General features: G+C 30.4%; 4 protein-coding genes, 1 long non-coding RNA gene and 1 pseudogene across 16 annotated transcripts; 3 read left to right on the top strand and 3 right to left on the bottom strand.

Annotated features, from left to right (window-relative positions):
- Nucleotides 1–3,783: 3,783 nt before the first annotated feature.
- Nucleotides 3,784–8,445, top strand: LOC105131964 (E3 ubiquitin-protein ligase RLIM-like). 7 transcript variants are annotated; one of them, XM_011035198.1, is made up of 6 exons: nucleotides 3,954–4,040; nucleotides 4,990–5,090; nucleotides 5,248–6,258; nucleotides 7,537–7,685; nucleotides 7,946–8,056; nucleotides 8,203–8,445. In XM_011035198.1, the coding sequence occupies exons 3-6, from the start codon at nucleotides 5,248–5,250 to the stop codon at nucleotides 8,282–8,284; spliced, it is 1,353 nt and encodes a 450-aa protein (XP_011033500.1). In that variant the 5' UTR covers nucleotides 3,954–4,040; nucleotides 4,990–5,090; the 3' UTR covers nucleotides 8,285–8,445. The 7 variants fall into 7 exon arrangements, with proteins under 7 accessions (XP_011033497.1, XP_011033495.1, XP_011033502.1 ...); XM_011035197.1 differs by having other exon boundaries at nucleotides 5,213–6,258; XM_011035199.1 differs by having other exon boundaries at nucleotides 4,990–5,095.
- A 203-nt stretch (nucleotides 8,446–8,648) lies between these two features.
- Nucleotides 8,649–9,407, top strand: LOC105131963 (uncharacterized). Its single transcript, XR_843523.1, has 2 exons — nucleotides 8,649–8,690; nucleotides 9,273–9,407. It is a non-coding gene; the product is annotated as an uncharacterized LOC105131963 (long non-coding RNA).
- Nucleotides 9,408–9,813: 406 nt separating this feature from the next.
- LOC105131962 (uncharacterized) lies at nucleotides 9,814–12,261 on the bottom strand (annotated as a pseudogene).
- Nucleotides 12,262–18,916: 6,655 nt separating this feature from the next.
- Nucleotides 18,917–20,130, bottom strand: LOC105131961 (E3 ubiquitin-protein ligase EL5-like). 2 transcript variants are annotated; one of them, XM_011035192.1, is made up of 3 exons: nucleotides 19,794–20,130; nucleotides 19,537–19,691; nucleotides 18,917–19,433 (listed from the first exon to the last, which is right to left on the bottom strand). In XM_011035192.1, the coding sequence occupies exons 1-3, from the start codon at nucleotides 19,950–19,952 to the stop codon at nucleotides 19,133–19,135; spliced, it is 615 nt and encodes a 204-aa protein (XP_011033494.1). In that variant the 5' UTR covers nucleotides 19,953–20,130; the 3' UTR covers nucleotides 18,917–19,132. The 2 variants fall into 2 exon arrangements, with proteins under 2 accessions (XP_011033494.1, XP_011033493.1); XM_011035191.1 differs by having other exon boundaries at nucleotides 19,537–19,706; nucleotides 19,794–20,127.
- A 14,154-nt stretch (nucleotides 20,131–34,284) lies between these two features.
- LOC105131960 (uncharacterized) lies at nucleotides 34,285–41,612 on the top strand. Of its 4 annotated transcripts, none has more exons than XM_011035190.1 (11): nucleotides 34,285–34,498; nucleotides 34,936–37,980; nucleotides 38,132–38,322; nucleotides 38,466–38,537; nucleotides 38,623–38,775; nucleotides 38,903–39,066; nucleotides 39,174–39,321; nucleotides 40,451–40,573; nucleotides 40,662–40,749; nucleotides 40,848–41,071; nucleotides 41,343–41,612. In XM_011035190.1, the coding sequence occupies exons 2-10, from the start codon at nucleotides 35,106–35,108 to the stop codon at nucleotides 41,024–41,026; spliced, it is 3,993 nt and encodes a 1,330-aa protein (XP_011033492.1). In that variant the 5' UTR covers nucleotides 34,285–34,498; nucleotides 34,936–35,105; the 3' UTR covers nucleotides 41,027–41,071; nucleotides 41,343–41,612. The 4 variants fall into 4 exon arrangements, with proteins under 4 accessions (XP_011033492.1, XP_011033491.1, XP_011033490.1 ...); XM_011035189.1 differs by having other exon boundaries at nucleotides 34,295–36,518; nucleotides 36,609–37,980; XM_011035188.1 differs by having other exon boundaries at nucleotides 34,295–37,980; nucleotides 40,848–41,052.
- Nucleotides 41,613–42,602: 990 nt separating this feature from the next.
- Nucleotides 42,603–48,027, bottom strand: LOC105131959 (homeobox protein knotted-1-like LET12). Of its 2 annotated transcripts, XM_011035185.1 has the most exons (6): nucleotides 47,432–48,027; nucleotides 45,091–45,211; nucleotides 43,553–43,746; nucleotides 43,350–43,481; nucleotides 43,132–43,265; nucleotides 42,603–43,053 (listed from the first exon to the last, which is right to left on the bottom strand). In XM_011035185.1, the coding sequence occupies exons 1-6, from the start codon at nucleotides 47,861–47,863 to the stop codon at nucleotides 43,050–43,052; spliced, it is 1,017 nt and encodes a 338-aa protein (XP_011033487.1). In that variant the 5' UTR covers nucleotides 47,864–48,027; the 3' UTR covers nucleotides 42,603–43,049. The 2 variants fall into 2 exon arrangements, with proteins under 2 accessions (XP_011033487.1, XP_011033486.1); XM_011035184.1 differs by having other exon boundaries at nucleotides 42,603–43,265.
- Nucleotides 48,028–58,733: the final 10,706 nt, after the last annotated feature.

The raw sequence follows: 58,733 nt of genomic DNA, 5'->3' as shown, positions 1-58,733 counted from the left end.
TATGGATTATGTCCATTATTATTTCTTTTGGTAAATCAGACGCAACTCTCCTTTTTAGGGAAAAACGTCGATATTTTAGACAAAGTTTAGGGACTGATTTCATTTTTAACATGTCTCTTATTTTTAGGAACCGACGTTAACCATCTTAAGAAATTTGCATATAAGCTCAAAATATAATAGCATTTGAATCAAATGAAAAACACACAAGTAAAGGTAATCTTTCTCTGAAAGGATGTTGTAAGGGTGATGTCTACCTTCCCTTAATCATAACAACCCAGTACCTGAATCTCTAGGACCAGTGTCTAATTTTAGATTTCTAGTTCCCTCAAATTACTAGATGGCGACTCCAATAAAAATCTTTATTTCCCCCAATCAAGAAAAAAAAAACATTTATTCTTTTTGTTAAAACAAACAAAAAAGAGTGGAGTCGTCGTCGGACGTCGTGTAGCGACAGACATGATCAAAATATTGATGTATTCTTTCAAGTACAGGAGTGTCGAAATAATAAATAATTCGGTAAGACTAAAGTCGAACCATAGGAAGGTTAACTATATAAATTATAAATTATAATAATAATTATAGTAATAATAGTAAATAATAATAATATAAAAGGAGTTAAAGAGAGTTTTGAGATGTAAAATTAATGTAAAGATTAAATAAGGATAAAAATAAATGTCAAAGTTAGAAAATTCATTAATGGTATTTCAAACAAGTATAGTACAAACTCTTTTAATTACTCAACTAGAAACCACACACAAAGAAGATTCCAATCGAATTATAAATTGTTAACATGATTATATTAGTTATCTTATTCGAAAAATATTAATATTTGTAAATATTGTCAAATATTCATGATTATAACTTATGTTAATAACAAATCAAGTTCTTTTCATAATATAAGTGTCGATTATACCATACAATTAGGTTATGAAAGTGCTAAGTATTTGTTGTACCAAGGATTATATAACATAAATCTAAATTAACTATTTAACAAGCAAAGTATTAAGAGTGAATAAGATAACAAATACAAAATATATTAGTATCAAACATTAAAATCCATGTTAAGTTTACACTATACTTATTCTTACACCATTAGTGTAACCTTTTCATCTTGACATAATAAATTTAGCTAAACATAATGAAAAAGAGAAACATAAATAAACAAGATAAAAACATAAATAAGATATAAGTTAACTGAGTAAATGAAATGAAAAGCATAAATAAGATATTAATGAAAACAAAACTTAAGCATTTCAAAAATATAAAGAAAAGGAGCAAGAACATGATCTTGATCTGAAAACCAAGATGTCTAAATGCATAGCAAATGCTTTTTTTTTATAGACCAAAATTTTAAACTATTGATTTGTTGACTAATTATTAAATGAGTGGTCACATATTAACTTGACAACAATTAAAAAAAATAACAAATCATAGTTATAGACCATATGATGACATTGAAAATAAATTGAAATATGAGAAATTAGCCAAGAAAAAAAATAAAAAATAAAAAGAATTAAATTTGAAATATCAGTAAATGAAAGGACAAATCTAAAATTTTAAAGGGCTAATATGAATTTCTAGACAAGAAAAAAGAAAAGAGGAAAAGAATAAAAGAAAAGAAGAGGAGAATAGGTCATTAACAATAAATTATTGTCTCAACTGCCACATGCACCACCCTATATAGAGGGAGGTGTTGTGACTTTTTAAATGCCATCACAAAAGTTGGTAATCCACTACTGAACATCTCATCGAGCATTATATGAAGAGCGTAAAGGGGCTCTACATGCTAGGACATGCATTGATTTTTTTAATAATATTATATATTTATCAAAATACCAAATTAGCCCTAAGCCTACTTGATTATAACAAAAAAAAAAAAAACCAAAAGCAAGTTTAGTAATTTTTGCTTTTAAGGGTTCTCAAGTTTTTTCAATGTGCTAAATGGAAATGTGCTAAATGGAAAGATAAAAACACTCCTGCACACAAATTTAATATTTTTTACTTTTAAGGATTATTGTGTCATTTTATTATGAAACAAATATGAAAAAAAATTAATTTTGTCCCAAATTATTTTGATAATGATTAAAAATCCTTATGAAAAGACCACTCTACTCTTAAGACCAAGATTTATTAAGTTTTTATACTCCTAGGACCAAGAACGAGGATTGAATGTGAAATAACAAATAAATGTGAGGACAATTTAGAATGTTGAATTGAAAAGAAAAAAAATCAAATTCATAAAAAAAAATTAATTATAGAAAATAAAAAAAAATAGCAATTAGGATAATGAAATTAAAAATAAACGAGAAGAAAATATAAAATTTTGAATTATAGAATAAAAATGAAAAGAAAAACCAAATTCACTAAACAATCTAAAAAAACTAATCAAAATCAAAAGAAAAAAGACCATATTTGAAAAAATAACAAATCACAATTATGAACATTGAAAACAAATTGAAATATGAGAAAAGTGCCAAGAGAAAAAAAAAAAGAGAGATCAAAGTTGAATTATTAGTAAATAAAAGGATGTATACGAAATTTTAAAGAGCAACATTAATTTTGAGATGAGAAGAGAGAAAAGAAAAAAAAAAGTCATCAATAATAAATTTTTACCTCAATTGCTCACATTACCCCTAATGGAAAGAGGTTTTATAATGTTTCTAACATTATCATGAAAGTCCGTATTCCACTACTTAGATAACATATCAAATATTAGATAACATATCAAACATTATATGAAAAGTATGAAGAGGTTATACATACTAGTATGTGCATCAAGTTTTTTAATAATATTATATATTTATCAAAATACCAAATTATTTCTAACCCTACTTGATTATAATAAAAATATCCTGAATAAAATTACTAAGAAACCCTAAAAACAAGTCTAGTAATTTTTTCTTTCAAGGGTACTGAAATCATATCAAAGTGCCAAAAATACAAAGTAAAAAATTCTCATGCATGCTAGATTAATATTTTGTTTTTATTTTTAATGATTAATATGTCATTTTAATATGCTAAAAAAATATAAAAAAATCATTGTTGTCCTCAATTAATTTAATAATGATGAATGAATCATTATAAAAAACTATCCTACTTCTAAATTAAAGATTATTGAGTTTTTTTAATAAAGGTAAAATAATTATTATTTTACTATTTAAATTCATAATAGCCTAAATCTATATGCACAGTAAAATCTTGATTCTTTTTATTTTTTTAGCATTAATTTTTAATTAAAATAATAAAAAAAATGTAAATTTTTTATTAAAAATATGAATTAGCAATTTTTAAAAAGTAAATATAAACACGAGGTAATCAGATGATTACCCAAAAAAAAAACAACTTAAAAAATAACTATTTTTATTTTTTATTTGAATTTTTTAAAATATTTCTAGTTGCACGTTAAAAAAAAAAGGAAACCTTTTTAAAAACTAAGAATTTTGTTTTTTAAAAAAAAGAATTATAGTAGTGGATATTTAGAGGGGGACGTACAGCATGTATGCTATGGCACCGAATGTGGACGTGTTTCAGTTTTGTGCAAGAAAACTAACTCTAAAACACTCAATGATAGTTTGTTTTTATGCTTTAAAAATTTTAAAAATAAATTAAATTTTTTTATTTTAAATTAATATATTTTTTAATATTTCTATATTATTTTAATATATTAATTTCAAAAATAATTTTTAAAAATTAAAAAATATTATTTTAATATATTTTTAAATATAAAAACATTTTAAAAAATAACTTTCGAATATAATCTTATCAACCCAAAAGGTAAGAAAAAAAACTCTCTCACCTCTAATCAATTTCAATTTCAAAAACACAAACAACATGAAATAACAAGGATCATTTTTAGCTATGCAGTTGCATCCCACCATCACTATCATTCCTCAGCCTTTTTTATTTCTAAAGAAATGGGTTCGAGTAGTAGTAGACCGGGGCCACTCTCAACACGGGCCCGACTGAACCGAAGGTCGTCCAGGTTCTTCTCTTTTTTCACCTGCGGTGGCTCCTTTTCTTTTCGCACAGCTCGTCATGAGGTAAAAAAAAAGAAGAAGAATTGTGATTTAAAATTTTAACTTCAAATTGATTTTTCATTTCTGTTTTTTTTTCTTTAATCAGTTTTGATGATCTGGGGTTGTCTAATTAGCGTTAAAAATGGATTGTTTATGTTGTTATCTTATCTTGTAAAATGAAATGACCTTGGAGAAAATAATGAATACCCATTTCATGTTTTCTGTTGTTTTGATAGAAGTTTGAATCTTTGCGTGAAAATATCTGTGGCTTTTGATGATCTAGGATTTATCTTATGATGTTGGAAAAGCTGTCTTGTTTTTGGGTTTTATGGGGTTGTTTCTGCTGCTTGTCAACTGTTGGTGAAAGGAATTTTTTTTGTGTGTGTTTTCCATCAAATTTTGTTTTGAATTGTTTGTTTATCGATAGAGACATGGTAGCTTAGCTCTCTAATCGTCTGAATATTTGGTCACTTTGGTTATTTGATTAAAAGTTCAAGTTTTGTGTCTTTGCAATTCCTTTACATAGAAAATGATATTAATTTATAGACCTTAGTCTTACATGTGTAGTCATTGGATTTTTAGTTTAATTGGGGTTCGTATAGATTTTTGTCAAACTTTATGATGTCCGCATTGATGATTGATCGAGCTTAAGGTGATGTTAACAAACAGATGATTTGCTCTGACATAGTTCATGTATCCCTGTATTCCAAATTGGTGTTTCAGAATGTTTTACAAATTATCTTTATTTGCCATTAGAATAGGAAAACTGTCTTAGTATGTGCACTTTCCCCACAAGACCAATGATCAATTGATACTTGGCAGCCTTGCTCAATGCCCTTGATTGATTTTTGATTTTCTTAAGAAGATTTTAATGCTTGTTTTGTTATAAACAATTTCTATAAGTCTGTAACGGAAGCTCTTTTTTTCAATGTTATTATGACTAAAACTGATTAATGCAATTTGTGAGAGCCAGATGGTTCTGCAGTATGGATAAGGAGCAATTCCTTAGTGTTGACATAGGGTATAAACAAATCTAGGCAGTAGGCACTTCTCTCATTCAAGGAGCAAGATGTGGTGAGGTGGCAGTATTGATTTCCTGTTATATTTCTAGTCTTGATCAATGTGCAATTTTTTTAATGTTTGGTGAAGTCTATTTAAGGATGCTACTATTCAAATGGTGTGGCTACATTTTACAGAAGAGACTGATACGCATGCCATCCTTTTCCAATAGATGGAAGACTATCCAGATGAAAGTCTGGTAAATTCTCTGGAACAGTGTGGCCCATTCATCAATGAGGTACAGAATTCTGCTGAGGAATCATCTGTGGTTTCTAGTATGGTAACAGGGTCTAGTAGCTCAGATACTGAAACTGGAGGATCATCTGGAAACAGTATAACAGCCAGTGAGGGAACTTTTGTGAATGATGGTTATAGAAATCTTGACATAAGCTGTCGAGGGAAATGCCTATCTGACAGCAAGGAGTTAGTTGGCCTGGATCAGGTAAGTGATAGTCATAGTCGTGATGAATCGGGAAGGAATAGAAGTATTACTGAAGCTAGTACTTCATTTAAAGAACAGCAATCATCAGATCCTGTATCTATGAATGTTTCAACTAACATGGATGCTGTCAATGACATTGACAATTCAGAGAACAAGGGTTTTTCTCAGATCTATCCTGATATTATACATCCAAGCAGTTCAGATCCTTCGAGGCTTGGAGATTCACATTCTAATGATGCTTCTTTTGACAAACATATGGGTGAAGTAACAGACATACCTAATTCCGATTCTGATTCTGTAACTCATAGGCCTGATGTTCGAGTAACCTTTCACCCAACTCAAGATGAGTCTATCCAAGATTTGGTAGCTTCAGATTTAGGATTTCTTGTGCCCAATAGGGAACAAGACCGGACAGACGGAACTGTACTCCATGTCGATGTTGTGAGTATCTCTTCCAGCATTTATTCTAGCAGCACTTCAGATACAAGCAATCATGAAGCCAGAAGGAATAGCAGAAGACTGTTTTGGGATGCATTTTCAAGGCGCAGTTCTAGGAGGCATGTTGATTCTCCGACTACTGTTTTCTCGACAGATAATGATGATGATGATCTTGAATCCCATGACAGATGGCTTCTTAATTCCAGTGTTGATTTTTTCAGCGATGGGATAGACAATGATTCTAGATACTTGGGCAGGAGAATTCACAGATTGACTGAACGAAGACGACAGTCAAGATCTGAGGTGATATTTCTGAATAGTTCTGAGGAAAGAATGCTATGATATCATTTACTTTGTGTGCATGATTGTGATAGATATTGGGGATTATACGTCTGTATGTTGATGGAGTTGACTATTTCTTATAATCAGACCCTTGTACAGTTATTGTTCCACTGAACTATGGAATTGGGAAGGAAGCCTAGAAAGACAGTCCTCAGGGCGTTAACAAAAATTCAAAACCCCTCTTATTCTTGGAAACATTTCAAATAAATCCTAATGAAATGGCCAGCCCAAAATAGAAATTTTACTTTCTGACCCTCCCAAGGCCCAAAATCTGAATTCTTCCTTGGCCCTGTAGTTCTGTACTTTTGCAGGAAGTATTTGCTCTTTGGCCTGATAGAGGTTTTTTTTTTGAAATGGCAAGCCCTAGTCTTTTTTCGCACATTCAATGGTTCTTTTAGTTTCTTTGGTATGATTGTATGCCACTCCTTACATTGTCTATCCAGTAGTCATGGCAGCTGGGTTAGCAGAACATAACAAATAAGGTTAAAATCCCTTTTGTCCATCTGTAATTCTTACGAACTAGTCCTGGAAGTATATCACGAATAGTCATGCTTGCTGAAGCTCTGTTTGAGGTAGTTCTCCTTTGACACATCTTCACCTGACTTCACTCATCCCATTCATGAAAAATGGATGTAGTTTGAAAAACAGAATGGACTTGTGTGATAGAGTTGCTAATTTGAATTCATTATGTTGATGATAATGATGCTTTAAGTCACTATTTATATATCTGTGTATATATTTGTCTTTTGATTTTGTTAGCGTCACTTCTGTGTGGATTGCAAATTCAAGGGTATAATTGTGTTGAACCAAGTCTGACCCGCAGTAGAATTTTAGATTCTTATTCTGCTAATCCCACAATTTGTAACTCTATTACATTTGTTTGAGGAATCTGATGAGAAAAGGTGGTGCATTATTTTGCAATCTTTTTGAGCATGAAGGTGAATCCTGAATAGTTGAATACCCCCTTTACTTTTCGTGAAAAAATTTGCTCTAGAGTCGCTTGCATTTAGATATTAGCTGTTGTTCTGTCTCATAACAAGACTAAGATCTAGCAGTAGGTTTTTAGAAACTGCGCAGCTGTCTTTCTATGTAGAGTTGCTTACAGAGGTGTGGAAGCCACCATCAATTGCATGATGAGGGAGCTGCTTTGGCCATGAAATCTGTGCCAGGCAGTTTTACCATGATTTATGCACTATTTGACCTGCGTTGGTTGTTACTAAGTTCTGGTGTATGTTTAAGCTGCAGGTTTTGGATGAAATTCATCGTCAGCCTGTGTCACTGTCTCTATCCATGATGTCGCTCCCTGCCCCTGAATCCATAGTTGATTCTTTCCCTCTTAAGAATCACAAAAAAGTTGACAAAGTTGAGGGCAATGATGAGGAAGAACAGTAAGTTTCTCATTGAAACATGTTTTTTGGCATGAACGTGCATGCACACTAGGATAAGCCAGGAAGTGTATATGCACATGGTTGTTATTGCTTGTAGAAGTGGTGGGGAACTTGCAATTGGTGGTGTTTCGGTACTTGGATTGCGCCCATATTAATATGTGAACAAATATTGAGATGGTTTCTGTTTACAGAATGATAGCCATCTTTATTCACTTGTGGTCGTTTGGATTGTGTTTGATAATACCTTTCTGATGGACCAGGTGTTACATTTGCCTGGCCGAGTACGAGGAAGGTGACAAAATAAGGGTTCTTCCCTGCCACCATGAATATCACATGGCTTGTGTGGATAAATGGCTTAAAGAAATACATGGGTATTGATATTGCCACCTTCCTGCCCTTTTGCTGCCTATCTTTTTCTTCATAAACCATATTCATAATCATTTTTTTTCCATTTCTGGTGTGAAAATTTTGGCACATCGTTCTCCCCCCCCTCCCTCCTCTGTTGATATTTTTACAGGGTGTGCCTACTTTGTCGAGGAGATGTTCGTGAGGGTGCCAACGAGCCTTCAATCCCAAATCCGGAAATTCCTTCCACTTGATATAATAGCATATATAATTGTATATACAACCTTTTATTACCTTATATAAATTCCATCTCTTGTATTATATCCCCTGAAGTTTGAATTCAACAGATCTTACAGGTCGGTGACCTTTACTGTAATTAAATTTAATTATAATATTTATTTTATTTTAAATTTAATTAATAAATAAGTTCAATTTATATGTTTGTAGAGATAAAATTTTATTTATTTTGTTTTTTATATTATTTGTATCATTTTTATTTTATTTTTTCAAAGGTCTTATAAAAAAGAAGATAAGTATCTTGGAAGAACTAGTTTTAATGTTATTTTTTTCAAAGGGTTGTTTTTGATTTGTTGTTGTAATATTTTTAAACCTGAGAAGGTTACAAGAATCTGTATAGTAAATCAAATCAAAGGAGATAAGGTCATTTTTGTTTTCTAGAAAACAGTTTTCGAGAAATTATTTTCCAAACTTTCCTGTGTTTGTTTGTTATTAGAAAAATTGGTCAATGGAAAATATTTTCCGGTCAATAAAAAACATTTTCCAGTTAACGAAAAACACTTTCCGGTCAACGGAAAACACTTTCTGGTTAACGGAAAATATTTTCTGGTCAACAAAAATATTTTTTAGTTAAAAAAAAAATTGGCTTGATTTTCAGGAAAGTGTTTTTCTTTTTAGCTGTGTTTGTTTTCAGGAAAGTGGTTTCTAAAAAAACACTTTCCAAACTTTCTATTTGATCTTTATTATTTTGATTATTATTTATTTTATTTGAGATAATTTATGAATTTTTTTTCAATTTCATTATTATTCAACTTTTTAATTTGTAAGATTTATTCCTTATTATTTTAATAAACTTGAGAAAAATAAAATATTAATAAATTATTTTTCAGTTCATTTTCCATAACACTACCAAATATCGGAAAATACTTTACTTTTTAGGAATTCATTTTCCCTGAAATTTACTTTTTCGGAATTTATTTTTCAAAAAAAATAACAGAGCATAAGTATTCAACATGTTCTTATATTTTAAAAAAAATTCTTTGTATATTAAATGAGTTTTCTATCCAGTGATTAATTTTATTCCGAAGTACTCTTTAGATGAATGAGTATGAGCAATTCACCATCTCTTGACTACATTCTCTCTCTCAAGTTGATCGAATTCTGGACAAGTGTAAGCACCGGGCTCTCTCTCTCTCGTTTTTTTACTTTCCATTTCTTTTTGGAAGTATTTTTTTTAAATTTTTTTTGTGACTTAAAAAAATTATTAAATTGATATTTTTAGTGTTTTATAAGCTAATATCAAAAAAATTTAAAAATTATTTTAATTTCAAATTCATCCAAAATCACCTCAAAACAAACTCTCTTCTATCCAAAACCTTCATATTTCACCCAAAATCAAACTTAAAACGCTTCACCAAGTTTTTTTTTTTTTTTGTTAGTATACATGATGGGGGTATTGATTTAATCATTCATGCTAATCTTTTTATTATGATTGTAAATTTTCATATTTGTATTTTAATTTTATATAATTAAAAACTAAACATTATATACTCACATATCTAGTTTCTTTGAGAATTTGGACACCAATTACAATAGAACACAAGTACACAAAAAACACGAATACTGCTTCCTTATCAAGAGCATATCAATTCCCCTACACTAATACTGCTGCTGCCTTGGGATCCAGAAGGGATTTTGGAATGATTCTGTTCTCATCTTATCTCCATTGTTTTCGGAGTAATCATGGGAGAAGGGATTAGTATAGGCTCTATGATCATTCCTGGATGTAAAATTCTGGCCCTTTGGAAATGAATGGTGATCCTGTTGAGAAAAAAGGTTTGGGTGATAATTCTCATCATCATCTTCAAATGTTGTCCATCGCATTGAGTTATTGTGATGTTTCTCTCTTGCAGCATTTCTCTGTCTCTCCATCTCTCCAACATGATCCTTGACCTCCTCCTTCACCTCATCCAGTACAACATCACCATAACGATCACGCCATGACCTTAAAAAAACACAACATATTTGCCGTTTATACGAGGTCTCGTAAATAATAAGTTTGATATGCTGTAGCAAGGATGCAAATGTAAAGAAATGCCTTCGACTTTTAGTAGATCACCAAATCAGATATGCTGTGACAAAAACAAGCATTGAAAAGAAATGCCTTTTAATTGTTTTCTTACTTGGGACAGAACTTTTTCAGGTCAGCCTTGTCAACAGGAAGTTTGGTGGAAATTGCTTCAATTTGGTTATCACTGATAGAACCACAAATAACAAGAACAATGCAAGACAAAAGTAAATGATTAATTGATAGCTAACACACACAAAGACACAACTATTTCAAAGTCACTAAAAAACAATGCTTACGAAAATTGAAGACTGGAGTTTGTTGTGCTGAGTTCTGTTTGGATTTTTGATATCTCCTTCTTTATCTTGTCCCCTGAAACCTGAGTAATTAACAGCAGATAGACACATAAGCTAAGGTCTAAAGTTAAAGATTTAGAAAAAAAAAATTATATAAACTGTCAAGGCTGAACCTTATCGATGAAAAAATTTGAAGCAGAGCCATTAGAATGCAGCTTCTTCTTAATATGTATAGTGTCTGGTCCCTCTCCAATGGGACTATCAACAAGATGGTAAGACCCTGAATAAGCCTCACTGTCAGATCTTTCATTGTTAAGAGGCAGAGGAGCAGTCTCATCATCTGAATCATTTTTCTTCCACTTCTTAAACCCATCAAAACCCCACTGTTTTTTTTGTCGATTTCGAGGTTTTATCCTCACAATTAAGACCATTATCACCACCACCACCACCTCCTTCTCTTGGCTCTTTTAGAAACAGAGTCTTAAAGGGTTTCCTCTTGGATTTGTCATTGCTTCCACTTTCTTTTGTAGACTCATTTGGTAAGCTTGGTTGCATGAGAATTGACTTCGTTACACTTCCCTCATCCCAACGTGGGTTCTCTGATCCGTTCCTAACATGGCCAGAGGAGGCCAATCTTGCTTCAATTTCAAAAATACTCTTTTCTTCTTTGTGTTTGCTTAGCTTGTGAGAGGACCCAAAGCCAAAAACTGACGCTGCTCCTTTGATTTGCTTGACCGCTGAGTTAGGCTTTGATCTGTTTTTGGACTGTAAAGTTTCTTTACCAATCAAACTTTTCTCATCTTTTAAATCAATAACCGACCACTCCCCTTCCTTGTCCTCTTTTGTGTCTATTGGACCAGCAAAAATAACATCTCTTGAATCAATTTCTGCTCCTTGTACTGCTAGCCGTTGTAACAAAGGCCTCTTTGATGAATGGTACTCATCTTCTGATATACATTTTGCATAAAGAAGCTCCTAAAAAAAAGACAAAACAAGCATTAGTTTAATTTTCTTGTCTAAACAGAAAAACTGAAATAAAATGTAGCCCAGGTTCTAAAACTAAAAAGTTTACCTGCAAGAAGACCAATTTATCTCTTAAAATGACTGGTTGTTCATGTTCAAGTGGAGAAGCAATAAGGGTCTCAAGCAAATGAATCTTGAAAGCAGAAACCTCATTTTCAGCTAAAATATCTTCTTTATGCAACCCCATCAAGTTCAAAATCTGGTGGAATGAGTCTTGTTGCCACTTCAAGTTATCAGACTGCAGCTTTGAGAGCCTGTGTTCTGCATCAGTCAATCTCTTTTTCTTGAAGGAAAAAGGGAGGATTGTTTTGCAAAGAGAGGTGATTGAGTCGTGGAGAGTAGAGTAGTATGCTGGTGTGTATGTGTATACCATTTTTGAGGATCTTTTCCTTGTTTCTTGATTTGAACAAGTGAATAGAAGAGATAACAAATAATTGTGATTTTTATGGGGTGCCAGGGCTGTTGTGATTTTAATGAAGATTTTCAAGTGTTCCTTTTTTTTTATTTTTTATTTTCCGGATTGGTGTTTATTTAGGGTTCTTCGAGAGTTTGAATTTTTGGGTTGGGTTATGAAAACGGTCACTTGGAACTAGCCGTTGGTGAACATGGGAGAGGACTTGGCAATTGTCGGTGGAGTGATACGATGTCATCTGTCGATAATCTACGGCGGCCACATGTGGGACCACGGTCATTATATATATATATATATATATATATATATATATATATATATATTAAATAATACTCCAAAATTTTCCTTATTTTTTTTCACAAAATTATATTTATTAAATTTATTTTTTTAATATTAAACAGGGTAAAAATTTAGTTTTTATAATTTTTTTAAAATATTATGAATTACTATAGTGTTTTTCACATAATTTTTTATGATTTTTTTTAAAATTATTTGTTGATTTTATTTTTTATTTTTTAATTTTTCTCAAGTTTGTTATTTAAAAAAAAATATTTTTTTTAATATTGAGCTAGTTAAAAATTTAGATTTGCAGTTTTTTTTTAAACACTGTGAATTACTACAGTATTTTTTCTACATAGTTTTTTGTTTATAATTTTTTTTTAAATTATTTGTCATTTTTTTTTTAAATATTGAATTAGTTGAGAATTATAGCTATAGTTTTTCTCACAAAACACTGTGGAATACTACAGTGTTTTTCCCACATTGTTTTTTAATTGTATTGGTTGATTTTATTTTCTTAATATTATGGTGGTTGAGAATTATAATTACAAATGATTATAAGTAAGACTAAATTATATGGGGTAAGCACTGTAACTTTCCTCACAAAATATTGTGAATTGTTATTGTGTTTTCCTATATGGTTTTTTTCATCTTTTTTTGTGTTTTTTTATTTATGATTTTTTAAATTATTTTTATTGATTTTATTTTTTAATATTAATTTATAATTATAACGTCATCAGGCACATATATTTCATAAGCTAGCAACGGAGCGCGAACATGCCATCTAGTATATATATAATTCATGTTTTGTGGGTCATAAATTATTTTTTAAGACTATTTTGATAAGTTTTTTATATAAAAAATCTAAAATGTAAATAAAAAAATTTATACAAATATCTAATTAAATAAATCGATAATCATTTAAGTAAATAAAAAGTTGTTAAAGATAAATAAAAGAGAAATTAAAAAAATTGATAGATAAATTTAGATTAAAATATTTGATATTGTAAAATAAGAAATTTATTGGTTTGTGTCTACCAAGTTTGTTTATTAGAATTAATAAAAAATAATAAAAATAAAAATACATATTGAATGAATAAAATAAAATAAAACAATATTATAAAAAACATATTATAAAAAATATTTTTATATATAAAATAAAGCTCATCTATATAAAATAAAATGAAATTCTTCAAAAATCAAATACTAATTTTGTTTTAAAAAAAAAACCTCTATTCAAAAAAACTTTATAAAACTCATTGTCTAAATTATGAGACTAAGATAAATCAATAAAAATAATAAAAATAAACACAAAATCATTTTAAAAATTAATATAGAATGATAAAATTATAAAAAAATAAGAAAAAAAATATGAGTCATATTAAATTTTCAAAATCATGATCCATATTATTAGATTGAAAGCACCACAAATAGAAAAACTACGAAACTCAATTTCCAACAAATTAAACGTTGAAAGATAAAACCAGAAATAAATCAATCACATAAAAAATTATAAATAAAATAATATGGGTGAAAATCAAAATAAAAAATAAATTAGAAGGCATCAAAAATTTTAAATTGGATGGTTAAATTAAAAAATAAGGACTAAACTGAAAAGAATAAAACAATATAAACTTTGATTAGATGATGAAATTAAAAAACCAATAAAATTTTAACGAAAGAGTAAAAAACAAATCATAAATCAAAAGAATAAGGACTGAATTTGTAAAACAAAAATATATGACAACTTATGAAATTGTAATTTAAGGACTAGATTGAAAACATAATTTTTTTTTTATAAAAGGGCTAAAGAGGAAAATAAAAAATATAAGGACTGAAATTGTAAAACCAAAAGAAAAGATAATAAACTTGTACTTTCTTTAAAAAAAAGAGAAAAAAGGAAAAGGAAAAAAAAAATTCACCAATGACAAACCGTCTATCATTTACTGTTATACAACACACTAATAGAAAGAGAATATAATGGCATTTCCAAAGATATAAGGGGGGTATAGATTTGACCATCATATAGCATTGCATGCGTCACTTAAATGGCGCAAATATTACCCACGTGCTAGCATGTAATGAGCACGCGCCAACAATATATTTTAATAAAAAATTATTTTTTTAACTTTAAAATACTAGAATATCTTTTATGATCATGAAAATTACAAAAAAAAACATATTTGAAATGGAAAAAAAAAAACTAAACACATGCCTTGTTTTTTTTGTTGTCATTTCTAAAGGTAAAAGCATATTTTTATTGTATTCTAAAAAGTAAAAAACCCTTTATCAACATCTAAATTTTTTTTACCCTAAAAGTAAATAAGTAATTTTATGGTTTTAAAGTTTTAAAAATAAAAAATAATCCTTAGTTAATAATTCTAAATTTTATTGATATTAAGGTAAAAATGTTATTTTATCATGCAATTCAAATAAAAAAAACTAACATACTCGAATCATAATTTAATAACCAATTAACCACTAAAATAACCAAATAACTCCACCACAACGCTCCTCTCTCTCCCTCTCTCTCTAAGTATATATAGAACTCACGCTCAAATGCAAATTGGTTATGTAAAGTAGCGGAGATAAACATTTTGTGAGCACTGCAATGTTGCAAGGAATGCAGCAAAACTATAAGGGTAAAATTAGGTTAAGTTCAGCAAAGCAACAAGACTGGAATTCTGGAGTTATTTAATATATCACTTGTGTTTTAGCTACTAATCCATAAATTTTAAAATGTTATCAAATATATTGAATTCATGAGCATTTTACAAACATAATATATCATAAATTATTTATTATATTTTAAAAGTCACCTGTTCGAGTTTTATAGATCTCAGAGCCATTAGATATTTACATAATTGTTAATTTTAGAATATATAAGATTAATCGAGATATATATAAGTTATCCCAACATATTAATTAAAAAATAAAAAATTGTTCATTAAATAATGGCCTCATAAGTAATAAATAGCAAAAACAATATTTTTAGTATTATTATATTATAAGTAAATTTAAAGTTGTTCTCACTCATGTTTACGAGGACATCCATTTTAAATCTGAATGTGATGTGATTGATGATGGTAAATTTAATTTTAAGATAAAATTAACTAAATTCAATTTAAAACTTGAAATTATATAAATGATTTTGAAATTGATATTAACATTTTGGCATAGTTTTGGTGATGTTATATATGTCAAAATATTTATTTAAGTTAACATATTATAAAATTACTTAACATTTTATTGTAGTAATTAGCAGTTAAATGTGCATTTCTAACTTGGTTATCAAAATTTTTTAGGGTTTTTTATTTATTTATTCTCAAACTTACAGTTTTTTTTTTAATTTCAATGTTGGAATGGGTATCGTATCTTTTATATATATATATATATATATATATATATATATAAAGTTATTTTATTCTCCTAACTTATTTGGTAAGTTTTGCGGTTAATAATATTGACATGGTAATATTTTTTATTATTTTTTCTGAATTTTATTTTTAACATTGAGTTAATTGAAATAAGCTTCATAATTATTATTTTTATTTGTTTTTATGGGGTTATTTTAATCTCATGATTGAAATAAGCTTTATAATTGAAATTACATATTTTTATTTTTTATTTAATTTTTTTAATTTTATTTTTCAATATTAAGTTAATTGGGAATTGGCTAATTTATCTTGGTTTGTGTTATAAGGTTATCCTAATCTCATAATCTGAGTTATAGGTTCGGTCAATTAACTCTCGTGGTTTTTTATGTCTTTTTTATTCTTTAAAATTTAGTTGATTGATAACTGAACTTTGTAATTTATCTTGATTTAGTTTATATGATTTTATCTTGGTCTCTTGATTCAAGTTTTGTAAGTTAGTCTAAGTTGACTTAAATTTATTTTTTAGTTAAGTTTTGTTTTTAATTTCATCATTTAATATAGAGTTGATTGAGAATTGAGTTTAATAATTTTTTATTTATTTACTTTATATAAGATTATCAAGATCTCATAACCTAAATAGTGAAATTGATAGGTTAAATCAAATTGAACTAATATGTTGTAATTTAAATATTTAAAAATAGATATCATTTTGATTTTTTTAATCAAATTATATTTTGTATTTGTTGTTCGGGTGTTCTTTAGACTTGTTAAATTAACCAAGTTATATCATGTCAATTCTTATATAAATTAATTTTTTTATTAAAAAACATATTAATAATATCTGGATATTTTTTTATATATGAAAAAATAACTTGACCTGTAGCATAGATAATAATATAATTTATTCTAATTAACAAACTAAGGTTAATATAAGTACACATAATATTTTTATGTGCTAAATGTTAGAACCACGACATACAAAATGCTGATAATACATAACTAAAAACAAAATAAAATAAAAAATAAAACATATAAAATTTATATAGTTCACTTAATTAAATTATATTAAAAAATTAAAATAATTTTTTATTAATAAAAAAACAGTTAACAATCTCTCTATTACTAATATTACTATAAAATAAACACTTCATAAACTTTCTCTCTCACACAAATTATATCACTCACTATGGACTCCTCTCTCTTCTTTCTTGGTTCTACATAAAATAGCAGGAGATGCAGCTTAGCTTAAATAGTCTGAGCATCCAAGCCTTTCTCACAAATTTCAAAGTTTGGCATCGAATGCATTTATGGTGGCTAGCATTGCATTTAAACATCAACAATCGCAGGAGCATCCGTTGGCTGTGCTTTTTAACTGGCGTTTATTTTCCTCTCTCGCATTGTTTATTTTACATGCCATTCATTCATCAAAAAACCTAGTTTTGCCTGTTTATAAAGCTCTCAGTGGCTCTAAGAAATAACATACCATGTCAGATTCTCCCACATGTTTAGCCATTTAGTTGTTTTTTCATCTCTTTCACCAGAAAAAATAAGAAGTTGATGTCCTTGATCTAATGAAATCAGCAAAAAATCAGTGTTTTGAACCAAACATTAACATGTTCAAATTTCAACGAAAAACAGGTTTAATCTCCTTACAAAAGGGACACAAAGCAAATAGCTTTGCAACAGCTGCACCTCATATTTTCACGACAACAATCATTTCAGCATGGTTTTTCAAGTTTTGTATGGCCACACATGGTTGCCTTTTTTATAATGTGGTAAAAAGCAGAGGTGTATCATAATTCCCATGCTGCAATTCCATAATTTATGGCCCATTTTATAGACAGAAGAGGTGCATTATTTGGAACTGAATATCAAGTTGTGCGACAAAAGAATGGATAGACAGTGATCTTTGGAGCAATGAGAATCACTTGCTGCTAGAAAATCAACTAAAATTTTACCAGTTTTTCTTTTTCAAAATCAATTAAAATTTTACCAGTTTTTCTTTTTCCTCAGCATTGACCACTGATCGCATCAGGACAAAAAGTAGCTAGGCTGTCCATTCAAGCTTCGACCTGTACGAGGCCTTGAAATTATCAAGTTGCATATTCACACGATTTTAAAAAAAAAATGGCCAAGCACCAAGCATGCTTGAAATTCCTATGTACAATGCATTACAAATTTAAATTACAATTCTGCAGATCTATGCTTTTCTAATTTTATAAAAAGAAACTTTTCATTGGCTTCTTTTCTTACAATGCATTACACATTTATGAGCTAGTAATATTGATTATTTATTCTCAATTCATAAAAATTAGTCTGATAATACATTTTATTATGGAGACCTGATTGAGCAAGTTTGTAATGTCCTAACCTTTGATGAGTATATATTAATTAGTCGAGTTTTATATTTTTTTTTAAAGATTAATAATTCAAATTTTATAAATTTTAGGATTATTAAAAACTTATATAATTAATAACTTCAAAGCACAAATCAGCCCAAACATTTATATCAATAAAAATAAAAAGGTTTGCAATGCCCTTCACTTTCTTGCAAATTAACACCTCAGGGATCCTGACAAAAAGCTAAAATGCTCAAGAAAAAAAAATAGTTTTTCATTAAGTTTTTGTGTTTAAATATTTTGATATTGTAAGGATGTGGTAATTTTTGTGATTGATAATTGAAAAAGTAGTTCAAAAAAAAATTAAATTTCTAGTTTTTTCATAATTAAGGTTTTGAAATAGAATTTTTAATAAAATTTATATAAAATTATAATGCAAGTTGATTAACTAGATATTTTTAAAATAATAATTATAGCACAATGAGATTGTGGTGTAGGATAGCAAATCAGAAAATCTTCAAAGTGAGACTGTGTTAAAAAATATAAGCACTGATTAAGTATGTGTTTGGGGCAACAGTGCAACCACTATTTCATGAAATTTTGAATTTTTCATATTTTAAATTATTTTTATTTTATATTTTTTAATTATTTTGATGTGCTGATATTAAAAATATTTTTTTATAAAAATATATATTTTTTAATATATTTTTAAACAAAAAATACTTGAAAAAACATCAGAAACACCCTCTAAATTGAATCTTTTGCCTTAGGTTTGAAAGTAGAAAAAAAACTACAAAAGCTTGAAAACATAAGCCACCGTGATTTTACATTATACAACCTTTGAGCTGCCGCATATTAAAAAAGAAATCATTTGTATACTACTTTGTCAGTAGACTTAATTTCCCAAAATCTCTGTTGCTAATATGGAAAACTGAAAATTACGAACACAGAGAAGCCAAGCACTACATGTCTTGGCACACCCCAAATTACTCTATTAAAGCAAACAAAGCTGCTCTCAAAACCCTAATTGGTACCTACAAAGAGAGGAAAGAGAGAGAGAGAGCAATGCTTCTACGAAAGTTCAACATGTATTTCCATTCTGCAACAAGGGCATTGGCCATTGTTTTCTAGCCATGGCACCAAACATTTGGGGTGGTACCTATGTGCACAAGGAAGGTGCACCAAGGTCTCACCAGACTTGAACCGATCAAGGCAGATGGTGCACTCGTCTTGGTCAGCAGCTTTCCAGCTCAATTTGGCCCAGTTGAGTCTCTTAGACCCACTCCTCTTGGGACTATACACCTCCATTTGCAATTCCCCTAGTACCATTGATCTGCCATCCACACCTCTTAGATTTCCTGTGCTTTTGTGCCTGAATTCAGGAAAAAAGAAAGAAAAAGAACATAGTACGTAAGCATGAAAGCAGATCCAAGTATTAAATTTGATTTGGCTACTAGCTGCATATTAGCAAGGACCATATGAATTGTGCTGAAGCCATTGTTTTCCTTGTGATTTCTGATTTCTTCTTTTGCATTCTTAGCCTCTCATCTAATCTTTCCTTTGCTTCTTTTGCCACTGCTCCCAGCTTCTCATCCTCGTATGCCTGATTTAATATGCTTCTTTGCTTTGGCTTTTCAATCCAATTCTATAAAGGAAAAAAGAAAATCTCAGCAACAGTTACCAAAAACATAAGATAGGAAAGGAAAAGATCTGTAGATAGAGAGTAAGATACCACAGAAGAGATTGAACCATGATGATTTTCATGGCTGCTTGTGTACAAACAAAAAGATGGCCTTCTTGTCCAGCCATGTGCTGGGGCTCCAAGTGAATCTCCGCTTCGATGGAACCTCCTCCTCCGAGCACATTCAACACCAGGCAACACACCGGCCATTGCTAAACCACCCCAAGAACTAAATTTCCCTCGGAGAAAAAACAGACTTATAGTATGTCTGCCTTTTTCAAGCTGCCTGAAATAAGGAAGAAGAAGCAAATATAAAGACTCGTATCCCAAGGAAAAGAAACGGGCAACATGGAAAACCTGGTTTTGAATGAAATAAAACAAAGAGAAAACAGTGGTGACTCGGTGGAAACTATTTTTCAAACTATTTTTTATGTTAAAATATATTTAAATAATATTTAAAACTAAAATAATCTAAAATATAAAATAATTTAAAACTTTAAATTTATTTTAATATTAACATACTAAAATAATCTAAAATAAAAAAATAATTTAAATCTAAACAAAACTAAAACTTTTTAAAATTCTGCACAACCACAATCCTAGACATTCTGAGACCATTTCCATACCATGAATCAACAACTAAAGAAGAGATGCCTCACCAGACAAGACAGCCCACACTTGCATACAAGGATGATGAGCCGCGAGACTATCCAAAACCAAAACCTCTAGTTAAACACGTTAGTTTTCTTGGTTTTTTGGTAAGGAGTGATTTGCTATTTCTTATGAAAGGAGTCATTAATTTATTTATTTTAAATAAAATCCAATGTAACCCTTGATTCATTCCTATATTATGAAACATTATCATCAACCTATTACTTCAAAAGTCAGAATTGATGGTTTCAGCTTCCAGCCCTGTGGTTGCTTATATAAGAAGAGAGGAGAAAGAGAAACTGAGAAGAAGCCATTGAGGTGCTGTATTTTACCATTTTCTACTTCTTCTTCTTCTTCTTGGTTATGGTATTGAGGGAATCGGTAAAGATAAGAAGGGTAGAAAGCTCTGTTGTTTGCTTAGAGTGGTGATTTGTTTATAGGGGAAGAAACCATAAAGGAAGAGCATCGGTAGACGGGAATCAAGTACGACTGTGATGAGTGACGACGGAATTGTCTTCTACCATATCAATTATCATATGCAGAAATAAACAAGAATGCCATCGTGTCCTTGGGTGCTTCTTGTCTCATGCTCCCGCTAACCACCACCCACCAGGATTGAACTTTGTTTAATTACTTCTACAAAAGTTCACAAGTAAATTCGAGCTCGTTTCTTCACAATTCTATTTATATTTAACAGTAGTTTTTCTCATTTCATGATTTGAACTTTGGACTCTGGAGTATGATTTCCACATCCAAGCCCTGAATTTTATATTTTAATTAGTTTGAATTAGTAAAATATCTACATGACAATTTAACATCATTTAAAATAATTTTCAGGAGTTTAGAAGTGAGTGATTAATTAATATTTTTTTTAGTTTTATATAAAAAAAATTTTGAGCTGAAGTTTTTATTTAAAAAGTTCTAAAGAAAGGGGATAATTTAATTATAAATAGGTATAGCTTGTATTCATGAATAATATTTATAGGCTTGTTATAATGTCGATCTAAATAACATAGGTCTAGCGTGCTTACAAGCCTAATATTATTAAACGTGGCTACGAGCTAGGTCTAAATAGGTATAAATTTGATGAGCCACCAGACCCAATGTACTTAGATTTAGTTATATGCCAAACCCAAATAAACACGAGTTTGGTAAATTGTTAAACCCAATATTTTTAGACTTAATTATGTGTTTACCTTAATCGAATGTTTGTCCAGGAAGCTGTCAGACCTAATATCTTTGAGTTTAACTATATACTGAGCCTAAATGGACATAAATGTGATGAGATGTCAGAACCAATATCCTTAAACTTATTTATGTGTTAAACTCAAGCGAACATGAGTTTCATGAGCTTTCAGATTCAATATCCTTAGGTTCAGCCACTTGCTGAGTCATGGGTCTGGTAAGCAGCCAGACCCAACACTTTTAGGCCCAACCACATACCAAGCCCAAATGGACATGGATCTGACAAGCTGTCAAACTCGTCACCCATGACCTTGGATCTAACGAGTGGACATAGGTTACGTGTTGGGGCCAACTAGGCATAAGTCTAGCTCAAACTCATCATTTTTAGGCTTAGCTACATACCAAGCCCATTTAGGTTTGGAATCGTGGATATGAATCTAATAAGCCATCAGACTTATTGCTTATGGGTTTAGAATTGTGTTGAGTCTAAGTATGTACGAGTCTGGCGAGTCAGAAAGGTTATATAGTTGTTAACTTTAAGGCTCGTAGGATTAGTCAAGGTGCACGCGAGCTGATCAGGACCACTATGTTAATTAAAAAAAAAGTCCAAATTGGAAAGAAAATTAATTTGAAGTTTTGAACAAAATTAACTAATGCTATATAGAATGCTAATATTTATCTCAAAATTTGTAATTCATTTCTTATTAATGATCAAGGGAAACTAACAACTACTCTCAATTCAGAGTATATCCTATGGAATTGAAAGGATCAATTTGTTTTGGGCTGGATTAATGCTACTCTTTTTGATAAAGTGGCACCATCTGTGTATGGTCTCAAATCTCAATTCAGCGTGACCTGTTTGGCTTGCCTTGGCCAATACATTTGCTTCTTCATCTTGATCTCGCATTAACCACTTGAAGCAGCTCCTTTGAACTTTGAATCAAGATTATAAAGTGTGTGACTTACCTTGATTCGGCAACGCAACTAGTAGCACAACTAGGAGTCGTTGGTAAGACCATTGATAATGATGATTTAATTGCTTATATTGTGAATGGTTTAAATCATTCCTATCACCCCTTCGTCACCTATCTACACCTTGCCACCTGAGATAAAGCTCTCCCCTTTGAAGACTTCCAAGCCGAGCAACTATCCTATGAATTACTTCTAGAAAATCAACTCCATTCAATCCCGCCTGAAACTAATAATTTAGCCTTTTTTGCTCCCAAACATCCCCACCAACCTTACAACAGAAAGCCAAAATACCCCACAAAATCCTACCAGCAAACCTTCCATCCTTTATGCCACTTCAAAAAGCATGCGTCTAATACCTGTTCTTATCCTTCTCTACGACCAAACCATCCTTAACAAACCTTTCATGGTGGCTACCTCTCATGGTAATTCCCTCCCTGTGTCATTTTCTTTAAATTTTAAGTATGATTTATCTCTTTGTAATATTAGGTTTGATCTATCTTTTAGCACTCATGCAAATTCATCAACCTCTCATAATTCTTCTAACTAAACCCTTTATCATCTTTATATAATTTTGTTGTTCCAACATCCAATTCAAGTCTAGATATTTCTCCATCTCCACCTTACTTCTTAATTACCAGCGCCTATAATTCCTCTTGTTTCAGATATCCCATCCTATAACCACACGATCTTAAACAGGTCATCTCAAGCCTTGCACCTTCCCTGAGTATAAGACATGCTACTCCATAAAACATCCTTTTAAGGCTCTCACTAGTATAAAAATGTTAATTGAACCTCGTTCTTACAAATAAGCCTCATTGCAACCTAAATACTGCATGACTATACAAGAAAAATATGATGCTCTGATTGCAAACTATATGTGGATACTCTTCCCTTGATCATTGAATCATAATGTTGTTGATAACAAATGGGTCTACAAGGTTAAACAAACATCTAATGGTCAGGTTGATTAACTTAATGCCTGATAGTGGCTAAAGGTTTTGAACAAGAATGTGGTATAGATTTCATTGAGACATTCAGTCCAATATTAAACCTTTCATATTCGAGTTATTCTTACTCTTTTTGTTCACTTTGATTGGAATATATGATAATTGGAAGTTTCTAGTGTTTTTTTACATGGTATTTTATAAGAGAAAGTCTATATGAAGGAACCTTAAGGCTTTGTTCATCCAGATTTTCCTATCTATATTTGGAAGCTTAAGAAGTCTTTTTATGGACTCAAATAAGCCCCATGGGCTAGGTTTATATGCCTATCTTAGTCTCTACTTCAGTTTGGATTTATTTCCTCACGGAGGACTCTTCATTATTTATTTATCATTAAGGAAATATTCATTTGTTCTTTCTTATCTATGCGGATGATATTCTTGTGATAGACACACATCCTTCTCTTATTGCTTCTTTTCTTGCCAAGTTGCAGCTGGAATTCAAAATGAAGGATCTTGGTTCATTAAATTATTTTCTTGGCATTCAAGCTCATCGAAACTCTACGTGTTTACACCTCTAACAATCAAAATACACTGGTGATCTTCTCCATCGCACTAAGATAATTGGTGTTAAACCTTATCCCTTACCATGCTCCACGGGACTTAAGCGTTGAGCTTATAATGGTGAACCTCTCTTAGCAACTCAAGTCACTGAGTATTGCAAAATTGTTGGTACACTAAAGTATTACACATTGACTCAGATTTTCAAAATAAAATCAAGCATGAAATTTGTTCTAATACACCTAATGTTTTCTAAGAAAAAAAAACATGTTATTGATCTTTTCTATAAAGATAACTTTTATGTGAAAAAAAAATACCTACAAAGATGAGACCAATTCAAATGAATGCTGAATTAAAACAACATTATAGACTTAAAATTCAAGATCTAGAGTTAAAAGGTCTCATCCAGAAGTCCAAATCACCTTGGTTGTGTGCCACGTTCTATGTTAACAAAAACTCTGGAATAGAAAAAGGCACACCTAGACTTGTGATCAATTACAAACCACTAAATACAGCCCTAAAATGGATCAAATATCCAATTCTAAATAAAAAAGATTCATTTTAAAAATTGCATTTTGCTTTTATATTTTCCAAGTTCGACATGAAATCAAGTTTTTGGCAAATCTAGATCCATCCTAAGAATCATTGCAACATTGCATTCACTGTCCCATTTGGCCAATATGAATGGAACGTTATGTCATTTGGTTTGAAAAGTGCATCATCTAAATTTCAAATAATAACGCATATTTCAAGTTTTGCATTGTTTATATTGATGATGTTTTTATTTTTTCAACATCTTTAAAACAATACTTTAAACATTTACACATATTTTTTCATGTAGTAAAATAAAATGGTTTAGTAGTTTTCAAATCAAAGGTTTCTCTATTTCAAAATCGTATTCATTTTCTTGGTCATTATATCTGTCAAGGTATTATTACATCTATTGAGAGATCCCTTACCTTTACTAATAAATTCTCTTATAAACCATAGTTACAAAGGTTCCTATAAATTATGTTTTAGAATTTTATTCTAATATTAGTAGAGTAGCAAAACCACTTCATGATAGATTAAGGAAAAACCCAATCCTTTAGTCTAATGAACACACTAATCTCGTTCGTCAGATTAAAAAGCAAGTTTAAGAGATTCCTTGCCTTTATCTAGTCAATCCCTTAGCTCCTAAAATTATATAAACAAATACATTTGATTTAGGATAAGAGGGTATTCTCAAACAAGTTAAAGACTTCAAAGAACAAATTCTTTAATTTATATTTGTTCATTGGAATGACTATTAAAAGAATTAATCTACCATTAAAAAAGAAATTCTTTCAATTTTTCTATGTATTACAAAATTTCAAAGTGATTTATTAAATCAAAAAAAAAATTACGCATTAATTGCAAATCTGCTAAAGAAGTTTTATAAAAATCAAAATCAAAATATTGCTTTAAAATAGATTTTTGCCTAATGAAAAGCTATTTTAAGTATTTTTTATTTTGATATTAAATATATAAAAGGAGATACAAATTTTATTCATGACTTTCTAACTCGTGAATTTCTCCAAAACAGGTCTTGATGCCTCCTAAGTTCAAAGATAAGGGCAAAACCCTTCAGTCAACATCCATTATAAACCCACAAAAACCGCAAAACACTTCAAAACTTCTGGCTTTTGCCTTATCCTCTGCAAAACCAATAACTTCTTATTACCATATAATCGTTGCAAAAGAAAAAACAGTAACTCCTCTAACAATACAAAGTGAGAAAGTACAAAATTTGGTAGAGACTCTCTCCAAATCTCCAGAATTACTTATTATTTTACAAACTCTCAGCCAGAAATCCTCCCAAGAGGATGAATCCTCTCTATCAGTAAAACTTCTAAATTGATTTTAAAACCTCAAGTAGAGTCTTTTTCTCAAAAACATCTACTTACAAATTTTTTATTTTCTCAAAGTGATTTCATCAAAACATCTCCTAAACCTAAATCTAAATATTTTATCAAAACTATTTTTCAAAATGTTTTAACTATTGAAGATGGTTTTTACCATCCTAATCCTATGGTCACAGCTACAAAAATCTTTCCTCCTAGATTGTATTTCAAACTTTGATATACTACAAAAACACATGTTTACTACGTGACTATCCTTGAAATTACAGGTTCGTTAAAATTCAAACATTTTAGCCTCAAACAGCACCATATTAAACCAGCTTATTCCACTTGTATCATAAAAAATATCTTACATCCAACTGACTGGGAACAACCCCTTCATCATGAAATTCATTTTCCGATCATTCTTAAGTGTAACAATGCCACGTCTTGTGTTTTGTGTTTTATTTCTAATTTCTATTACATTTCTAATTAGATAAATAATAATGATGATTATATTTAAAATATGATTCAATCTTGCCATGTTTTTTAAATAAGGTTGCTGTGGTAATATTAGTAAAATATTTGTATAAAACTATATGAACAATGTTTCATAAAATTATACATGAATGTTTGATGAGAATATATAAAATATATTTTTTTTATTGTTATTTTTATATTTTTTTTCATCAAATTAATTATTCTTTGATTTTTTTCACACAATCGCATAATAATAATCAAAATAATAGTAAGTTCTTATTTGAAAAACCATGTTTCTAATACTATATATATATATATATATATATATTTTTTTTTTTTTTGTCAAAGTAGAAAAGAAATGAATGAATTATAAAAGGGGAGTCACAACTAAAAAAATACATGTTCTTTCTCATGAATTTAAATAATTATAAATATTTATGTTAATTGCTTTAAGCTTTTTATTCAAATAATCATACTGTCAATAAAGAAAATTGTTTCGTTGAAATAATACTTTCACATATAGCAAGGCATCATCGTGCAGGAAAAAGCTAATAATCTCAATTCTCATGTGTGATTGGTGTTAAGTTTTCAAATGCCCTGAGATGATCAGATCATACCATTTTTTCAGTTGCTTTAAAGGTTAAGCGTTTTTCTGTATTTTAAAAATATTTTTTTAAAAAAATTAAATTAAATTTTTTATTTATTTTAAATTAATATATTTTTAATATTTTCAAATTATTTTGATATATTAATGTCAAAAATAATTTTTAAAAAATAAAAAATTATTTAAAAAATAATTACAGCCACGTTCCAAACCCAATGTTAACTGATAATATATATCAATGAAACGTTCAGAAAATACAGCCAGCTGCCTTGCTCATCTTTTTGTGCCTTTGATTTTTTCTTCTTGAGAAACCTACCTCTTTGTGCTTGCTTTCAGTTCGAGGTAGCAGTCAGGTATATCATTATTTTATTTTATTTTATTTTATTTTTCTTGACCAAGAAATAGATCAAGCTTGGGAATATGGGCTTCTGCAATTTATAGGCCCACACATTCTTTTGAGGTCCAGCGAAGATGGCTATATTCCAATTACATTACGTTACTCTTATAAAAACTCATTTCATTGTTCATCACCTCCCAATAAATATATTGTACTGTTTTGTGCTTTTTCTAAGTTTTTTCCAATTACTTTTTTAAGTTTTTATTTTTTAAAATAAAAATTGAATTGAAAACTGCAGGGAAAAAATTAGTTTCTTTACAAGTTATGAACATGGGATTCTTTGCTTTTTAATATCACATGACAAAAGAAAAGGAAACTCTGGGCTTTGATTTTCATGAAAGCAAAACACTTTTTGGTAAGGTTATTTTTTAAAATAAATAATTTAAAATAATATTTTTTATTTTTAAAAATAATTTTTTATATTAAAATAATTTAAAAATATCAAAAAATATTAATTTAAAATAAAAAAATAAGCAGACTCAAAGTTCAGGCTGGCTGTGTCCGAGATTGATAGAGACTCGAGACCAAATTTTTCTTGCCCTGCATCCTTGCGTGTTTGGAGGCGACGGCTGGGAGATTTTGCCGGTCTCCACGTAGAAATCGTGGATCTAAAGGATAGGACACCCTGGGGAGCCGACTTTAGGTCCGCTATTAAAATTAACAAGAAATCGTGGATCTAAAGGATAGGACACCTTGGGGAGCCGACTTTAGGTCCGCTATCAATTTAGAACTTTGATTTACCATTTGTTTGTATAGTTTGCATTTAGTCCTTTTATTTTTGCCTATTTTCTATTCCTAAAGTAAAACTTAATTTGTCCACTGTGGAATTTATAATTGGCTTTTAATTTCTATCGTGCATGGAACTTTTCAATAGAAAGGTGTTTGGAAATATAATAATAGTTATTTTTTAAAATGTTTTTTATTTAAAAATATATTAAAATAATATTTTTTTTATTTTAAAAAATTTATTTTTAATATTTGCATGTTAAAATAATTTTAAATTATAAAAAATAAAATCTTTATAAATTTTTATTTGAATCCCATTCCTAAAATAAAATAGAGGCAAAAAATCCTTTTCTTGAATTATCACCTAGCTGTTTTTTTTTTTTAAAGGGAGGGATCTAATTTAAATTTTTTATTTATTTTAAATTAATATTTTTTAATTATTTTTAGATTATTTTAAAACATTGATATTAAAAATAATTTTTAAAAAATTATTATATTTAATAATAAAAATAATTTAAAAAATAACCACATTTATACTCTCAAACCCAGCAAGGCAACCAAAAATTTGGAGTTCCCAAAACAAGATAACAGGAAAATTAGCTATAGCAAATTATGAAGATACAGAAAATCTTGTCCTTGTATATAGGCAACAATCATGGGTTCTGTTTGCTATTTTTTCTTTTATGTAGATCTGTTCCTTTTTGTTGGTTATTAAGTAAAAACTGATTTATTTGATAAGCTTGGTTCAAGTGTTTAGAATAATTACTAAAAAAAATAATAGTTTTTTTTTATTTATATATATAAGAATATAACTCAAATGAAGATATATGTTTTTATTTGTTAAAAGAATAGTTTTTTCTTTTTTTTTTATTTGAAATTTTTTGAATTAACTTGATAAGATTTATAAAAACATTTATACTAAAAAATATCATTTTAATTTTAATAATTAAAATGACATTAAAGTAATTGATCCAAAAAACAATTTCTCATATCATATGTAAATTTCCTTTTAATTCTACACTCTTGTATATATTTAAGACATGCCAGAGTAAATAAACAATTCAAAATCTCAAATCTTCATTTCTTATATGGTAATGGAGCCATTTTCCTCTTTAACGAGATTTCGAGTCACAACCCTGTAATGAAAAGACTTGCAAAAGCAAAATACAAAGTGAATTCATTGTTCATAATTTTTTTTTATCTCATCCTTCTCGGACCAAGTCTAATGCCAATTTAAGTTAAAATATTAAGAAATGACAAATTTAAAAGACAGAGGATTGAAGTTAGTAAGATAGGTAAAATGAGTGGCAGTTTGAAAATTTGTGCAAAAAAATTTACTTTTATCTTTTTACTTTTCCAATGATACCTTTTCAATCCCTAAAGATTAATGATACCTTTTCAATCCCTAAAGATTTATGAAGTTCAAGTATCCTACAAAACTTTATTTTTATTTTTTAGTTCTTGATTAGGCAAAAAAGAAATAAAATGTTGCAAAATCATGGTGATAGAGAGAAAAATTTATTATTAACATTGATTTTGAACACAAAAAAAATTGATTTTAGTATTTACAGCTTTCATTTAACAAAAAAAGTTTAGGTTTGATGTTATTTTACCTTATAAAACTTGAAAAAATAGATCTTGGGAGATTTTGGATTCTAGTATGATTTTTTATTTTGGGACCAATTTTTTTTTTGTTGTTTTAAAGCATTAAGGAGTTTATGTGGGTTTTTAGTTGTTTTGTTGGTGTTTATAAATAAATAAAAATAAATTTTTAGAGTTGAAAAAACTCAATCTTGATTTTTTAACAACTTTAAAGTTATTAAAAACTTAAAATGTAAATGACACATAAATAACACATCATCTACATCACTTATAAAAAAAATTATAGATGAGTGATGAAAGCAAAAAAAAATAGATTTGAAATGGGCAAGCATGTAAGCTTGCCCTTGCTTTGGGTCTAGGAATCAGTCAATAAAACCCAAACTCTTGAGCTTTTTTTTTAATGTTTTTTTTTTCACCAACTTTAATTTTATTTAAATAAAGTCAAAATTAAAGAATATTTTTAAAAACTATACATCAATAATTATTATTTTTTGGATTATGATGAGATAAATATTATTTTTTAAAAAAAAATATATATTTTTTATTAAGGTCTCATGATTCAAGTTATAAATTCGATAAGTTAATTTAAATTTTTTTATTAATTTTTTAAATTAATATTTTTTATAAAAAAATCCATACTTCGACAATGACTTTGTTAATAACTAGTCTCTGTATTTTTTTATTTGTTTCATATGAAAGGAAAATGTGTTCCAGACTCGATTTACGAGTTTGATCCTTTTTTTTTAATTTTTTTGAAATTGATTTTTATATTTTTATTCTTTAATATATTATTAATTAAAATAAGATTTTTTAATTTATTTTAATTATATTCTATAAAATTATCATATTCTTATAATTTAAGTAAAAAAATAGTTCAAATCAATATACTATGCCACTGCATCAATTTTTTTTTTAATATGCCATGTGGTACGTCACAATCTAATTATTTTAAAAATATATGATCTAGCATGTACAGATTTTAGCGAGGGTAAAAGAACCGGCGGTTTCCATACACTGTGAGACCAATACAAATCATTTATCCATTTTTTTCCCGTCCATTGACTTGGTCACCGATCACCATTGAATCCCATAATTTCAGGGAACTGATTTATCCAGTCGCAAGACCAAGAAATTAAAAGGTTCAAACAGGCCATGCTTTTCCGGCACTGGTTTGTTTAAACCATAGCATGTACCTTGACCGATGCAGGCTTTGGTAGAGTAGACAGAAAGAGCAAGGAATTTATTTGGTTTATATAAATTTAGTAAAAAGATATTAACACATTAAAAATTAAAAATAATAAAAATAATAAAATATAAAATATAAAACAAACAAATCCTTAATTGCCGCATACCATGAAACAAACTAAAAGATAAATAAAAAAAATAATAGCATAACTAATTAAAAAAATTAAAATTAAATTTTATAATATATAGTAAAATCAAAACTCAACTTCAAACAAATTGTTTCTTTTCACCTTGATGAATTAAAAAAGTTTATTATATATCATAATTGTGAATATCTACTTTTAAGTGCATTTAGAATTGCATCAAAAGATATTATGTAGTTTCAGTTATGGTTAAAACAGTAATGAAATATTAAAATTAATATTTTAAATTTTTTTATTTCAATTTTTTTATAATGTTTAGATGCATCCATATATAAAAATATGAATTGAATTAATTAAAACTTGTTTTCATTTTTTGATATCATCTTGAAATTTATTTTATGCTATGCGAACGTTTGTAAACCGCGTTTCTAAAAAACTTAAATTTTTTTATAAAAGATAATTTTTTGTATGTTTTGGATCGTTTTGATGCTCTAATATTAAAAATAATTATAAAAAAATATCATTTTAATATATTTAAACATGATTTTTTTTTTTTAAATAATTGTAACTACACTTTCAAACAAGTATATATCTTAAAAAAATCAATTAATTATTTTTTCGAATTTTTTTGCTCAAAGTTTTGTGACCGGATTGAATAGAATTTTTAATGGATCTGTTGATATTAAAATTATAATTGTGTTATTTGATGTTTATTCTAAATTTATTAATTAAATATTTAATAAATAATAAAGATAAATAAATCGTTAAAAAAAGATGTTTTTTTTTTGTTGTTAGGATGAACGCTGATGCTGAAGTATTCTTTCGAAAATCAACCCGTGTATGGACTCAGGAGTCGTGAAGAAATGATAAAGACAGTGGGGTCTCGCATCATTACTGGATTTAAGATGGACCCCACTTAATCCTGTCGGTCCACTTCATGCGTCTCCAAGATTTGGTGGTTGGAACATCTCTTTCTTTCTTACCTTTTCTTTTTAATTAAAAGTATTTATTTGTTTTTATTTTTATTTTTTTAAATTAATATATTTTAATATATTGATGTTTAAAATATTTTTTTAAAAAATAAAAAAATATTATTTGAATATATTTTTAAGTAAAAAATATTTTAAAAAATAATTATTATCATATTTGCAATATAAAAAAATAATATTTTAAATATTATAAGATATGGGCTAATTTTATATTGTTATTTATATCGACCAATCCATTTGCAATACAACGGCCAACCGTCAAGCTAAATAAAGAAATTGTTCGTTTTGACCAGCACGCACTGATAACATCTTATTGAATTCATGAGGTAAGCAGTCATATGATTTTAAGAAAGATATTTAAAAAAAAAAAGATTTCCAATGAAAGTTTTTTGAGTTTGGTTTATATTAAAGGTGTGAATGGTCGAAGAATGAGAAGGCAGATTGTTGATCGGTGATGAAGAAAGGTTGTCTGTAAAATAAGAAGTGCATATCAAGGATTTTTAAAAACATTTAAATGAACAATTTGGACACTAAATCAATAATAATAAGAAATTTGTAATATTTTAAAACTTTTTTTTTTAGTTGAGTTTGCATGTTTATAATTTAATTTATCAACTATATAAATAATAAGATATAATATGTAATTTTTTAAAAGATTAACACCTTATTTGATAATATAGACTAACTCGTATTTTTAAAAATTTTAATTATTTTATTAAAAATTATTATTTTTTATATTTAAGATATTTTTTTGTATTAATTTTAAAAATAATTTTTAAAAATTTTAAAAATATTATTTTAATATATTTTTAAGATAAAAATATTTTAAACTGTAATCACAACTATAATCCCAAATAAACTTGAAATTAAAAGTATGAACTCACTCAAAGAAACAAGAAACAAGGTTATTGTTTTTAATTCATTAATATTGCTTGTATTTGAAATGTAAATGGTTGAAAAGCTTGTTGGATGATAGCTTTGAAGAATCCTGTTAGTTTCTTACTATGTATATATGAATTTCTTTATATTAAATATTAAATTATAAGTCAGATTGATTGCTAATTAGAAATTGTGTTAGAGCTGATGGAATTAATTAGAGTTAGTTAGTTTTAGCAGTATTTGAGTTGAAAATTAAGAATTTGCAAGTAAAAAAAAAAGATGTTAATTAGCTAGGGTTTTAATTTATCAATTAATTCAAGAAAAAATTATTTTTAAGGATAATTACACTTCTCCATGGAGGAGCCGTTACGCCTTGGACTATAAAACAGGGATAGCTCTCCCTCGTTTGCATGATAACCAAATATGCTAAAATAGTCAAGAAACTCAAATCCGTTTTTAAGAAGTTTCTAGAAATATAATCAGTGTATAATGACAATATAAAATAAAATAGGAATAGTTCTTAATTTATTAAGAATTCTTTTCTTGTAGGAAAAAAAGAAAAAAAGTCCTCTACAATACACCCCTACCAACCTCTTTTCTCTTCACAAGTTATATCTTTTTAAATTTTAATATATTAATATTAAAAATAAATTTAAAAAAATAAAAATAAAAATTATTTTAAATAAAAATTATTTTTAAAAATAATCATTATTATAATATTAAACACACTTTACAATTTTCACTCAAAACACATTTCAGTATTGTACTTGCATGGATGAAATGATGCATTTGCCTCTCTTGCTTTTATTTATTTTTTTAAATAGATATTTGAGAATATAATAACAGTTATTTTTTATAATATTTTTATTTAAAAATAAATTTAAATAATATATTTTTTATTTTTAATATTAAAAAAATAAAAAAATAAATTTTAACAAATTTTTATTTAAACTGCACTTTCTAAAAACAACAAAAGATATACAACACAACAAAATAATAAAAAACCAGTTACACTAAGAAATAAACAATACAACACACAATGTTTGTAATTATAGTTATGCTATGCTTGGGAAAATTTTAAATTTTTAAATTTTAAATAATTTTTTTATATTTTTAGATGGTTTTCATATTTTAATATTAAAAATTAACAATAAATTTTAAAAAATAAAAATATTATTTTAATATATTTTTTAAAAAGCATTCTAAAAGAAAGCTTTTAAAAATTTAATTTTTTTATGTTTTGAGTTGATTTATATATTAATTTTAAAAATAATTTTTAAAATTAAAAATATATTATTTTAATATAAAAAAATATTTTAAAAAACAAACCGTATACAAACGCAACATGTACTTACACCTTCGATCGCGACACCAAATCCCATCCACCCTTTAAAAATAATAAACATTAAAAAGCTGTATAAGATTACAGAGAGTGACAAGAGAGAAAGATTGAACCTCTTAAAAGAGCCCTGGATTTTTCGAAGCTCCTTTCTAAGTTCTTCTGCGGCACCGACTGGGCTACTGTTTTATGTGTCCTTTTTTCTTATTCTCATCTATCCCCAATTGTCACCGTTCATATCTGGTAACTTTGTCTTTCTTTCTCTCGCTTTAATTCTGTTTAGTCTTAGACACACACACACACACACACACACACACACATATATATATGTCTGTGAAAACATTGAGAGGGTTTGCGATGGTTTTGTCAGAGTAGTGAATGTGTACAGGAAAACCCATTTGGGCAAATCCCAAGTTTGTGAATAAAGAGATCGATTCGTTTTTCAATTTGAATTTTATTTATGGCTTTTGATCAAACCCCAATACCAAATGATCTAAGGCCATTGAACATAGCTAGAGCCATGCCTGAAGAGCCCCGCATTATGGCTGCCATGGCTAGTTCTAGTAGTAGTGCTGTCACCACGCCGGCAACAGCTGGTAGAAACCCAGAATTCTTTTCCAAACCAGAAGGGTCTGTACCTTTTATTTATTCGGCATCAGTGTCTGATGCTGGTTTTGTAGGTTTAGGATATGGGAATACTGTTCCTGGGGTTACCCCATGGGCCCCACTCCTGCAGGTGCCGGTTGGGAGTGTGAATGTGGGTGCAAATGGTGCAGGTGTTGCGTTTGGTTATAATCCTAATTTGGGGAACAGGATAGTTGGTAGTGCTGTTGATCATGCTGGAAATGATATGGTGTCAGGATTTGGTTCTTCACCCAATTTTGGGAATCGGATTAATGTTAATGAGAGCAATGAGGCAGTAAATATAGGGTCAGCTTATAACCCCAATTTGGGGAGTTGTGGTAGTGGCAGCGGGGCTGACCATGGGAGTGAAAATGGTAAGGATGATTCGGTGTCGGGAAAGAAAGTAAAGTTTTTGTGTAGTTTTGGGGGGAAGATTTTACCTAGACCAAGTGATGGTATGTTGAGATATGTTGGAGGGCAAACAAGGATTATTAGTGTGAGGAGAGATGTGAGCTTTAATGAGCTACAGCGGAAGATGATGGACACATATCAGCAGCCTGTTGTCATTAAATACCAGCTTCCTGATGAGGATCTTGATGCACTAGTGTCTGTTTCATGTGCTGATGATCTTGATAATATGATGGAGGAATATGAGAAGTTGGTTGAGAGGTCTTTGGATGGGTCAGCTAAGTTAAGGGTGTTTTTATTTTCAGATTTACAGCTTGATGCTTCTGGTTCGGTCCAATTTGGGGATTTACATGATAGTGGGCAGAAATATTTTGACGCAGTAAATGGGGTTGTGGATTGTGGTCGTCGTCGTATCGCTAGGAAGGAGAGCATGGCAAGTGTAAGTTCAACACAAAACTCTGATTTTAGCGGGACTGAGGCCGTTGATTGCCCAGGTCCTGGTCAAGGGGATGTGACCTGGCCACCATCTACCAGCCTGTTATCCCCTAGGGATAATTCTGCAACTTCTCATGATTCTACTCCAAAATTAGCCATTGCAGATACTAAACCCCCACCTTATGCTGGTGCATCTGCTGTTTCTTTGGTAATTCCAACGGCTAAGTCTGGTCCTCTGCAGACTGCATGTTCTCAGACTGAGGTTGAATTTGAGAGGTCTGTTCCTTTTACTGAAAAACAGCAGCATATGGCCCACGATTTCAAGCAAGTTGGATCAGGCATTCCACCACATGCTCCTCAGATGCAGTTTTATGTAGATCCTAATCAAGAAATTACAAATCATGCAGATTATAGGCACCTTCCTCCCCAAATGGGTTTTCCAAATAACCATCTGCTGGGAACTTCTGGGTCTGTACTCACCCAACAGCATTTTCATGAGAGTAATGCAGTTGCTACTTCTCGTCAATATGTTCCTGCAGTGCATATGACTATGACATCCACACCTGTGAGGCCAACTGTTGTTCAACCATTGACACAACCCCTAAAAACTCGATTGGAGCACTATCCTGAAGAAAATGCATTTGGATCAAGGATTGTTCAGGTTCCTGTTGACCCAAGCTACAATGTGTATCGGGCTCAACTCCCTCATGCAGTTGTTGGAGGAGGCTATGGCTGGGCCCAAGTTCCTCAGCCAGAGCATGTTGCCTTCTCTGATGGGTCAGTGTCTCATCAACAGGTAATTTTCCCTGAGAAAGTTCCAAGAATGGAGGACTGTTATATGTGTCAGAAAGCACTGCCTCATGCACATTCTGATCCTTTGGTACAGGACCCAAGAGAATCTGGAATGATCTATACAAACTCACTTCGTCATAGTCTTCTCTTAGAAGATACTATGAAAGCCCGGCCCATGGACAGGGTTTTGATAACTGGTGCCTTGGGAGAACACATTATTGAACAAGGTGCTGGTGCTCAACCTGCAGTTCTTGGTCATATGGATCATCATATTGGAATGCCACAGTCAGAAGCAATTGTGCCCCCTCAGAATCTTGAGTCCCGTCATGAAAATGAGAGAACTTTCTTGAATACTGACAATTCTGATCAGTCTAAGATTTCAGCTCCCTATGGCATGATAGGTTTACCAGGTGATGGACAGTCTCCTTGTGGCATGTTCGCAGGTGGAATTCCTGAGTCTCACATGGATGATTATGTCCAGCAACATTCAGTGCCAATGCAACCCCAGATTTTACTGAGTAAAACTGCTAATACTGATGTCTCTCATGCTGCTGGTGTACCTATTCAAGCTTCTGAACAACTAGTTCATGAATCTCCGAAAGAGTGCACTGGCAAGCTTCCTGGTGTTGTTTCCAAAGAAGATGCTGTAGATTCTTACATATCTTATGACCAGCTGAGATTAGTTGATGGGATGATGGAAGCTCTCCACACACGCCCCCCTGAAATTAATGTTAACAATGATCAGAAAAAGTCACTTGTTGATAAATTTAGAAAGGAAGAAATCTTAGATCATAGAACCCAGAAAATTGCTGGGAGGGAGGTTCTTCTAGATAATACCCTTAGCAAACCTCAGGTGGTTCTCAAGTCAAATCATATTAAGCAGTTTAAAGTGTTACCTACTTCTACAGGGGTTTCTTACATACATATTTCCCGACCAATGGAATTACATGAGGTTGCACAACCACCTATTGTGGTTAATAAAGCATCACATCCTCAATTTAAGATTGGGATTCCTGCCATGGATTCTGCTGAAGTTAGTTATGGGATCCCTGCATACTCTGGTGTGGAGCCAGTCTATATGAATGACAGAATCCCACCTGTTGTTGAATGGAAGAATGATTCACAATTGCATTCAAAGGTTGTCCCTAGTGATGTGGAAGCTTTATCCTCAACTGGTAATACACTATCTTCCCTATCACCATCTAGTGGTGTAGGCAATGCTCAGGACTCCTCAAACTCACTCTTCAGCAGCCAGGATCCTTGGAACTCAAGGCATGATGATCATTTTCCTCAACCTAGACCTAGCAAGATTGCTACAAAAAAAGAAGTCTTTGGTACTAGGGATCCTTTCATTGAGAACCATTCTGGTGAGGTGAACTTAATCACAGGTGTGATGGTGGAGGATGGAGTTCCCAAGCCCCTGACTAATTCAAACAAGGATTTAGAGTGTGTTCAATCATCCAAAGGTCAGAAGCTTCTTATTCAGTGTGCTCATGCGTGCTTATAACTGGATAACTCCCATAATTATTTATCATGTTTGTGTTCATCTGGATAATATCAAATCTTCTCTTATGTTGCAAAGGTAGTTTCTTAGCATTTTTTATTTCATGGTTGAAGGTTCAGCTGAGGAACTCATCAGGAAAGAACTCAAGGCTGTCGCCGAGGGTGTAGCTGCTTCTGTTTTCCAGTCAGCTAATTCTAATCCAGAACCAACAGTGTCAGAAAGCGGTGAATCAGCTTATGAACCAAATCTAGAAAAAGAAGTTTCAAATGAAGGTTTAGAAATAAAGCAAAAGGCTAAATTTGAGGTGCCTAATCCTTTCTGTTTTCATTGCACTAGTGTGGGAACATGTTCATGTTTATCAATTGGCTTTCCTTTTCCTGTTGCCATTAATGGTGGCTGTATCTGACTATTCCTTTATCCCTATATTTTGTTGCTTTGTTAACTCAGGACATGAAGAAAAAAGTGCCTGAAAAGGTGAATTTTGGTTTTCCAGTATCAGAAGGCCTTGGTTGCTTGCAGGTTGAAAGAGTTCATTATTTTTGCTTCCTGTAATTTATAATCGTGATTGTCAATTTTAAGAATGTTTCTGGCTGTTGACTGGCAGATTATAAAGAACAGTGACCTTGAACAGCTGCGGGAATTGGGTTCTGGCACCTTTGGCACCGTTTATCATGGAAAGTGGAGGGGTACTGATGTCGCAATCAAACGAATTAATGATAGGTGTTTCGCTGGAAAACCTTCTGAACAAGAACGCATGGTTTGTTTTCATTCTTCTCTGTGTTTTCTTTTTGTCCTGTCTCACCTGTTAAGGTTTGCTTTTATTGATGTTATTCATGTGTTATGACTTGCTAACTGTCTTCATTGTGCCATATGCTCAAAATCAGAGAGATGACTTCTGGAATGAGGCAATTAAGCTTGCTGATTTGCACCATCCAAATGTGGTTGCCTTTTATGGTGTTGTTCTTGATGGCCCTGGAGGTTCTGTGGCGACAGTGACAGAGTACATGGTTAATGGTTCTTTAAGAAATGCTTTGCAGAAGAATGAGAGGTGGCGTGTTATTTTCTAGTTTCTTTTCATGAACCTGTATCTCTCTCCATTTTAATTCATGCACCACTTTGAAAGTGAAATTTGATTTTGTAATTGCTTGTTGTCAGGAGCCTTGACAAGCGTAAGCGTCTCATGATTGCCATGGATGTGGCCTTTGGAATGGAATACTTGCATGGGAAGAATATTGTGCACTTTGATTTGAAGAGTGACAATTTACTTGTTAATCTTCGAGATCCTCACCGGCCAATATGCAAGGTTAGTGACCCGATCTGGAGAAGAGGATATTTTATTCTCCCATTCATTCTTACATCGAGTAATGAGCTCTCTGACATGCATATCCATTGTGGATTCATTTCTGTTGATATTCTCCTTTTTGACAATTTTAGTATTTGGAGAAATTCTTTTTGTGCCTAATTGATCTATAAAATTGTCTTGTTGCATTTAATGGTTATCTCACTCTGCAAAGGCAAAATGTGTGCATCTGAATAAAATAAGTTATCCTGCCGCACTCTAGGCAAATTAATTGAATCTTTTAGATGGAACACTTTAAAGCTGTTGCAAGGGTCCTTTTGAATGATAGGATTTTTAGCAGAATGGTTTAGGGGTACAAATGGCATTGAGGTTATGGGAATGTTTTCAAATGGAATCACTTTAAATTTGACTTACAAATCACAAATGGAATTATTACTGTACTTATAAGCATAGGAAAAGAGAGGTAATCTTATCTTCTCAACTGTACTTGATGCTGATATCTTCAAGTGCATGCTGAATGCTGATATCTTGTCAACAGAGTTTCGGGCTGATATTTGTTTTAAGCAAGAGATGAATGGAGTTGATTTGAACTCTCTTTTGTCCACCTGTTACTTTTACTCGAGTGACTTCATAGATTTTATCTCCCAGTCTGTATCGAGTGTGAAATGTTTTTACCCCTCCTTGTAATGGCAGTAGTCTCCCCCTTTTCTTTTCAACCTTTTCTGTTTTCTTTTCATTAGTTGAGGTTTCCAAGTTATTCTTTTTATTATAAGTGATGATAGTTAAGATTGTTGTTTCTATTTTTAGTCCTGAATTCAAGAAGCCTTTGCTTTTGTCATTGATAGAAGTTATCAGAGGCCCAAGTGCTTATGAAACCTTATCATAAGTGGCAATTTGCATATGCTATTGGGAATAGAACTCCATTTCCAAAATGCTCACATGTAATTTACTGTATTTTGAACCTCCTTTTATGACAATCAGTCAAAACTATCGAGTTCAAATTTAAGGTCTATGGTTAAAATGATGCATTGAATCCGCAGGTCTTTACATGTGCTGTTTAACTTAAGGATTCTGTATTTGATTTCAATAGAAAATCTATTGGATTGGTTTTTCACTTCTGCTTTTGCTCCAGGTCGGTGATTTGGGCCTGTCGAAGGTGAAATGCCAAACACTTATCTCTGGTGGTGTGCGGGGAACACTTCCATGGATGGCACCGGAGCTTCTGAATGGAAGCAGCAGTCTTGTCTCTGAGAAGGTTTGTTTGTCTTTTAATACCATCTTGCATATAAATATTTTCTCCTTCTCACTTGATGAAGCTTGTGCTTCAATTCTCTCTAACATAGGTCGATGTGTTCTCATTTGGTATGGTGTTGTGGGAACTTCTAACTGGTGAAGAGCCATACGCAGACTTGCACTATGGGGCTATTATAGGTAAGGTTTTTGTTTATCACAAATAATCGTGTTGCATTGATTTGAATGGGCTCAAGTATGTGTCTCGCTGATCATTTCCCAACCAAAATGCTAATCAGGTGGTATTGTGAGCAATACCTTGCGGCCACCAGTGCCGGAGAATTGTGACCCAGACTGGAGATCATTGATGGAGAGATGCTGGTCTGCTGAGCCATCAGACAGACCTAACTTCACTGAAATTGCAAATGAGTTGCGTGCAATGGCAGCAAAGATTCCTTCCAAAGGGCAAACCCCATAGCAGTAGCCCCCTCAATACATTCCCAGGTTTAAACAATGATTTCAGGCAAGCTTTTGTGTTTTGTGTCTCCCCTTTGTACATTGGGAATGCGTTGCTTTCTTGGTTGTTGAAAGACATGTATGCATTGACTTGAATGTAGCACAGGCTAGGTCGGTCCTTCGTTTTTGAATTACAGCTTTAGAATTTGTCAAGTTGTTGGGTTTTACGTTTTATTTAGAATTTGTTTACTATTACGTTGCATAGCATTTGTAATCTTTGAGAGGTCGAATTTGTTTGTTCTTTTATGATGACATTGTTACATTATTTTCCCACCCAGCATCACAAGAACATGGGCTGAATTGTCTGCGCAAGTCTTCACCACCTCAACACTGATGCTGGGTGCATGCAACGGTATCATTTTTACGAAAGTCGATAATAACTATTGTTATTACCGTGGCCTAGCGTAAGTTTTTTTGATTGGCATGAGGAGTTTAACTCGGAGCAAGAAACCAAGTGTGTGGGTAGAGTTCGAAGTGTTAGCTGTGCTTTAGTTGGATGCCTGATGGGTTGAGTTTGTACAAAAAGCTTTCAATAGCATCTTCCTGAAGATATATATATATATGAAAAAGGTTCCCATATCCTTAAATTATCCTTGAATTAATTTTATTCATAATAATCAAATATTTTCATAGAAAAGATAAGATGCACACATGGTGTTAAATACTAGAAAATACATATTAAATAGAAATAATTTCACAATTAATATTGAGTTATTTTGATTTTGTTCACTTCAATTTTCTAAATTGATTAAAATATGTAAACAAATTTTATAAACTTAATGGGCAGAGTATTTTTCTAATATTTAACGTATATATATGCTTTGATTTGCAAATCATCTCCGCCAAAAGCATATTCTCTCAGAAAGTCTGAGATTCAATCTCTCGAAACGCGGGTCAAGTGAAGGAAGAAAAAGTTTGAGGCGTGGTTTCTTGACTGTGTCGCCATGTTGCAATCGTTTTGCCACCGTGTTAACTCGTTAAAGATACCGCCTTCACAAATAGCCCCGTCATAGAGAGCCATGTAAGCATCTAAAAACTATTAAGAGCTGATGTTCTCCATTCCCTTGACACTTCCTCGCCTCCTTCACTTCAATTTCCTTCTACGTATTGAGACCCTCTTCTTCTCGCTCCCAATTCATCCCTTTTCTCTGTATCTTTCTCCCACTAACGCATGGCTAAACCTCAAGTAACCTTTAGGAGCCCCATCAACTCGCCAAGAATGTCCCATGAACAAGAAGGATATGATCACCTTGATGATTATGAAGAAGAGGCATATTCAGCTAGCAGTTGCTGTTGTTTTCGACTATTCACGTAACGGGAATATGATATTTTGAACGAGAATGGTGACCATAGAGATCCATGGTCGGTGAGGAAACTCATATGATGTGGTTTGCTGTCATTTTGGAAACTAAAGCCAAATCTTCGGCATGCTATCCACAATGTGCACTGGTATATTCATGAGAAATTTCTAAAACCTTACTCTCACTAATCAAATCGCAACCCCTTCATGTTTTTGAAAAAATTCTTTGATCAAATGGTTTTGAATGTTAAAAAGGATGTAATTACATTTCCTTTACTGTTGCTGTTCTTATCACAAATATAGAAATATAAACCAGTAACAGCAAAATTACAGGCCCGTGGCTCGGAAGGAAGCTATCCAAACCAATACTTTAATCTTATATGCTTATAAGCTAGGGACATCTATTGTATCAGTATGTATGCCTTCAAAGCACACTTCTCAACTGGAATTGATAGGTGAATGAGTTTAGACCATCTTTACATATAGAATATATTGCAGCCACTTTCAAATTAAGCTGAGCTTTCAAGTATGAGCAACACAGGGATGTCCAAACAGAACATCCCTACTACCCTTACAGAATTCTTGCTCATTACAATGCCTCCAACATGTGCTCTGATGCTCTTCCCCAGGTACGCACACAAGGAAATAATAGCATTCCATTTATACGAGATGTTTAATGCTGGTATCACCTGCATTGGTTATTTTCTTCATTACAATTAGCAAATTGTTCTTAAGGAGCTAACGTTCACATATAATAGGCAGCTTACTTCTTTCGTTTGCTCTTCGAAGTAGAACCTGAAGGACTGCTGTGCCAGTTCCTTTTCCTTTGGTTTATGAACCAATTATTTATCTGCTTTAATTGCAAACCTGTTTCCTGCACCAATCTTGCTTTGTCTTCCTCCTAAAAACAATTTTTAGAAGACAGTTTGAGGAGCCAGCAGGGAAACATTAACAGTGTATAGTGAGGACATCATCTCGAACTTACAGTTGGGTATGGCCACTTGGAATGTGTTTGCCACCAAGCTTTTAAGAGGGACGTAGTATCACCTGGCAGTTTTCCAGCTCTTCTCTTACGTAGAATTTCCTCTCTAATGTCCACAATCTTCTCCTTGTAATCCTAAACAGAAGGATGCTTCTCAGCTACACCATTTACACGGTAATTTACCGTTTTATTTTATGCATTCTTACCTGTTTGAGCTCATGCTTCAATTCTTGCCTTACACGCTCCATCAAGGACCTCTCAGTTTCAGTGGGAACTAGAGGACCAAATCCCATGGTATCCAACCCATCAAGATTTCCATCATACAAGTTGGCATCACTATCTGCCTGGTCATCATCATCATCAGACATAGTTGCACCAGTGCCTTCCCCTGGAGATACACCTGTCAAGCACAGTAATTTAGTTTTAAGCTTAGACATGCATTTCAATCCGATTTAACCCTTGGCTTAAATGCACACTATCATATAAAATAAGGAAAATCCAAAGAGCACGAGATCTTCCATTTCTTTCTGGTTATTCTCAGCAACAACAAGAGTCCTAGCTCAAGCTAAATTATATCAAAAACTTTTGGGGGTTTCACATGTTCCACAGGAGAAAACTTTGTACGTAGAGATAATAACTATGGGACTGCCGACCTAAATGCTTTGATGGAAAACAATGAAGTAGTGTTAGATTGACGAGAAGCAAGCCATAGGAACTATTGTAGCATTCAGTGGCAACCATTAACAGTCGCAGTAAATGATAGTTCACAAAAAGAACTTGAAAAAAAAATGGTGTTTGAACACAAAAAAAAGTGTTTATTTGGCTTCAACTTGTAAGAGACTAGAACATAGCGTGCAAATAAACAAACTACAATTGATTAAACGTTGAAAAGAGATTCACACTTTAAAGTGACCCCAGATAAGGTTGGACAAAAAGCTATTCAAAGAAATTCCTTGCCCCCACATAGGAAATGATGCTTTAAAGCTCAAGGAGACACAGCCATGAGAACCCTTTGACTGAAATGGCATGAATGACGGGTCATTCTCTTTACATAGGCATCACTAATACCGTTACAATTTCTAGACTAATGCCAAAAGCAACCACGAAAGTTCCACAAAACCAAAAATAAAGATTTAGCTCATAAATCAACTTTAATTTTAATGAAACACCATATGTAGCACTTTAGTTGCAGCAACGATGCGGGTTTTTTTTCCTAGTTCTCTGATTTAAGCTTTAAACAGTAACAGTGGGGTACAGAAAGAGAGGCGGGCTGCCCCCATGGTTAAACCGCCGGCCTCTTTTAGCAGTCAAGGCACAGTTGGCTAAGGGATTGGCTAGCATTGGCCATAGTTCAACTTTGATATCTTATTAACTACAGTGTTTAGCTTCAATATTGAAAGACAAACAAGTAAAATGTACCCTGAAAAATAGAAGAAGATGAATATCTTGGCCTACTCATACATCAATCATCCAAAGTTTTCTTGGCAAAGGAAAATGTTAAACAGCATGGATGGTATGATAACATTGACACGAAGCAAGACAACTAATATGAAAACAAAGTACCAGCACAAATTGCGGATCTGCAAGACGAATACAGAAAAAAGGCAGCAAGAAAGAAGCAGCTTGGCTAACGAACATGCAAAGAATCATTTATGAGATATATTTCAGTGCTTTCCACTATGTAGGCCACCAGCAAGTCCTATGTTTTAGGTTTTCTTTTCCTTTCGATAGAAGGTCTAACTACCTGTCAAACTTTGTAGAGACTGTTCAAGTTCCCAGCATGCCATTACAGCCTCCATAGCATGAACACGGACATGTTGTTGCAATTGGTCTTTGAAGGAACAGAGCAATAGAACGTAATGTGTCTGCATAGCAATGGAAAAAAAAGGAGGAGCAAAGCAGGAGTGTCAGATGGAAGAAAACAAAACTGATAACGTTATATGTATCTCACATAGAACAAAGAAACAAAAACAGGAGATGGGCATAATTGATAACATCATGAATATAAATACTTGAACTGTTAAAAAACTGTTGACATTTTTCATCGCTTACCATGTTGCAGCAAATGTACACTTGTATTATACATTCGAAAGATTTCATATAATCCTTATTTACTATACATCAGTAAAGAACAGCTAAAGTGCAAAACTTCTATCAATTGCAAATCACCTGCATCATCTTATGAGACCCCTTGAAAACATTAATGACAAATTTATTCCAATCTAAATGGTCTTGAATCTCTATTTCTCTTAAATATTTTAGCTTTGAAACGCTATCATAAGCTTTTTCAATGAGAATTTTTTACGGGACATAAATGCATTATCAAGCTGACCGAGGAACAGCCATCAGTTTTATCATTCACCCTCACAAACTTCTTTGATATCGCCTATGGTAAGAAGAAATCAATGCCAATACAATCCAAAATTTCGGGAAATTTCTCATTAATTGACAGCAAGAATTTGTTTCGTAATCCATCATGACCAACTAGTTTTGTAACATCAATTTGTAATATGACTTTATATTTCCAACCTTATTGCTTATATATAATATGTCTACTCGCTATAAGGGCATGGGATGGCAATGGGCACCATTGATCGGGTTTATATTATATTCACACCCTACTCATTAATTATTGCTTAAAATTTTTTAATATTTATTCCTTATTTATCTCATTTATCGAGTTTCGGATATCCATTCGAGTATCATTACTTGACTACTATTTATTATTCAACATAAAATAAAGGTTAAATATATATTTGAGATATGTATACATATATTCAATGTAAAATTACATACACATACATTTATGTAAAAGCGCATGCACCAATGTAATACTAGGGTATCAAGTTTTCGATACTATTGGAGTATCATTTTCCCGAGTAATATTTATTATTCAAAATTTAATATATTATATTGGATTAAAAAAAATATAAATGTTATGTATGTATAATATTATTGCATATATCTCAGATAAGGTTTGAATAGGTTTCAATTTGAGTTTGATAATATTTATATCTTATTTATTATTTATAGAGTAACTGAAAAAAACCCATCCTTTTAAATCTGTTTGGGTTGTTATCCATTAAGTTTGAATTAGTATTCATCAGAACACTAAGAAAAAACCTTAATTTGATGTTTTTCCATGTCAAACTCGCTCCCAAGAACCCCAATCATCCATTATTATTCTAAAGAATCTAAGTTATGTCAATCCCTCTTTCTATCAAGACATTAATCTCCACTTGTCTCCTTAATGGAGCTCAAGTAACTGTAGGCAAGCATTTACTCTAATAATTGGGCTTCTTAAATATAGAACTTTTTTTGTAATTAATTAAGGGAAGGATTATAGCTTCAACCATTACAGCAACGTAACAGAATCATATACTAAAGGCAAAAAGTTAATTCGTACAGGTATAAGTAATGAAAGTTGATGAATCAAAATCAATGCATGTAATTTGGAGAACAATTAGATATAAGACACTTGGCAGGAACTTTCTTCATGCCAGAACAAATCCCATAACACAAGGAGGACTATCCCTGCAAACAGATGGATATGTAGTAGAAAAACCATCACCAAAGAGATTCCCCAAAGCACTTCAAAAGTTTCAATTATTTTCATGGAACATCATAATTGATACCTGCAGTGATGCCTTCACGGTCATCACCAGTGCACGACTCGCATCGAAGTTACCATTTATCCACTCATCAGAAAATATTTTCTTTCACATATATCAAAAGGATTTCTTCCTACTTAACTCACTCTCCATGATGGAGATATTAAGGTACGATGAAGAATGAAGAGAAGGAAGTTTCTTTGTCATTTCAAGTTTGGAATTGTAACAGGCACAATAAGCATCCATCAAAAACAAATGTAAAAGGAAATCCCAAGATATATAAATCTCAAAAATCAAGAACCATTAATTAACTGATCGACCATAAACATGATGATTATCTCATATCTGTTATAACAAAAATCAAACTTGAACTCACGCAAATTCAACAAAAGCCAGAGCACAGGACAGACAAGCCTTAAAGAGCACAGAACAACATATAATTAACAAAGCATTAAGAGAAACAGTAGTAATTACCATGAACTGATCAAGTTCTTTCTCATCAACAACATGGCTCCTACCAACACCAGAATACTTAGCCAAAACATCTTGAGACTGAGCCAACTGTGTATCAATCCTAGCCAACTGGTCAACTGGCGTGGCAATCCTTAAACAAGCCACGTGAGCAGACAATAACTGTTCATATAAGGGATGCCCTAATATCTCAGCTTTGCATTTAGCTCTCTCCCAATTATCACTAACGGAATCTGTCAATTCCTCTTCACTTCCATTATTGGTGTTGTTTTCGGGTTTTTCGATGCGGGTTTGGGTCAAAACGTCGTCGTGTCTACGGAGGACTGCGTTGCTTAGCCATGTGGGACCGGTGGAAGGTGAGGCTGAGATGTGGTGGTGTTGTGGTAGTTGAAAAGCCATTTCTTGTGGTGTATGGTGGTGGTCTTGAAAAGCCATTAGAGGTGGGTTTTCATTTCAAAATGAGGGCAGGAGAGAAAGAGAAGGAGAGGGAGATATGGGAAGGAAAGAAAAGCGGGTCTGTATGTTTCTGAACAGAGAAGGTTTTGAAGTGAAGTGAAAACATGAACAACAAGAAGAAGAAGGAAATGGAGGAGAAAGTGAAAGCCCTTTGTTTTTTGGGTTCAGCTTCAAGTTTAGTCCTTCTTTCTTTCAACCAAAACTAAAACAGTTCTCAATTATACTCTTGGGATGTCTCTCCCTTTTTTAAAAAAATATATATTGATTTGAAAGTATCCATTAAAAACAAAAGAAAAGGTTAAACTCTTTGGGATTTCTTTTCTTAAAAAAGAAAAATACTGATGCTTCATCAATTTCAATTAAGATGCAGTTTGAATTTGTGTTTTAAATAATATTTCATGAAAATTTAAATTTTTTTATTTAAAATTAATTTTTTTTATATTTTAAAATTATTTTGATATGTTAATGTCAAAATAATTTTTTTAAATAAAAAATATTATTTTAATGTATTTTTAAATTAAAAATAATTTAAAAAATAATTACTTTCATACTCTCAAACAACTTTATAATAGCATGCAAAATCCAAAATTCCATTTATTCCTTTTAAGAAAATTAGAGTATGAACAATAATATTTTATATAGATTGAGCACAATTTTTTTTTTGGTACTAAGAAAAAAAATACATCATATCTCCATCAATAAATAATCATGAACGGATAAAATATTTCATCTGGTCTTATCTTCAACAAATTTTGTTGATGGAATATGAAAAATGTGAAACAAAAATCATTAAATTTTTAAATATTCCACGTGAATTGTCTAATTAACATTCTCAAGCCAACGTGAAACGTCATCGATATACTGGAGGAGGACCAAATTGAGAAGTTGTTTGAAGTTAGATGGCAAAATAGCAACATCCTAAACTATTCTGAAACTATGAGAAAAATACGAGGACTGACTTTTATATTGGAGGGCTTGTTCTTGGGTGGACTTTCAGAAGAGGTTGTTTAACGGACGGATCAGACGACACGTAGCATTACTATTTGCAAGTCAAAGTTTTTAACAGTAGTGTTTTTTTTTCATCGGCCTGCCTACTTCTTAGGCCACTTGCAGTCTTCAGGACAGCGACAGCAACAATCAAATTGTGTGCTAAGAAGGACATGTGTCAGCCAAGGTTTCATGGACCACAAAAGTGGGGACAGCACGGGAGCTCGAGGCAGAGGAATCAGGCCAATAAGACTCGTACAGTTGTGAGTTGCAGCTAAGGTGGGGACCTGATTAGGATTTGACTTGTGTTTTTTCTTTTTTGGTTTCCTGTCTGTGTCTATAAAGGTTGCCGTTCAGGCTTCAGGGCTGCACTTGCACGGAGAGGGAAAGGGCGGAGGGTGGTCCCTGCGGTGCGCGGATAAGGAGGTGAGGTGCGCAGCCATGCAGGCCCAGCCAGCGAATGAGGCGACTAATGTCTGGTGCCATTCTGATCGGACCCTGACGTACAAAATGGTCCCCTCTTGTCAATGCTTGTGTTAAAATGGTCCCCCCCCCATCAAGGGAAGCCTGGCTACTATTTACTTGGGTTGGATTCGATTGTATTTTTGACTAATTTTTTTTTAAATTCAATTATTGAGCCTGAAAGGCCAGTTGTCGTAGGAGGTCCTAGCAAGGCAACAAGGGACAAGATTTTCATTACATTGTAAAAACTGTAGATCCAGTTCAAGTTTTTTTTTTTTTTTTTTACATGGAGGAGGATTGGTGTTAACTCTACATTTGATGACATCACCAATCACAAGACAAATGTCATGTCATAATGAGATTTAAAGTAGATTGATTGTAAGAGCTGCCTACCATTTTATATATCATGCCAAATTATTTTGTCAGCTATGCTATTTAGCCTTTACTATATATACAGGAAAACACTATAAACTGTGAATAAAAACATTGTTCACGTTTTTCTTTTCTCATTAAAAAAAACTTAAAATTAGTTATTAAACTTATTGAGGTATTTTTATAAAATTTATTAATTATTATGAACTAATCAGTAACAAACAAGTATTTTTTCATCTTAGAAATATACAGAAGCAACTAAAATACACTTAAAAAATTTAAAAGTTTAATATTAGTGTCAAATAGGATATTTTTGTATTTTCACAATAATCTTTTTGTTATTATTAGGTTAGTTGATGGATAATTTGATACATACATATATACATAAAATAAAATTACAGTGAAATGATTAAAATATTTTAGAAAATAAAAAGCTAATATCAAAAGGTTTTTTTGTATATTTACAATTTTTTTTAATATTAGACCATCTAATGAATAATTTAATATTTGAATAAATATAATATAAAAACAAAAAATGACTGACATGTGAAACACATATACTAATATATATAGGATATGTTACTTTTTGCAATTTAGTTTCCTTTCTTTTGATTGTTTTTTTTTGTTAAACTAATTTTTTTTCCAGTTGTACCCTTCAATCATTTTTTTATTCCAATTTTGATCTTTATTATTCAGATTGTTTTAATTTTTCTGGATCCTTTTGTTAAATTGGTTTTTATTTTCAACTTCAACCTTTAATAAAAAATAAAATTTATTTTGTATTTTAATTTTAACCCTTATTATTTTAATTTTTATTTATTATTTTGGATCATTTTGTATAGTTAATTTTTTTTTCAATATTTGAATGCTTCAAAATTGAGCTTCATGATTTTGTAGATATGGTGCTTTTAGTTTAATTATCTAGATCGCAAGTTTGAAAAGTTAACATGGGTTGACATTGTTTTTTTTTTTTTTACTTGCTTTACTTTCTATTTTTATCATTCAACATTGGTTTTTTTCAAATGAGCTTTGTTATTTTTTCTCTATCGAGTTATCTCAATCTTATATCCTAGACTTTGAGTTTAACAGAATAACTTGAGTTGACATAACCCTGATTATTGGGGTTACATGTTTCTCATGCTAACTCGAGTTGACCTAGGATAATTTTCTTAGGTCCTTGTTTTATCTAATTTCATCATTCCACTTTTAATGGATTGAAAATTAAGCTACATCATTTATTTATTTTTTTGAAAAAAAAATTTCCTAGGTTATTACGTTCACTTTTTTTTTTAATTTGGTTAATATGTTATCATTGCCTATTTTTTATTTATTTTTACTAAAACAAAATAACTTATTTGTCACATTCAGATTTATAACTCAAGTCACTAATTTTTTTCCTTTTCTTTAAATGTATTTGTTGTATTTGAACATCATTTTTACATAAAAAAAAGTATAGCATCGCAACATGGTACAAATACACACTTAGTATATTGTTATATCAATTTAGCATCCAAAAATAATATATCTCATCAGATTGGGAACTTCATGCATTTATTATGAGAGTTTGGTTAACTGAAAAAATAAAAGTGAGAAGGAATATGCCAAATTTGAAGTTTAGTATCTTTGAAACGATAAAGCTAAAAAATGATGTGTTCCTCATTTTCTTTTTGCCCATTAACAAACAATTAAGATCAAATATTCTCATGAGCTACTATCATAGATGCAAAATTTCTTTCTAAGTAACTATTAGTCCTTGTAAATGATCAAATTTAAAATAGCATATTGCACTTGTAAAAAATCATGAGTTAAGGTTTTTATTATGAAGTATTTAAATTTAAAAAATTATCTCATCGTGAAAAAAGGTTAAAATAACTTCTCATCTTTATGGTAATCTATCTCATTGTAAAAGAAGGTTAAAATAACTTCTCATTCATGTAGTACTGATTGGTTTTGCTATGGTAATATAATTTCTTTGTTATGTTAACTATTAACTATTAGTCTTAATCTATCATAGATTACAAGGTCTTGTTAATGACCAAAAATTCCTATTACATCACACATAATTCAACAAAAAAGGAATAATTAAACATGTCCAAAAAATATCATATACACATATAATAATTTTAACGTCTCTTCCCTCTAAAAGAAATAGTTTGTTCATCAATATAACATGCATGAAATCATAAATTCATATTACTTTCCATTGTTTTTTTAAATGAATGTATAACAAAATCTTTCTTCATAAAAGAAAAAAAGAACAGAGAGAACTAAAGACCCAAATGAGAGAACATAGAGTTATGTTGAATTCGGACTAAAATTAATTTAGTAATAGATGAATTATGAAAATTTAAAGAAATTTTGGTATCCTTTCCTTGTATATATCTTGGCCTGAGTTTGGAGTAGGGAGATGAGATTGGTTGATATAATTGACATAACATGTATATTTAGTGATGTTAATTAAATGATTTAATGTGAGGCTAATGATAATTTACAAGAAAAATGAGAAAAGGGATATGTCACTTTTAAATGAAATTCTCAATCAATATGGATTTTTAGAAAGGTTGAGTAAATTGATTTAGTAAGCATGTGTTTTCATGTTAATACAAATGAATGATGAAATTTAAAAATAGATAATATGAAAATGGAAAGAAATTGTTGAAAAATTCTTGTCTTTTCTTCATAAGAGATATTCAGCCAATCTTGAAAGAAATAGAAGAGAGAAAAAGACTAAATTAATGATCAGAAAATTTATGACAATGTTAAATATATTAATTGAATAATGAGTCAATGAATATATAAATAAAAGTGGATGCACCTAAAAAAACTTAAGTTTTCTTTACTATTGAGATTTGAATTCAAAATGAAAATTGAAATTTGAATTTCTATGATGATTAAATGGTGTATGATGTTTTAAACCTATTGGTAGAGAAGAGGCCACATGATTTGTCTAGCAACAAAGGACTACAATACTAGTACAAACACCAATTATATGTCCTTCATCTTTATTATTTTTAAGAAATTTATAGAATTGTATAACTACAATTTCTTTAAATGCATGTTATTTAATTATTATTTGTGATATGAACTTCAAAATAAATAACTTATTAGACTAGCTGACCGGAAGGAACTAGTGGTATTTGTATTCAGATGGATGAGATAACTCATTAAACTAGTTAACCACGAGAAGCTAGTGCTATCTATGTTTAAATGACCATAATAACTTATTAAACTATCTAACCGAAAGAAGCTAGTGATATCTATGTTCAGATGGCTAAGATAACTCATTAGACTAGTTGACCAAAAAGGACTAGTAACATTAATATATTTAATTCTCGAGATATCAAACTTGTCTGAGAGTTAAAATATATGCATGCACCATATATATGAGTTGAAAATGGTGAAACTAAGATTGTGATTAGTGTTAATTTAATTGTGTGTGTGTGTGTGTGTGTGTGTGTGTTATTTATAAAATATGTTGCATTCTAATATAATGAAATAATTTAATTTTCAGGTTCTTCTCACACCAGGGTCGATCAATAGATTTCTATAGTATCTCATTTTGATATAGATATAAATACTGTAATTTGTAGATGTTAAATTGATATGTATCATAATTTTGGTATTCTATTTTAGATTTGCAATTATATTTATAGTAGTATGAATATCACTATCTTGTGTTCATTTTGTTAATACTGTGAACCAGTATTGAAATCTATACTAATTAAGATAAACTATAAATATGTTAACTTTCTAAATTTTCATTGGATTGTTTAACTTAGCATGTTATATGTGTCTTGAGTTAATTAATTTCTTGCCTACACTGTTTATATTTCATATAAATTAAATATATCTCATTCTTGAGTTGTGTTGACGTGGAACAAGGTTTAGAATCAAGGTTGTCAAAGATGCTTTTTTTGACACGACTCGAAAATATAATATAAACTTGGATTGTAAACTCGGATAATAAAATCATTAGAAATTTTTTTAACTAATTATATATTAATAATTCTAGATAAGAAATTAAATTACATTAAAATCTAATAAAACAAGTCAATAATATTATAATTAATGAGTGATCTATATAAAATGAGAGAGATAAATAGTATGAATTAATAAATTAATGACATGGAAAAATTAAAAGTCTCAGAACAAAATTTCTCAATACAAAAAAATTATTGAAAGGTAAAAGGCAAATATAAACTTAGTGACAACTCGGTTGTTTTCATCACAATAAGTCTTGATAGACATCTTTCGGGTTGTAAGCCAATGAGTTTAAATTAGTAATTAACTAACATAAATTCAATAATGAAATAAACCACTAAACAATGTCTAATATACTAGAAAAGATTCAAATTAAAAATAAATAAATAAATAAAATAGAATAATAAAAAAGTCTTCATGTTCAAATTCTTCCGTGTAGCCTGAATTTTTAATTTTTATATATTCTTGACAGATTTGAATCTTAATTTCAAACATGTCGTTCCCTCTCGTTTGGATGAATTATTAGGCCTACGATATATAGTTAGAAAGTTTCAGAAGTCTAGTTTCTATCCCAACTTTAATCAAAGCAAAATTCTACCTATAGCTCTAAACATGTCCCAAACAGTACACAAATGTATTGTTTGATATATTTAACAATATTAGTTTACTAAATTTGACCATTTGAAATATTATGTTACCTAGCTCCACTTGACCTTAAAATTTACCACAATATATTTTCATGTATCTAATATTTTCCTGTAAAATTTTATTTTTATCCAATATACGGTTTAAAAGATATGTTCATTCTCGCAAAACTAGTCAGCTGATATTTTAAGGCTAAATTTGAACCTAACTTGGTTCATATCACAAATTTAGTAAACTCATAAAATCGGATCGAGTTTACTAATTTTACATTAGTTAAATCTGATTTTACTGGTTTTGACTTTTTAGTTTGATTTATCATGTTAGATACATATTGACTTGTAAAATCATAAGATTTTAGGAGTTAACTCGCGATTTTATCAACTTTGTTTAAGATGGTTGGACCATGATTTTGGTATTGACTTATGATATCTATGAACATATCAATAACTTAGTACAATCCAAGTACATAGGAAATTCCATTGGAAATTTGATAGTGTGCATTAAAAAAATTATCTGGATTTTTGCATTACCCTAAAAGGTATTAATTTGGAATTGTATTTAGAAAGTTAGGGATTTTATAAAAGGATTAATGTTTTGATATGAAGAAGGGGTTCTCTTCTTATGAGAAGATTTATTGTTTTAATATGAAGAAGTGTTGTTTAGATGAATAAATTTATGTGTTTTGACTAGAATATTTGTATGATTGAATGTGAAGAATATGTGTTATTTTAATGATTTGAAATATGTGTTTTAATATTCTATTATATTTGATATTTGACACTTGACACTTGAACATTCTAATTACATCGAAAAAGATAATAAAATAAAATAAATAAAAGACAAATCTGTACTCAAGTCCACATGAAACTTATTGTTTATATAATCTAAAATTATGAACTGATTTGACCCTTTTTATCCACCCTTTATTATCATAGGATCATATATCATTTAAAATTTTTAAAAAAGTTATTTTTTTATATGTATGATTATTGTATAATGTAATATGTTATGCATTATAATGTATTTATTAATAATATTATTTAAATTAACATTTTTTATACACTAATGTGTTAAATTTATATAATTGTTATATGTTATATGTTGATATATCCTAATGCATTATATAGATATATATAGACACACACACACACATAAGTGTTGTAAGTTTATTGTCTTTCATGAAAGAAAAATATTTTTTATTTTTTTAAATTAAAAAAACCCTTTCCCACCTCTAAAGTTTACTGGGAAGTAAATTTCTTTGCATAGCTTTTTTTTTTAAAAACAAACATAAAAAAGTTATAAAAAACAAATAGGGTGTAAAGTGAAAAATAAAAGTATCATTTATTACTCATTTTTTAAAGCTTAAATCTTCCACACAATCTAAATCAAAAAAAGTAATACAATCTCACATGGCCAATGATAAATAATGATCGCATCCTTCACTTCTAGTTTGACCCTTCTAGTGTTTGTTTGGGAACATGCTATATTCAAACATTAAGAGCATTAAAAACATTAGAGAGAATAAATGATTTTTTCACAGCTTTTGAATTTTTTTATGGGTTCTACCATGTTTCCAAACTATATTTTAATTTAAGCTCTTGTTTGATTTTGTCTTATAAATGAGAGTTCGGTAAAATTTAAATTTTTTTTAAATTAAATTTTTTCATATTTTTGAATCGTTTTGATATATTGATATTAAAAATATTTTTTAAAAAATATTTTTTTAATATATTTCTAAATAAAAAATATTTTAAAAACAACTACTATTACCTTTGAGATGATGATGCTCCTCTATTGCCACCACAAACATCTTTAAGCATTTTGAGGGAATAATGGATTTAAATGAAACATTTTTTAAACATAATTATCACTAATTAAAATAAAAAGCATTACAATAAGCTGGTCCTATAATGCCAAAAATGGTTACTAATAATGCAAAAAAATAAATACAAATACCTTAAAAACATTTGCTCATTTAGGTCACATCTAAATAATAATTTTAGTTTAACTATATATTTTTTTCTGTTTCTATATTTCTCTCGTCTCTTTTTCCCTCTTACTGAGTGTTAAAGAATAATATAAATAATATCTTGAGACCTTACTTAACAGCTTAAATTATTGGGTTGAAATGACTCTTTAACATGATATTAGAGGCTTGATGATCAAGCGGTCACGAGTTCAAATCATATCATTTTAGTTTATTGTCTTTCATGAAAGAAAAATATTTTTCATTCTTTTAAATTAAAAAAACCCTTTACCACCTCTAAAGTTTACTGGGAAGTAAATTTCTTTGCATAGTTTTTTTTTAAAAAAAAAAAAACATAGAAAAGTTTATAAAAAAACAAATAGAGTGTAAAGTGAAAAATAAAAGTATCACTTATTACTCATTCTTTAAAGCTTAAATCTTCCATACGATCTAAATCTGAAAAAGTAATACAAACTTACATGGCAAATGATAAATAATGATCGCATCCTTTACTTCTAGTTTGACCCTTCTAGTGTTTGTTTGGGAACATGCTATACTCAAATATTAAGAGCGTTAAAAACATTAGAGAGAATAATTGATTTTTTCACAGCTTTTGAATTTTTTTTTATGGGTTCTACCTTTTTTCCAAACTATATTTTAATTTAAGCTCCTGTTTGATTTTGTCTGATGAATAAGAGTTCAGTAAAATTTAAATTTTTTTAAATTAAATTTTTTGTATTTTTGAATCCTTTTGATATATTGATATTAAAAATATTTTAAAAAAAAATATTATTTTAATATATTTTTGAATAAAAAACATTTTAAAAACAACTACTATTACCCTTGAGATGATGATGCTTCTTTATTGCCACCACAAGCATCTTTAAGCATTTTGAGGGAATAATGGATTTAAATGAAACATTTTTAAAACATAATTATCACTAATTGAAATAAAAAGCATTACAACAAGCTGGTCCTACAATGCCAAAAATGGTTACTAATAATGCAAAAAATAAATACAAATACCTTAAAAAAATTTGCTCATTTAGGTCACAACTAAATAATAAATCTAGTTTAACTATATATTTTTTCTCTGTCTCTATATTTCTCTCGTCTCCTTTTCTCTTGTCTTTTTTTTCTCTCTTACTGAGTGTTAGAGAATAATATAAATCATATCTTGGGACCTCACTTAACAGCTTAAATTATTGGATTGAGATGACTCTTTAACATGGTATTAGAGGCTTGATGATCAAGCGATCACGAGTTAAAATCTTACCATCCCCGATAAAAATTGTTATCCTTGACCTAACACATTCCTATATGCATTTTATTTCCAAGACTGATAGTTTCTCTATATAAGCACAATGTTTTCTGTAAGCATGATTTTTCTATGTTGAGCTGCTTCAACTGCAACACTACTCTTTCTTTGCATCTTCTCTCTCTAGGCACCTTGACATGCTAATATGTCTCCTATGCCCACTCTTCATGGATGTCTCACCAATAACTCCATAATGGAATAACTTCCATAGTTTATGGCATCACCTCTAATGAGCGTGGCACCATAACCAATGGCATATGCTAATTTCTTCGCCAATGGCATCGCAAGCTTGTGGCACTATAACATGTACACCAACTTTTCCACCAATAACACACAATCTTTTCTCTACTTTTACGAGGTAAACTAACATACTAGATTTATAACTATCTTAGGTTATCACCGAGTAATGGGGAGAAAAGACCGTTCAAAGATTAACACTAATCAATAGAAATACATGTCAAATTGATTAGTACTTAAAACTATATTTTTATCAATGTTTTTTATAATCATATTTCACTTAAAGTATCATTAAATTCCCTGACTTATCATGTTTTATAATAACAAGTCTGATAATATAAAATAGCTTTAATTTATTTAATTTATGGTAAATACTCATTTTAAATGCAGACATATCTCACAATTCAAAGTATTGATTGATATGATTAACCATTAAAAATGAAAAGACAAAAAGAGGGCTAAGCTTAGAAAAAAGATATTGGTTCAGTCCAAACTGAAACACTGTTTAATCATTGGTTCATATATAGAGCTGTAAAACTTGGATTTGAGTTTGCTTTATATGGATAGAAAGCTAAAATATAGGCCTAAAACTTTCATGAGGAGTCCAGGATTCAAAAATGCCATTTTCAAGTTCAAATTATAACAACAACAGAAAAGTATGAATCTATCTTGTAGCCTAGATACTGTTTAGTGTTCAGCCCATATCTCAAGTTCTAGAAGTCCAAATAACCTCATCTTTTTTTGGTTGGAAAGCTAAGATAAATTTCTAGAATTTTCATGAAAAAATTCTGTTTAAATTCTGATGTTAGCAATGTTGTTTGATCAAACAAAAAGATAATGATTATCACCAATTCAAGATGTGGCCACCCACTTAACAATTA

Source organism: Populus euphratica, unplaced genomic scaffold (genome assembly GCF_000495115.2).
Source record: "Populus euphratica unplaced genomic scaffold, PopEup_1.0 scaffold73.1, whole genome shotgun sequence".
In the NCBI taxonomy this organism is placed as follows: Eukaryota; Viridiplantae; Streptophyta; class Magnoliopsida; order Malpighiales; family Salicaceae; genus Populus; species Populus euphratica.
Note: the sequence above shows the minus strand (reverse complement) of the source record. Positions and strands in the feature narration are given on the sequence as shown.

Coding starts and splice junctions, on each gene's coding strand:
- LOC105131964 (XM_011035193.1), top strand. CDS start 3,915: ATGGGTTCGAGTAGTAGTAGACCGGGGCCACTCTCAACACGGGCCCGA. Junction 6,259..7,536: donor GACGACAGTCAAGATCTGAG/GTGATATTTCTG, acceptor TGTATGTTTAAG/CTGCAGGTTTTGGATGAAAT. Junction 8,057..8,202: donor TGGCTTAAAGAAATACATGG/GTATTGATATTG, acceptor ATATTTTTACAG/GGTGTGCCTACTTTGTCGAG.
- LOC105131960 (XM_011035188.1), top strand. CDS start 34,716: ATGGCTTTTGATCAAACCCCAATACCAAATGATCTAAGGCCATTGAAC. Junction 38,323..38,465: donor AGCAAAAGGCTAAATTTGAG/GTGCCTAATCCT, acceptor TTGTTAACTCAG/GACATGAAGAAAAAAGTGCC. Junction 39,322..40,450: donor CTCACCGGCCAATATGCAAG/GTTAGTGACCCG, acceptor CTTTTGCTCCAG/GTCGGTGATTTGGGCCTGTC.
- LOC105131959 (XM_011035184.1), bottom strand. CDS start 47,863: ATGGCTTTTCAAGACCACCACCATACACCACAAGAAATGGCTTTTCAA. Junction 43,482..43,552: donor TGAAGCATGAGCTCAAACAG/GTAAGAATGCAT, acceptor CCTTCTGTTTAG/GATTACAAGGAGAAGATTGT. Junction 43,266..43,349: donor CCAAGTGGCCATACCCAACT/GTAAGTTCGAGA, acceptor AATTGTTTTTAG/GAGGAAGACAAAGCAAGATT.
- LOC105131961 (XM_011035191.1), bottom strand. CDS start 19,952: ATGGCCGGTGTGTTGCCTGGTGTTGAATGTGCTCGGAGGAGGAGGTTC. Junction 19,707..19,793: donor ATGGTTCAATCTCTTCTGTG/GTATCTTACTCT, acceptor TTTCCTTTATAG/AATTGGATTGAAAAGCCAAA. Junction 19,434..19,536: donor GCTTCAGCACAATTCATATG/GTCCTTGCTAAT, acceptor TCCTGAATTCAG/GCACAAAAGCACAGGAAATC.